Raw genomic sequence first — 72089 nt, forward strand, 5'->3', positions numbered from 1 at the left:
TTACCACACCAGCTGTAAGACCCGTGTAGCTGCTCGCTGCCATGCACGCTGACCACCCGTCCCGATGGGGTTTAATTAAATTTATGCAAATCAGATCGACCGATCGACCCACGTACCAAGGTGCACCGACCAATTCGAGTAGCATAAAAATAATTACCCCGATTGGAATCAATGCTCGGGCGGTAGCAACGGGCCACACACTATCGTCATCTCATCGAAAACAACGAACCTCTCAACCGGCTTTTAACCCCGTTCCCACTGTTGCCATTTGACCTTACCTGGTATCGCATCCTCGCTTACGCTTTTTTAGCAAGACCTCAGCTTAGCGAACCGTGCAGCACCGTGTACACCGAGTGTGACCGTTAATAATTTGTTGCTAATTATTCATACCCCCGGGTCGGGCGAAATCGGATTAAAAATCATTGACACTAATTCGATCACTGGGAAACAAATTGCCAAACACCGGGCTCATACTGATTGTGCCGAGCTGATGGATATGATGCAGGTACCAGCAGGGAGCTGCTTTTAATGAGCTTCCCCCACCAGGCTCACATACGAGCAAAAAATGGCACCAATTGGGTTTTTTGGATTAAAAAAACCAATTGGTTGGCATTGGATAAAAAGCAAAACAAACAGATAAAGTACTTTACTAAGCTCACTGGTTCCGGTTTTATCATGCACTCAATGAGTGCACTTGCGTTTTGTTTTGTGTCCTCATCAAATGCGACGCATTGCCGTTCAGTTCAATTTATGCATGAGGTCGTTTTCAGTAGTTTCTTTTATTTTTTGTATTTTTGGGACTGTTTTTTAACGGAAATTAATGACCACCTATTATTGCCTGCTTCTGGTAATCCTCATTATAGAGTGATAAAAAATATCCTTTATAATTCTACCTAATAAAAAGGGCAATAGGGTCGGTCTTAGGTACAATGTGGTAATTTAAGTTTAATAATAATTCCAGGATGAAGCAATAATACAAGCTCTTAGATGAAGCATTGCTTTCGAATTATATGTGACAAGTGTGGGCCCTGATCTTCACACGACAGGACTGGGTTTTAAATTCCATCCGGATCGTTCTCCTGCAACGAGGACTGATTTTCTACAGGTCTAATCAACCAGTCACACTAAATAAGAAGAGAATTAAAATTAGTATTTGATGGACTGTCTGGGGAACATTGCACGCAGGCAGAGAAATGTGTGTGCTGTCCTAACAGTTTTTTGTTTTGTTACAGTTCCAAAATGACAAAAAGAAAATATTTAAAACATCCAAAACCGGAATCAATCAACAATAAATCACATTAGCCAAAACAAGAGTACATGAACAACCACAACTACTCCAATCTGGACACTCAACACCCAACAACCAAAATAGGACTGGACAACAACCACGAATTATCCACCCATCCACAACCGAGGATGCTGTGGATGCCTTATCCACCCGGGATAAGGCAAAGAATAAGGAGGAAATGCCTTAAAAATCTACCAAAATTAATATATAAATGACGCTTTTTCCAAAGTTTGGCTTGTTTAATTTAAGTAAGTTCCCACACAAAATAAAGAAGTGAATCACAATCACACCAAATACAAATAAATTGAATCTAATAAAAATAATCAAAGAAGACTGTCAATAACTCATAAAAACAATAATTTTTTTTCATAAAAACAATAAAAATCCCCTCAAAAAAAAGTACTAAAAAAAATATTAAGACCGATTGAAGGAGCAACGCTGGATGATCATCCTTTTCCATGACTAATTTTGCATCAGCAGCACCCAAAAAATAAGTTGTTAATTTGATTTATTAGTCACTGCGCCCTTCATGGGAATAGCAATCCAAGCCGAGAAGCGACGATAATTCGTAGCCAAAGCAACAAACCAAATGAACCAAACAAAACAAACAACCTGAGCTAAAAGCGAAACAAAAGCTCTCCGAAAAACTCGCTGTCGCACTGCAACCCGAATGCATCAATCAATTGGTCACTGATGACTGACGATGGGCAACCCAATCATCACAACCAAAATTCAAGCACCGATCCATGAATGGAACAGGTTTCTGGTTTTTGGTATTTTTTTCTCTGACACCTATGACCATTTGGTAATGCGAGAGCAGAGAGAAAAAAACGGGTAAGGAAGAAAAATGTGCCAGAAAATTCATATAAATTACCGTTAAAGCTAGGTTTAAATTGAAAAATTGAAGTTGATTTATGAAATCGCTATTTATTGTGCGTCGATGGTTGTCCGTCGTTTGTCTCATGTGTTTGCGTATTTCTTTGCTTTTCATTCTCTTTCTTTTCTTCTTCTCTTTGTTGCTCTTTACATCATTCGATAAAATTGCGTTTTTTTCGTTCTTATTATTATTCTGTGATTTTTATTAATTCAATTTCACCTTTTGCTGTTCACCTTACGCGCATCTCCATATCACAGTGTTGACTGTTCGCTGTATTTTCTCCTTTCTTTCGCACTCTTTCCTGTTCAATTTCTTTCCACACCTCGTTAAGCTTCCCTTTTGATGGTTAATGTTTCCTTTTGTCGCATCACTCATCCTTGCCCTTGTACATACGGCTCTGTGCGTGTGTATTTCATTCGTTGACTTTTTTCTCGATCGTTCCACCACACCGTGCCACCTCGAAAAGTGCATAAAATATGTGCTCTTTTGCTTCGTTTTTGCTCACCACCCGTTAACATTTAACCTCATTTCTACACTCTTCTTACACAAACCATCCCATTTGAAGGTAGCGGCAGAGCGGCCGGGGACCGATTTTATGGACAATCAACCATTTCCTTTGGCTTTTGCTGCTTCTTTCGCCGCGTATTTATGCCATTTGATGTTGCATTCGATCGTGGTGCGTGCACGTACACGATGGCCCATTCATGTTGCGTTTTCGCAGCAAATTTTGGGTACCACGAAAGTAAACAAAATGAGGGAAAGAAAGCTAAATTCACCCTCGACTCAATGCCATGGTTAAAGCGACATAAATAAAGGAGCAACACGAACAAACGAACGAAGGAAGCTCTGATTTCCAACAGCAACATAAGCGAAGCATAACGGTCTCAGTGCGCTGCAAATGAAGAAAAATGACACACTGGTGGAGCATGATTTTCGTTTTTTCGGGTTTTGTTTTCGTGCCGAATTGTACATGTTTTCGGAGGGGGCGGCATAAGTGCCCAATCGGGGTTCATGGGGTTATTTCTCGATGTTGTATTGTACCATAAACAGACGAAGTTTTTCGCAATGATGTAGAGAGTTTTTTTTACGTAGAAGATAAAGTTAAAGTAGTTTCACTATTTTTAATCAACTTTTACTATACACAATTTTCCACACTTGGATAGTTTTGTTATTGTTAATTTTTAGTTGTGGTTTTTTCATATCCCTCTTTTTTCATTGTGGTTTTTCTTCTAACATTTTACATTGTGGTTTTACTTGTTTTTCGTTCTTATTTTTCTCTCTTCTTTTTTTTTTCTTTCTTTTCAGAGATCCACTTTGTTAAAGTATGCAAATAAACTTTACATCCGATTTTTATTGCACTCAGTTTTGTTAATTATTGTAAAGTTACCTTCGTGGTTGTCGATTTTTTTTTATGTTTATCTGTTTAGTTCATATTCACAGATATTCAATTTATCTGCTTTTTTGTCGTCTCTATTTTGCAATAGCTTTTCATCTGCTTTTTTGCTTTTTTTTGAATATTCGATGCTTGCATTTTAAACTTTATTGTTATTATTATATTATTATCAATATTATTTTATGTTACAATTGTTATAATTTTATCATACAATTTAAAGCTTCTTTATTGATTTCATGTTTTTTTAAACCAATTTCGACCCCCGAAGAATGTATATTTTGGATACAAGAAGCGATGATGTAGAGTAAATCATCAGAAACCACTCGGCAGCCAAGTATGTAAACATGGACAGCAAACATTATGCGTATACACACACACGTATGCACATGCACGCATGACATGAAGCCGGTGGCTTAGGAGTGTGGTCAGTGGAACCCGGGTCTCTTCCTCAATCTTTGCTCCCACTGCTGTCCATATGGGGTGTTTCGTTCATGTCCCCTGCCAAGGGTGTTGAGTGGTAACAGTAAGAGCGAATACTCCACCACCAACCCACGGCAGCCCCCCGCCCGGTAAGCTTTTATGCTGCTGTTCCTGCTGTTGCTGCTCGACACAGTTCATGCTAAACTATGATTTTATATGGTTTGTTTTTTCGCTTTTCTTCTATTTGCTTTGCACTCAATGAGTGAGGGAGAGAAGCAAACAAAAAACGCAAAAAAAAGCAATGGAAACGTTATGTTTTATGTTTCTTTGTTTGTGCAGTAGCGTCGTTCCACCTTCCGTGAGGCTGCCCGTTGCGAGCTCTGCCAGCTGCTGGTGGCTGCAGTGGAAGCGATCGCCGAAAGGAAAGCGAAAACGATGTTCGAACGAGATGGGTAGAGAGTGCGGTGAATGCATACATAGAGAAAAGAGAGAAAAGAGAAGAGCAGTTGTCTGTGTGTGTGTGTGTGTCGCGAGAGAAAGAGAGTTTCTGGATACGAACTCATGCTTGCACATGATGCGCTGTTGCTAAGGGCTTCTTTCCATCGACCTGCTGATGTTGCCGGCCCCATTTCTCTTCCAGTGCTTCATCTCCAACACACCTTTTCACCCTGCGATAGTTCACATGCAATGAAAGAGAGAGAGAGAGAGAGAAGCAAACAGAGAGAACAAAACTGAACTCTCATTGCAAAGAAAATTGACACAATTTAATTTATTTTGTAAGTGAAATTAGTTCTGCTTGTAGAATCATCGCATAGATTAAAACACTGCTTTACTTAATAAACTATTAACAAGTTTTCTCTCGTTTTTATTGTTGCAAAATGAAGCCTGTTTCTGTATTCAAAAACAATCCACAAGAAAGAATGTTTCGTTATAAAACTTACTTTTTAAATATTGATTTACTCTTTCTTTTCTATTATTTTCTTTGTAATTTTATCATCTAACACTTAATCATGTAGCAGCACAGCAAATGAGATCAAAAGAAAATGTTTATGTGTTTTGATTAAACAATAATTGAATGTTTTCATCAAGGCTCAAATCATAAAATTTTAACAGTAAATTCATTGCATAAAGAACATCGGCCAACCCTTGCAAAATCGACCAAAGTTCTGATGGTAAAAAGTGAAACACTCTTGTTGCTATGCGGATGCATCGTCTCGCGCACTGGAGCACACAGTAGCAGTGGAGCAAACGAAACGGAGAAAAAAAAAGTTGAAATAAAGACACCGAACCGAACAAAAAAAAAAGGTACACGGAGAAGCGCAACTGCATAACCGAGAACATATGATGGGAGCATCGCGATGTAGTGACCGTACCACTACAGCTAAAGCGAAGCCATCGCGAGAAAAGCCGGCTTAAAAAAGGCAAAACCATGGGGGTGTGTGCGTGTTGCTTTCTTTCCGAAACAGAGGTAAATAAAATCAGCTGAGCGATCCCATCTTCCCCATCCCTAGCATCCCGCCGGAGAAAAAAGGGGGAGAAGCGGGAGAAGGTTGTACATAAAAACCCCCCGAAAACACGCACACATTCCTGCGGCTTGCACATTATGTTGCACTTCGTGGCAAAGATTCGAGCTCGTGCGGTCGACGGCTATCTGGGATGTTCAATTATACAGCGAAACGAAGAAAGGGAAGGAAATAAATGAACATGAAGAATAGAACGAGAAATAGCTAATTTTAATGTACACCTTTATGGGGATGTGTGTGCGATGGTCATAACTGCGGTAGTAGTAGTGTGGTATTGGGATATGTATGCTTTGCATAGGGAGCATACCAATAGAGCTTCTCCGGTGGTTCTGGTGCCCGTTTCGTGTTGCTCTCTTTTTTGCTCTTTCCTTTTCCTCGCTCGGTCGTTCTCTCTTCTCTTCTTCACTTTATATCGTTTTTGTCATTCTGCTCCCTTTAGATGTGGTAATTATAGGGAACGCTTAATTGAATGATTGTTCGTCCATTTGATTTCGTTACAGTAAAATTTGCCTGTTGGTAATGTATTTGTGTTTTTTTTTTGTTTTGTTGTTGAATCGTTTGTCTTTTTTCGCTTTTTATTTGTTGTTGTTTTGATGCAAAATTAACTTCTTGAATTTAATTGTTATCGTTTCCTTTTTTTGTGAGTTTTGCCTATCCATACTTACTCGGATCTTGCGTCACCTACAACGCACTTCACATCAACATCGATTGCTGGTTATGTCTTATTAATATATGATTGCTACATAGTAATTTTCAGTACTAAGAGCCAGTTTAGAAAATTATTCTTAGAGATTCTCTATATCTTTTATGTAGATTTCTTTATATCACCATAGGTTTATCATACTGACTGTATGATTTACATTTCGAAAAAATATAAATTTTATCAGTTTTAAATTATTCATTTATTAGTGATTCTCTAATCTTTTGTAGCCTTTTATTGCGCTACATTTTTCTTTAAATTTTCTCATCGTTGTTTTAAGCAAAATAATTTTTAAAATCTTCTGCTTTTTTGAGGCTTGGCGAACTTCTTGAGCATTGCCGGTCATCGGCAGATTTGCAGATAATTTTTAATTTAATTGTCTGTCCTCAAAACGGGTCTGAATGGGATATGAACCGTGTCCAAGGCCCTTTTGTCGCCTCTACCACCAAGCAGCCTCACCACCAAAAAATATAATTTATTCTCGAATTATCAAATCCTTTTTAAAAATAAAAGTATTTTCTTGATTTCGTACCATTTCATTAACAGAAACACTTTTAATAACTTCTAATACCTTTCTCGTAGAACCATTATTCCACCAACGGTTGTGGTACGATTCATTCAAGCTTAAGTAACCAGAAATTACTTAACAATTTTACACCGAACCAGTGGCTCACCAACACAAACTTGCTGGCTGCTGGAAAATCGCAACATATGATTTCCTTACACAATCATCGCTCATCGCTCCCCCACCGATGCTCACGCTCTATGTATATCTATATAGAACCTGGTGGCCTCTTCTTACAACGTTTCCTTATCAGCATCTAGAAAACTGTTCTAACGAAAGTTTGTCGAACCTTCGTTTGACCGGAACGACCGGAGACCGGTTGCTGCTTCTAACCCGTGCCGATGGTTTATTCTTAACACTGTTTTTCCTCCAAAAAGGTTTCAGGTCCTCTTATCATTCCCGCACCGTCTCTTCCATTCTACATTACCACTCATCAAGGTGAGTTGAAAGAAATCTGTGATGTTCTTGATGTGGCAAAAACTAAGCGAGAAAAAAAAACAACAAAATTGTTAATCGGTTTTCATGCCAGCATAAAAAACAGCTGTTGAGAAAGAAATCGACCGCGGATGAAACTCACACACAGACGCAAATGCACACATATTCCTTTGCAATAAAATGAACGGTTTTTTGGAAAATCGATAAACAGCAGGCAACGATGAGGGGGATCGGTGAGTAGAAAGAAACAGAGAGCGAGAGAGCGAGAGAGATGTAATTATATAGGAGAAGTATACGGGGAAGCAAGCGAGAGCGAAAAAACACCAATACCGGTACATAAAATCCCACCACACTTTACCGGCTTCCCTGCATTGGGGAGGGGGGGGGGGGGTTTGCCAGAGAACTGTCAATAATGCCGGCTTTGCTGCGTTTCGTACATAAGCTTTACCGGCATGCGCGAGCTCTCACTCACACCAGTGTAGAGGAAAACCGGAATTGCACATAAATACAATTTCTTTGTTTATATGAGTGTGTGTGTGTGTGTGTGTGTTTGTGTGGCTGCTTATGGAGCTCTCCCTTTGCTTTTGTGTGTACAGCAACCTCGACCGGCTGTTTGCTCACTTGGAGATCACCGGGGAAGAGAAAAACTCAGCAGAAAGGGAACGGAACCTAACACCCTCGTAACAACCCTCCGGTTTCTCGCCGTTCAACTAGCTCCCGGCTTAGCATGTGTCAGTGAACGGTAATGGAAAATAGGGACGGTTTTTCCTCATTTTTTTTTTTCGTTTGTTTCCCTGCCACCAGAACACGATTGCAAAATCGGTAAACCGGGAGAGCTACTGGATGGAAATAAATCTCACTTTTTTACACCTGGAAAAATATACCCATCCCCATCGGTGGGAAGGAAAGAGACGGAGCAACAGAGAGGTTATATCGAAGCATTTTGTGCTGCTGCCGTTTTGTCTTTGTATCGTGCATGGGTATTATTGGACATCGAATTGAATGAAGTCATTTAAGAATGCATCGTTGTACATTCATACATTGTAAGCGGCATCATTTGCATGTCTACTTTCAAAATTATTATCCTCAATGTAACCAAAATGTTGCATCAGCTTTCGTTGCTCTTCCATCTGACAGATGGTTTGATGGTGAGAAAATGTTCTCGCATTACTCACAGCTCACCACGGTGTGGTGTGTGGGAGAATGCAGGGGAAAAACGCAACCCTGTCCCTGTCCTCACGGGGTACATTATTTGCATGTTGGAAGAGATTATGAGCTTTACGGTGATGGAAATATTTTACCACCTCCTACGTTCTTCCTCAACTCCATCCACATGCAACACACTTTCCATGCCTCTGTGTATTTGTGTTGATAATATATTCGGTTGGATATGAGAAATAGTGTAACCGAAACCTTTGGTGGAGGCGCATGGTTGATGGAGACGCCCGGTACCTTATACCTTCGCACACGCCGTGATGGAAAGGTGATATTTATTTCGGTAGATAATGTGCCCTCACTTTCACCAGGGGAAGGGAGGGGGCATTGGGAGGTGGTGTTTCCGTTCATCTATGTAATGGGCAATTAAAGAAACATCATACTGTACAAAGGACCCCAAACATTTGGCTGGGTATTTAAATTCGAATTTAGTTTCTCTACCAAATCGATCGTGCCGGGCTCGTTGTTATGAGTTCATCGTTTTGGTATGATTAATCTTTGCTGCTAGAAGAATGGATGCTTTTTTTTCGATGTCTTTAGGGAAAGGAATAAAAAAAAAGCTCAACTGAAGTTGGACGAAAACTTTATTTTTGTTCTTTCGCTTTCGCTTTCCCGGCAAACAAAGAAAACTTTTGTACCTTCCACACCAAAAAACAAACCCCGGAAAACCTTCTTAAAACTTTACGAAACGAAATCATTTCCGGAAAAGGAGCTTCGTTTCTCTTCTCCTTCGGTAATAAATTGATTAAAAAGCCTGCTGGAAATGTGTGTTTTTTCTGATTTTTTCCCCTATCGTTGTTTGCTGTCGTATTATCTTAATCTGCTTTCGATCAGCTGACGCTCAGTCTACAGCTAGGCGCTGGGAATGAGTGAGAAAAAAAAACAATGTTGAAAATAAGGCAAAACAGGCACGCTTTAGAATTCACAGATTCCACAAAGTTCACCCCAATCACCCTTATGGTTCACTCCAGGGGCTTTTTTTAATAAATTTCTTTTGTGTTTTACATTGTTTATGCCTGTGCTGAATGATTTGTTCTTTTTTTAAGAAGAATTTTCTCTATTCCTTGCGCCTTCTCTATTGGGTATCCTGGAAGCAATAAGCGATACTTATCCGTCTAAAGATCAATACATCTGTCTTTCTACTGAAGAAAAGTTTCGTGAAAAGAAAGAAGCAACAAAAAAAAAAAAAACGGAATCATCCCATGTTTGCAAAAACATTGTTGGCAATGTCCAGAAAAATATTTCCCAGTTTTCTGTCTACCAGCAGTGAAAATCTCCCGCACAATTCTGGGAAGACCTATTACACCCCCATTCGCCCAAGGCCAGTGCGAAAGAAGGATATCGTTAAATTGTATACACTGTTTTAATTAAATTTTTATTGGTAAATTTCACTACCGTGGATTTTGCATTCCACCATTCACCTTCCTTACCGTGGGGTGCTATAAATAAAATTCAGGATGTGCGTTTCGCGGCGAATCAATCTGCGAAGTCCTTTTTCTGTTTTTCTTTGCTTGCTGCGCCCCGGATGGAATTTAATTACATTCCGTAATCAACTGAAAGATATAGATTGATTGAAACGGATGGATTGCTGATAAATGACCAGCGCTAGCAGTACTGCTGGTGTGTGGATGTAGAATTGTGGCGACAGTAAAAAAAAAGGCCTGCACGTTGCTTGGGGGACTCATACACAAGGCAAACAGGGAGGAATATCATGGATAATAAATCAATGATGCATTCCACAGATCAGCTCTATTTCTGGCTGTACAGTTTTTAGTGCATTTATTTAAATGATAAAAATCGCTACGATAAGTCTAGGTTGGATTTAAGTTTATAAGACTGAATTGTAATCAAACAAGTCAAATCACGGTTTCCACGGTCAAATCTCAAATCCACGGTTTCTCATCATAGCCTTATTATCCTTTTAAAACTTAGTATCTCAATTCCAAATATTCTCAAAGTACAAGAGGGTTTATAGCCAACAAAAACTAACAGCCTCGATAATATTGGCACATATCTCGAATAAAAATCAATCAGCAATTGTGTTTTTTAACCAAATTCCACGTAAATTTAATGACTGTCTTTTCTCCGATGAATAACACTTTTGATATCATCTTGATTCTGAATTATTTCAATCAGTTATTAGGGACACTATGCGTTAAAGAAACTTGCTTAAAAGATGCTCCGATTTGAAATACAAAGAAATACTACCGAGGATCATTTAAAAATTTGAAAAATTATTCCCAATAAAAAGTCCATATTGTTTAAATGATCCATGGAGTAACTTGCAGACTCCAGCTTGACAGTTTAGTGTAGTTGTAATACATCAACATCCAATATGAATCATATTTCAGATACAATTGAGCACACAAATTGGTTTATGAAGCTATCCTAGAATATTTGCATTGATTTATTCTCGAAAACTTTATCTTATCCTTCAATGAAATGGATTAGGTCCTATAAATGTTTCTTTTGCTGAACAGACAAAACAGAAAACAGCAAATATTTTGGATTTTTTTCAGTGAAATTCCTTTTTTCAGGAATATTCGTTTAAGTATAGACTAGAACACCGCATTCCTATCGCCTTTGTGTTACGGCTACTCAGCAATAGATGGCGCTTTCGAGAGAACGCATTTTGAATGTATCTTTTCTGTTAGTTATTAACTTTAATCCATTGTTCTTCTTGATTATCTATACATTCCTGATTGACTTCCTAAAAGCAAAGATGAATCGCATTTTCTTACAAATAAAGTATAAGTTGAACATTTGTTTAGTTAAAGCGTCACCAGAAGAATCATTCCATGCTCCAAACATCAACCATCACACTACGAAACATCATCAACATTTTCATCACGATGCTCATCCTTAGATTGCTTCCAAAATGCATTCCCAATCGAACGTATTCAAATTTCATGCACATCGAACATGTGAAATGAGCTAAAAACTACGCACAGCGACGATACTAAAAAAAGCAACAGAAAAACAAGTGCAATGTACAGTTTCCGCTTTCAGTTTTGCATTTGAAAAAAACGGCAACCCCACTCGAAAATGGCACAACCATCACCGAGAACAAAACTTCCTGGTGGGGTTTTGGTAGCGCAATCTCGTTTCTCATTTCATATCATCTTCCCTTGCTTGCTGCATGGTTCGAAAGCAGTGAACCGATGCCTTATGCTAAATTAAAACGATGTCACGTTTCCCTCCCGCCTCGTTTTTGTGCCCTTTGTGTGTGTGTTTGTGTGTGTGTGTCTGTGTGTGGGCACAAAGTGTCAGTATGAATATTTGAGCTTCACTCTTTTTGCTGAATCTGATGCAATAATTCATTCCCGGCCCGATCCGCAACTGCAACGAACCATACACAGACAGGCCACACACACATGAGTGTGCAGCTGCATTTCATTGCTGTGCAGTGTTTGTTGGTGATGAAAACGCTGTAAATAATTTAATCCAGTTTGCAGTCCCTTTCCCACCGTACCATTTCTAAGCCCTTACACCGTTACCGCCCGCGATACCATCCTCGCTCTATGCATAGAACAATGCATTTTTATTTATTCTGCAAATGCACATGCGTCAATCTGGATTTGAAGCGAAGCAGTTGAACTCTGATGTGTGGGATGGAGCAGTACGAGGGGGTGGGGGTAAAGAAAGGAAGAAGTAAGTAGGAGTTTATTTCATCAATTTCCACCTACTCACTTCCAGCCACTGCTTGATTCTAAAGGGTGAAAGTCAACAGCTAAAACAAAAGTTTTTGGACAATTTTCTTCCATTTTATTGGGTGGCCCCTTACACTGCTAGGGTGGCCCAATGTTTTCAGCACACTGGCCGCATGATTTATGCACCGAATGGTTCTGGTTTTCCCATCTCACCCTCCCGACTCAGGTCAAGTGGATGTGTGGTGGTCAGTTTACCGTGTAGTGGTGTATAATGATTCGCTAAACAATTGAATTCAATTTAACCTGACGACGACGATGATGATGTGGTAGGTTGGCTAGAGGGAGCTGCCAGAAGGTTGTGCTCCCGTGTGTCATAAACACAGCGCTTGGAAGTGGAAAGCATTCAGTAAACTACCTTTCAGTGAATAAAATTTGCCTGCCCGGTGCCAAGATTGGCCGGTGGCCAATCGGTAGTGTCGATCGTAAAAATTAATGTCCAAATACCGTCGAAACGTTGACGTTCCTTTTTCCTTTGCTCGTAACGTAATGCTTTTTAACTCTTCACAGACACGCACATCATAGTTCCTTTTGTTAATATCTCGAACGAGGTGCAGAAACATACCTTTGGCAGGTTGGTAAACCTGGAAAAGTGTTGATTGAGGTGGCTTTTATCGAGAATCAATGTCCGGAAGGTCAATCGGTAGCGTTTCAAAGGCAAGAATGAGAAATTAATTAGTCACATTGCTTTTTGATAAGGAACTTATTAACTATTTGAGCAAAAAGTAAAAAGTTCAAAGCTTTATTTTGATTTGATTTTTGAGTTTTAGAAAAGCAACTGTTCCTCAACAACTAGAAATAGTATTAGAAATAATATTTGATGAGGCCGGAATGTCCAACAAATTGCACGAGGTAGCTCTTTGTCCTCACAAGGTAGTTCTTCACAGTCTTTGAGCTCCTTCAGTGATCGCGCAGCTACCGACAGGCCTCTCCTTTTACATTTTAGTGAGCGGTTTGCCTCTCCTCTTTAAAAAGAGCTACAATCTTTACTACAATTTGCTACAATTTACTACAAAAGTTCCTTCAATCGGAGGCAGAATCAACCAAGATTTAAGGCATCCACGCACATCGTGCCTGTTATTCTTTTTCGCAATAATCAAACATTTGTTTCAATAAGTTATTCTCTCTCTCTTCCTGCTCCTCCTAATATATTCTCCTCCTAAAACCATCCCTTTTGTAAATATTTATCCTTCTTCTTCTTCTTCTTCTTCTTCTTCTTCTTGGCCGGTTCAGGAGTGAACACGTCGCGTAGACATGGCCAGGTTGCCAATCCGTATCCAGGAAACTCGGTCTAGGGCTACAGTCCTCCATCCACGGCTGCTTCCGATCTCCGACAAGTTTGGCTCCACTTGATCCAGCCAACGAATTCGCTGTGCTCGCTGATGGGGCATGAGTCCGGCATCTTCATCACGTACCCTAACCAGCGTTTCCTTCTGGCTTTGACTACCGTCAGGATATCAGCGCCGCCAAACAACTCAGCTAGCTCATGGTTCATTCTCCTTCGCCTCCTTACTAGCCGCCGTTCAAAAAAGGGGCTTTGATGTCCCCCGTCAGCATAGTCCAGGACTCGTACTCATAGAGGACTACCGGACGTATCAAGGTGCGGTAAATCGTACATTTCGTGTGTTGTTTAAGTTTTCTGGATCACAGGAGTTTGTGGAGTCCGTAGTAGGCACGATTCCCCTGAACAATACGCCTTCGGATTTCACTGCATACGTTTCTGTCCGAAGTTACGATCGTACCATGGTAGTAGAACTCCTCTACCACCTCGAGATAGTCGCCGTCAACTGATACTCTGCTTCCGAGTCGGGCTCTATCACGGTTAGAGCCTCCGTGAAGCAAGTATTTTGTCTTCAGTCGTGTGTAAGCCTCGGAGTCGGGCACGGGTTTAAAAGCCATTCAATGGCCGGCGTGACCTTAGAAGGTGGTTAATCCAAGAAGAAGAAAAAGGATGTAGGATATTTTCCTATTAAAGAAAACATTGCCCCACCATATGGTTGATAAATTGGATACGAAAATCGTAACACCACATACGAAAAAAAAATATAAATATTAGAGACAATAAGTCAAAACCGTAGACTTAATACTTTGTGAAATTAGAAAACCTATGAATAAGTATGCAGGTATTTCTCTAATTAATTGTAAACACGAATGGAATATTTTCAAATAATTTTTAACTCGTAATAAAACTCGCTATTTGATATGTAAAATAATTACTTGAAATTGCATACTTTTTGGCGTCGATAAAATTTTTATGAATATTGCTTTTTTTGAAAAAAAAAACAACATTAGTTTAAATCATTACAAAATGGGGAATTAGTATATTAAATTTACAGCAAAAAGAAAGGTTGCTTTGAATAAGTTAGAAAAAAATATTCCCTTTATTAGCTAACATTACACCTAACGACACGCTCCATACTTTCAAGCAGAAAAGGAACATTCTACTCAAACTCCGCTTACTATTTACAATTGTAATTCCAGCATTCCACAAATTTTCCGCCAGCCTTTACGTAGACGGACAACATTTACTAATTGCACAAAAGTTAATTTGCACAGCTTCCGTCGTTACAACCATCTCCCTGCCGGCTAACGATATGCGAATCAATCAAACTGAGCTACCCGCGACCGGATGCGCACTTGTCTAGCTGTACCGGCACGGAACGACCGGTGCCGAGCTAGCCGGGCACTATTGAACGCGATCGTGCGCGTACGTGGATACGCTGGCACTGGTGCACCACTGCTGCCAGATGTCTATTCACGGTTTTGTTTACCTATTACCTCATTGCACAGTGTGGAAGCAAAAGTAAAGTAAAAAAGCGCTCGGCAACACGTACACGCCCGTATCGTATGCAAGCAATACCTTCGCTGATAGTGTTTCGATAGCTTTCGGGTTTTGAGCAAGGAAAGAAAATATTTCAATATTCAAACATCGTTAAATACCACAACCGGTTGGCTACCGCAGAAGGTAAATGTTGCACAATCAGCAAGTAGAGAGGAAAACCCTTGTTTTCCTTCCGTGTAATGAAAAGAATGATGGGATGGTTCTTTCTTTTCTATCGTGCGGGTCTAGAAACCCGTTCCTGGAAAAACGGGAATGATGCCACACATGAAAACAACAGTGGCGAAAGTTTATCAAAGCCCGGGAATGCACTCCGGAGAAGGGAGCGGATCGCGATAAGAGAGAGAGAGAGAAAAAAGTAAACCACCGATGGTTCTAAAACAGGGAACAGATGCTTGTGGTAATCAGAAAAGAAAGCAACCCAAAAAAAAACAAACTTTTACATTGCATCTGTGCATGTCTTGTACGTTGGGGCATTCTGGCGATGGAATGAACGCGTTACACGGAGCAATAAATTCCTGATCGTTAACTTTCCATACTGGTTTTCCTAATCGAATGGATGGAAAAACAAAGCGGAATACTTAGTTTGGGGAATGTAAAACCTGTGCATCTACACGGTTGCAGTGGAGGAAAAGCAGGAAAAACATGCACCAACAAAGGATGGTTTCAGCAAGAATGGTAAATGTGGTTAGATAAAAGCAGGAGAAAAGTATGAAGTTAAAGATAAAAGGTTTTTCAATAGGTTGTATACTTGTGTGATAATTAAAGGTATAATTAAGCAATCAAAAACTAGTTTTTATTTTATTTTATTTATTTATTTCCCTACACATTTTGTAGTTTTAGGCTTATAAAATAACTAACTTCATCGCTAAACTTTAAGGGAAAAGAGATCAAAAAAGAGAGGTCTGGTGAACTGAAGCAGGAGGACTGAAGACGAGCACTGAAAATGGCTGGGGAGAGGGAAAAGTGAAATACGTCTGAGAAAGAATTAAAGGCACGAAAAACGCTCAGCAAACGATCATTCGCACCAGTCGCTGAAAGAGCGCAAATCCACCCGAAATTGCGGAAATCCGAAGCCAACTGACGCAATTATGCAATTAAACATACAAAACTAAACAAAACAGGATAAAAAAGTAACAAATGGCTAGTCTAGACGTACCAGTGGAAGGATTGACCTATGAACATATGGGACCCAACCGTCTAGTCAATCTCTTTGGCCTTAGAATGATTAAGCCACCACCCTCCACCCTGCCAGAGCAGTTATGAAACGAGAAAGAACCTCGGCTATGACCCATCAATTGGCTCGTTGAAAGCTCCCGGTTGACCCGGTGGTATAGGTGACAGCGGCGCCGGTCTTCAAACGGCAGAACCCGGGGTTATCAACCAATCCGTATCGTCCGTAGTGAGGACTGATCGTTAAGCAAAGAAGAAGAAGAATCACTTTGCAAAGGGTTGAGGAATCGGGTCGAAGTGATCAACAAAAAGATGCGCGACGATCATAGACGCATCCGCATGCTGAACGCCTCGATAGGACCAAAACTGAACAAGCTATCGCTGATTTTCCACGGGAATGCTGTTGGTTTTCTGCACTAACTTGGCAAGGGGTGGTGGGATCGGGTTGAGCTGTTCCACAAAAAGGTGCACGGCCTAAAGACGCATCTAACGATATACTTTTTATACTTGGAAGTTGAAAAAGTGAAGATAAAATTATGTTCTTTCCTCATGGGATATATTTTTCCAGCAATTTTAAGAGTGTTTTCTAATTTTATGTTTTTTCATTCTCATTTTAGTTTCTTTATTTACATATATTTTTAAAAGACCTCCACAACGTGATTTTTAATATCGAAGGGTACTAAGAAGGATTTTCAACAGAATCTCGTAAAATTCCGCCAACAGCATTCCCATGAAAAATCGGCGATGACTCGTTCAGATTTGGTTCGATCGGAACGTGCAGCACATCGTTGGATGCATCTTTAGGCCGTGCATCTTTTTGTAGAACACCCCAACCCCATCCTTCCACCAATTATCCAGTTATCACAGAAAAACAACAGCAAAATTCCGTGAAAAATCAGGGATAATTCGCTCTTTCTTGATCCAGCTATCGCGGAAAAACCTGTTTCAACGTGCAATTTGTGCAGGTGGTTTATCAACCAACGAAAAAGTGATTATTCAAATCTTAGTATTATAAGCTTTACTTTTAATACTAACAATAAACAAAGAAACAAATTTTTCATTGTCAAATTAGATTTTTTACCCAAAAACGAAGAAAGAAAGTTTTCATCCCAATTTGCATTTCATTTGGCAGCTAAATTATTTCCTCTTTCCGATGGGAAAAATATTCCGATCTCGTTAGTATCGGAAAGCGCAAGCAAATTCTGCACCAAAATTTGATTTCGAGTAACAGGAGAACAAACCAGTCAGGAGGTAGCATTTTACCCAAAAAAAAACATCGAATTTTGATCGGCTGGTAGAAAAACCGCCGCATACTTGTATTGCGCATTGCATACTCTTCGGCGTTTCAAAAGCTTTAGATTTAATAGCTTGTTAAGATGAGCTTGCTAGAGCTTCCGTTTCAGTAATGTAAATTGCATACTGTTAGGAGCAGAAAAAGTTTATTATAGCAACTTTTTAGAGAGCTTTAAACTCTAAAGTATTAATTTGAAACTTTCGAGCACGTTACCTCCTCGATATCAGTTACCTCCTCGAATACATTCTCTCCTGTTGCTACCAGTCGCTCCCAGTAGGAAATTAACTGAAAACGGAGCCAATTCCGATGCAGCAAAATTTGATCCCGACTAACATTAGAACATATCAGGCTAGGAGGTAGCAAATCGAATTTAAAAAATGTAACATTCCGTCACAAAAATTTGTTGTTACGTTTCAATTACGCGTGTCTTTAAATTTTATTCTAAGGGTACTCGATTTTTGTTCTTTCTTTAATTATCTTTTACAAACATCTTCACAACATCCTTTCCAACTTTAAAGTCGGGTGTCTTGCGATAACGATTACAATTTTTCGAACCATTTCTTCAACCGTTCTACACTAAGCGGAAGCTGATTGTAAATATAACTTTGCAAAGCTATACACATACTTGTTTTTGGAATGAAAAATTAAAACAAGTACAGAGAACTAAAAGTGGTGTTTTAGAAAAGGCTGGAGAGTAAAAAAACTAGCGAAAAATATTCTTCCTGGCAAATGTAATGATCGTGCAAAAGTACAGGCTCCCAAGCAATTTTTACAGTCAAGATAAGATGTTTATCTTATTTAGATAAATGATCAACAATCAATAAACTTGTGCGTGTAGAGAAGGTCATCAAAAATATCGATTAAATTATGAGTGATAGAGGGCCTTAATTTTTACTCAGCTTAAAGCCTCAAAAGTGCTAGATCCGCCGCTGAAACGTACAATTTATTGCATTGTGTTTTATATTTGACCGAGGAAAAGAACTTTTTAATTTGAATATTACTCTTCCTCTAGCTGATTTTCATGCTTTAAATAAAGCATTAATGAGCACTTGATTATTGTTCAACTTTTATAATGAGGATATCATTGTATGATGAAATAATTCAGAAATAACACACTTGGTAAATATTATTCTAATTCATTGTCACACATTAGTCTTATATACGATTTTTTTTGATAATTTTTAAAGTTATATAATTCTGGTACATTGTAATTACAACAATTGAACCAATCTGTTGTCTTCTATGCATACCATGACTTGTTTTTTTTTCGAAAATATCTGCAATGCTACAACCATCGCGGGAATTATTTAGGTAAAGGTTAAAATAGAGGATGTTTCATACTAGAAAAACTCTTTCACCAAAAACTATTCACTGGAAATTGTTCAATGGAGTGAACAAATTCAGCCACATACATCTTCTTCCACTGGCAGCATTTGTGGACAGGAAAACGACCCACCCCCGATGATAAAGTGGATGCATTTATTTCGCTCACAACTTACATCTACACTACAGAACGTTTATCGTCGTCATCATTTCCTGGGGAAGGCTCGAATCGATTCAAACGGTACAAGACTCTCTGGCAGGTAAGAGCAATCAAAACCGACGAAGAAAACACCGAAAAATGAATACCTACCAGCAACTACTACTGGGGCTGAGGCTGCAATGAAAAAACGGGAATTGCGGAGCGCCAGGTTTTGAAGATGAATTCTAGATTGGGTGGTAAATTTGCACAATATTACTACATGTTTTGCACTGCCAGTTTTTACGTCATTATCCACGGTGTGGATCGTTAGGAGCTGTGGCTCCTAGGTAGCTCTATCAACTAGCCTTGTGTGCTGCTCGCTTGTCAGTATACACACCCGCTTCCCGTTTTTCCTTCCCACATCACGTTCATCCTCATCCGGCATAGTGTGTTTGACTGAACAGTCCCAGGGCAATGGGGACGATTCTCGTTTCCCGTACCGCGTCCGGATTACTGATCTCAAAGATGGAAAGCGAAACGAGTGATGCTTCTACGGTGAAAATACCCGTACATAACGAGCAGTGAGCATGTAACCCAACACGGGCAGGGTGATGTGATGGCCCACTTGAGAAGCCTGACGAGGGCTGCTGGCTGTAGTGGCTGTACTGCTTAGGTAGGACTGTCTGGTGTGCACCAGGAAGATTCCAATTGTTGCTAGCTGCTTTCCCTAGCTGAGATGAGCCCGTCACCGATGGGATGAAGGATCGCCCAGGACTAATTTGCGATGCATTGTTTGGGACGCTCTTCGTAGAAAATAGGATGTACGTTTCGTTGCTGGAAGAATTGCAGTCGCAAGCAATGGCTACTTCCAAGAATACATTAATAATAATTAATGTCATACCATTATTGGTTAAGTAATCAACGAGTTTTAAAAAGTTAATTATAGCAATAGAAAAAATTAAGCAACCACGGAATTTGCTTGCCGTTTAGTGGCGCCACCTATTGGACAGTAGCTGCAACGGCAAGATTGAATGCAGAATGATTGAGCACACTGTTATATTACGATTTAATTTTAAAATTGTTTATTTATTTTGAGTGACATGTTTCTCAAATTAATAAGGCTTGATTAATTATTATTTTTTAATTCTATTTTACCCCCTTTCAGCAAAATGGGCCAACATTTCTAGAGAAGTGAAAAAAGATAGCCTGCATTAACAAAATATTTGTCATATTCTTTTTTTCCTAAATAGCTTAACCCAATTAGTTTAGAAACTTTTTTTGCATTTACATAATTCTTAATGTTTTCTCTCATTTTGCATTCTTCGTTATGTATGTATATTGATTTATCTGATATGTTTATGTGTCAAACGAATAAATTGCATTCGTTGAACAAACAGTTGTACCAAATTTCCATATTTTTAGTATTTAGGAGGATAGGAGAATTTTCCAATTGCAGTACAGTGAAAGTCTCCTAGGTGAAAGTTGTTACTGTACAGTACCTTCCCACAGCTGGTCGTTGTCCGGCACCCTGCTCGCTTAAAGAACTGAATGGAAAAGAAGGAACTGTAGCAACGAAAAGCGCATAAGAAGTATGATCCTTACCATCAACGTAGCCGGAAACGGTGCCTCGCCAAGTAAAAAACGAAAAAAAAATCCCTACGAAACACACCGAATGGATTTTCTTTTCAAGCAGAAAACTGTTTCTCTCTCTTCTTCCCTTTCTCTCACACACTCTAGACAATTTTCTTTTTTTCCTCCTTTGACCAGACAACCGTTTAAGGAAGAAAGGCGATTTTGTGTTGTTACTCCTTGCGTGTTAGTGTACCTTGCTTGCAATGACGTCGGTGCAAATCCCTTACCTGTGTTTCCGTTCGTAGCCTTAAGGTAAGGACACACTCTATTGCAAAGACGAGTGTTAAGGATTTTCTTTACAAAAAAAAAAAAAAACCAACGTGTAGCAAGAACTTTCCACTCTACAAAAGGGACCACCGTTGGGGGGTGGTGGTAAGCTCTGTTGCTCGCAGTCGATGAAAGGGAACACTAATCTCCGTATGGATACGTTCCCTAGTAAAAGAAACGGTGTGGTAGAGTTGAAGAGAAATAAAATCTTTAAAAAAAAAAGACCGAAAGCAAACTCCGAACAGGAAATGGAATGCCGTACCGGATGGTCTTAAGTAGACTTTCTACCGTTTCGCTTGTAAGGCAGCTGCCCTCGGCGAAGGGCACCACCGCTGCATGTGGACGTGTGCACCTGACTTCCTTGCTCAAATATTCATAGGTGAACTTTTAATCTTCTGCCTTCTGTGTCGACTGTGTCCACCGTTGAAAGAACACACAGGAAAAGTTGGAACAAACAGTTCCAACACACCGCGTGACTCTTCTCTTTCTCGTCTGAATGAAACGCTTTTCTTTGGAATAAGAACAAGATACGAAAGCACACAGCAAAAACTGTTCGATTTCTGTTCGTTGAAGCTTTGCTTGTGTGCAGCCGAAGATGGAGAAGTTTTCCCTGCTTTTACTCTCCAATCTCTTTCCTTTCTTGTTACCTGTAATCGGTCGGAAATGTTGTGCAGTTAGAATCGCTGTTCTCGGATATCTTGTAGACAGATACTTGTTGATAGATGATGATGATGCAGCCACCTGCATCAAGATGCTGCGGTTCGATGTGAGGGATGGAGTATGGAGAGATTATAGATAGCTTGTTTTACATGAACAAAAGTATGGATGTAGAATAAGGAACCTGCTTTACTGCTTGAAAGGTTCAAATAGGTTCCTTAGATATATGACGAGTCCACTTCAAGGTTACTTACTATGAGTATGCTTCGTATTTTCAGCATCCATACCTCCTTGCCACAGCCAGTCTTTAAAATTGTGTGTTTTAAGGGGATTAGCTATAAATTTAGTTAGTATTTTTCACTATTCATGTGCATTCCGGTTCACATTAATAGAAATTTCTTTGGCATTAGGAATTCCTTTGGCAAAAAATTTTCATGGTAAACCATGGTGGGTTAAGCAATATTATTAAAATTTAAGCACGGTGCCAGTAACCTTTCCGAATGCATGCACTCTTGTTACTATCAGAAGCTCCAAGCAGAATAGACCCCTAAAACGCATCCAACGATATGCTGCAAGAACCGATCGAACGAAAACTAGGCGAGTTATCGTCGATTTTCCACGGGTTTAAATTGGGTTTTCCTCAATAACTTTACGAGCGGTGGACGGATCGGGTTGTGGTGTTCCACAAATAGGTGGGCGGCTCAAAGACCCATCCAACGGTATAACGCATGCCCAGATCGGAATACAAATGAGCGAGTTATCGCCGATTTTCCATTGGAATGTTTTGGTTTTTCCTCAATAACTGGGTGAGGGGATGAAGGAATCGGGTTGAAGTGTTCTACAAAAAAGTGGACGGATCAAAGACCCATCCAACGGTATGCCGCATGCCAAGATCGGACCAGGAATGACCGAGTTATTGCCAATTTTCCACAGGAATGTCTTGGTTTTTCCTCAATAACTGGGTAAGGGGATGATGAAATCGGGTTGAAGTGTTCCACAAAAAGTTGGACGGGTCAAAGACCCATCCAACGGTATGCCGCATGCCAAGATCGGACCAGGAATGGCCGAGTTATTGCTGATTTTCCACGGGAATGTTTTGGTTTTTCCTCAATAACTGGGTAAGGGGAGGGAGGAATCAGGTTGAGGTGTTCTACAAAAAGTTGGACGGATCAAAGACCCATCCAACGGTATGCCGCATGCCAAGATCGGACCAGGAATGGGCGAGTTATTGCTGATTTTCCACGGGAATGTTTTGGTTTTTCCTCAATAACTGGGCGAGGGGATGGAGGGATCGAGTTGAGGTGTTCTACAAAAAGGTGGACGGATCAAAGACCCATCCAACGGTATGCCGCATGCCAAGATCGGACCAGGAATGACCGAGTTATTGCCAATTTTCCACAGGAATGTCTTGGTTTTTCCTCAATGACTGGGTAAGGGGATGATGGAATCAGGTTGAGGTGTTGCACAAAAAGTTGGACGGGTCAAAGACCCATCCCACGGTATGCCGCATGCCAAGATCGGACCAGGAATGGCCGAGTTATTGCTGATTTTCCACGGGAATGTTTTGGTTTTTCCTCAATAACTGGGTGAGGGGATGGAGGGATCGAGTTGAGGTGTTCTACAAAAAGTTGGACGGATCAAAGACCCATCCAACGGTATGCCGCATGCCAAGATCGGACCAGGAATGACCGAGTTATTGCCAATTTTCCACAGGAATGTCTTGGTTTTTCCTCAATAGCTGGGTAAGGGGATGATGGAATCAGGTTGAGGTGCTGCACAAAAAGTTGGACGGGTCAAAGACCCATCCAACGGTATGCCGCATGCCAAGATCGGACCAGGAATGGCCGAGTTATTGCCGATTTTCCACGGGAATGTTTTGGTTTTTCCTCAATAACTGGGTGAGGGGATGGAGGGATCGAGTTGTGGTGTTCTACAAAAAGGTGGACGGATCAAAGACCCATCCAACGGTATAACGCATGCCCAGATCGGAATACAAATGAGCGAGTTATCGCCGATTTTCCATTGGAATGTTTTGGTTTTTCCTCAATAACTGGGTGAGGGGATGAAGGAATCGGGTTGAAGTGTTCTACAAAAAGGTGGACGGATCAAAGACCCATCCAACGGTATGCCGCATGCCAAGATCGGACCAGGAATGACCGAGTTATTGCCAATTTTCCACGGGAATGTTTTGGTTTTTCCTCAATAACTGGGTGAGGGGATGGAGGGATCGAGTTGTGGTGTTCTACAAAAAGGTGGACGGATCAAAGACCCATCCAACGGTATGCCGCATGCCCAGATCGGACTACAAATGAGCGAGTTATTGTCGATTTTCCACGGGAATGTTTTGGTTTTTCTTCAATAACTGGGTGAGGAGATGGAGGGATCGGGTTGTGGTGTTCTACAAAAAGGTGGACGGACTATAGACGCATCCAACGGTATGCGATACATTTTGATCGAAACAGGAATGGCCGAGTTATCGTCAGTTTTCCATTGGATTAACTGAGGGGGATGTAGAGGGATCGGGGGGGCAGTGGCGCGGTCCAAGGACGATTTCGCCGATTTAGAACCAATTTTCCAACCAGGAGCGACTGGTAGTAACAGGAAAGCATGAATTCGAAGAGGTAGCTCGGATCGGTTGAAAATTTCCAAATCCAATCTTAAAATCCAAAATCAGTTTTAAAATCCCGAGGCAAAAATTTAAGTTGAATTTCAGACTTAAAATTTCCAACCCAAATTTAAAACTGACTTTGGATTTTAAAACCGATTTTGGAAATTTTTGGCCGACCCGAGCTACCTCTTTGAATTCATGCTCTCCTGTTACTCCTGGTCGGATTTTGTGGCAAAAATCCGGAAATTTGTGGCAAAAATTCCGGAAATTTTTATGCGTCAAAATTCGACCAGGAGTAACAGGAGAGCATGAATCCGAGGAGGTAGCAAATGGAAATTTAAAAAGTGGCCAGAAAATAATTTTCTTTCCGAGATTACAAATATTTTTCCGGCACATTTTAAGAGCGGTTTTCAATTTAAAGTTTTTATCCTCATTTTTGTTTCTTTCTTGAAATATCTTTCAAAAAGGCTCCAAAACGTGATTTTTATTATAGAAGGGGACTAAGGGGGATTCTCCAGTAACCCCCGGGAAATTCCACTAGCAGCATTCCCGTGGAAAATCGGCGATATCTCGGCCATTTCTTGTTCGATCAGGGTGAATGACCTACCGTTGGATGTGTCTTTCAGCCGTCCACCTTTTTGTAGAACATCACAACCCGATCCCTCCATCCCCTCACCCAGTTATTGAGGAAAAACCAAAACATTCCCGTGGAAAATCGGCGATAACTCGGTCATTCCTGGTTCGATCGGGATGAATGACCTACCGTTGGATGCGTCTATGGTCCGCACACCTTTTTGTAGAACATCACAACCCGATCCCTTCATCCCCTCACCCAGTTATTGTGGAAAACCCCAGAATTCCCGTGGAAAATCGGCGATAACTCGCCCAGTTTTGGTCCGATCGGGATGAATGACCTACCGTTGAATGGGTCTATGGTCCGTCCACCTTTTGTAGAACATCACAACCCGATCCCTCCATCCCCTCACCCAGCTATTGAGGAAAAACCAAAACATTCCAATGGAAAATCGGCGAAAACTCGGTCATTCCTGGTTCGATCGGGATGAATGACCTATCGTTGGATGCGTCTATGATCCGTCCACCTTTTTGTAGAACACCTTAACCTGATTCCTGCATCCCCTCACGAAGTTATTGAAGAAAAACCAAAACATTCCCGTGGAAAATTGGCAATAACTCGGCCATTCCTGGTCCGATCTTGGCATGCGGCCTACCGTTGGATGGGTCTTTGATCCGTCCAACTTTTTGTGGAACACCACAACTCGATCCCTCCACTCCCTCACCCAGTTATTGAGGAAAAACCAAAACATTACCGTGGAAAATCGGCAATAACTCGGTCATTCCTGGTCCGATCTTGACATGCGGCATATCGTTGGATGGGTCTTTGATCCGTCCACCTTTTTGTAGAACATCACAACTTGATCCCTCCATCCCCTCACCCAGTTATTAAGGAAAAACCAAAACATTCCCATGGAAAATCGGCAATAACTCGGCCATTTCTGGTCAGATCTTGGCATGCGGCATATCGTTGGATGCGTCTATGATCCGCACACCTTTTTTTGGCACACCACAACCCGATCCCTTCAAACCTATCGCAGTTATTCCTAGAAAAACCGGGTGTTCTATAAAAAATCGACAATAACTCGCTCATTTGTAGTCCGATCTGGGCATGCAGCATACCGTGTAATGGGTTATTGACCCGTGCATCCATTTTGTGGAAAAAATTCAACCGATCCCTCCGCGTCAATACTTCTGCCGTTTTTGTTTCATTTAGATCCATGCACAACAAACATTAAAATAGTAAGTGTAGTGAAAGTTAGTTATAAATCCGATTACATGACTTCACATGGGTGGTAAAAATCCACTTACCACTTGACACTTACCGAACTTAGATTCAATGTGATTGAGGGCCCCAATTCCCACTCCGCTTAAGGCCACAGAAAGGCTCGATCCGCCACTGATGGTAAATGATCCATTTCTGTGAAGCTGCTGACACCAATTAAGCTGTTTAGAGTTCCTAGGCGGAATGGATATCGATGCCTGTCAAAATCAAAAGTGTTGATCGGAAGGAGGGTCACAGGATGCTTCATTTGCAGACTCCTTCCTGTACATAACCTTCAAAGACTCCGTCCTGTGAGCTTGCAATCGATAATCCAACCGTCGACCATGTTCATCGTGCGACCGGGGGAGTCCTACGCAAACAAGGTAAAACCAATAGCTTAATACAGCCAACTCCGCCACTTAAGGACAGGTACTAACAATAGTTAAAATTGTTTCTTTGGCTTAGAATCGTATAATTAAAAAAATCGGGTCAAAATGACGTTGGGCAACAACAAAGGACAGCAAGCGATTGCATACTTTACGGCGTTGCTATTCAAAAAAGCTAAATAAGAATTTATTTGTCTAACCTTTATTTGTTTATCCACAAGAAGCATCCAAAACATTTTAGCTGATAGAAAAATAATGTTAAAAACGATTTATTAAAGCCAAAGGCAATATTCCTTGAATAAAGCTTACTTTATGGACAATTTACCAACGGATGGTATCGGTTTATTTGAACAATTTTTCTCGATGATTGATAAAACATTTAAATCTCCATATTCATCGATCCATTGCAATGCAAAATGTATCAACAACCCTTCCTCCCACTAGTCAGTGGGTTAAAATTGTTGCATCGGACGTATTCAATCGTCCGTGAAAATCGAATCGCCGTACCCGGCCAGGCGTAACTACACCTCGACAACCTAATTACAGAACTCATTACAGAGCATAATTTAACCACAACGCCACGACAACTACCACCGCCAACAAGTTTCTAGCATTTTCCCCCCGTTTATAGCAACCACAGTGCAACAAATTAATTTTCCTTCCTTGCAGTACCGCAGAAGCAATCCTTGAGCCTGTGTACACCTTCCGGTGCGGGAGTGTCTTACGCCCATACACAATCCTCGAATCGTAATCGATCAAACTGACCGTAAGCTATCCCTGGGGAGCAATTACACCGCGCGCACACACACACAGAGTCCCCGCCGTTCCACGCGACGATGAAGATGATCCTTCACGTGGATGGGTGCGTCAATAGCAGCACGGTGAAATAGCGAACGAGCGAATGCGCCCGCTTGGCAGCATTTACATTTACACTACCTTCGCCTTCAAAGTGCAAATGGAGTGTCAATATGTTTTATCAGTTGTTTTCCGAGGAAATTGGTGCTGGTGAAATAGTTTCAAGTGGTGCTCACTTTACTTTGGACACGCTCATCAACCGGCTACGGCCGAACGAACTTTAAACAATGCCCGTAGGCGCTCCAGACATGGTTGTTTTGCCAAAGCCGGGAAGAGGTGCGTGCGCTGGGTGTTAAGTGCCTCCGGGAAACCAAAACACCCGGAGACAATGGACATGCAGTGCAAACCCTCCGGAGTCCAGAGTCTACAGGTCATCCGGTAGGTGACAACTAAATTGCTTCGAAGCTGATTCTGATTGAGTGGACGGCGTTCGATTGGCCCGATACCGAGCCTAGTCGTGCGATAAATATTACGTGTGTTGCTGAAGAAGGATGAGTGTTGCCGTTCCAGCATACATGCGCTTGAGTAAACATAATTTTTGTCTGAAATTTGTAGTTTCTTCGGTATAGGCTTATTTCAAGAGCAAATGTTTTACATCGATTAGAATTATGTAAAATATTTGTGTTTAAAGAACGATACCGAGAACAAATTCAAAGACATACGATATGAAATGATTTACTTTATTTAATTCATGTTTTAGCAACTTTGACTGTTATAACAGAATGTAGGTTCTTTTCATAATTTATGTAGAATAATTCGAAAAGTTATAAAAAGGAACATTATGCTAAAAACAACTATACAATTTACGTCTCATCACATCTGATTTTTTATCAATTGTACTTAGTCACCTCGACAAGTGATCAGCGCTATTTTGCTTAATTTATAATGTTTTTATTTCAGAGATAATTTTGTTTTCTTACTGTTGACCAAAAATGAAATTTTCCTATTCTTCCAAATGTTTTATTTTATCACCAAGCATAAGCTTATATCATACACTGTAATAGCAAGGCCCCTTATTATCTCACTATGAGCAAGAAAAGGTGGATTATCGGACAAAACATCTTATCTAAAATAATATTAATAAATAGAACTTTTTACGAAAACAAAATATTTTAACGTTAGAAATCTACTAAAACAGATTCTTGAGAAATCGAAAAAAATTCACCATATGCTGGGCAATTCAATTCTCGTGTGAAATACATTGTCATTGTACAGTTTAATTTACCTAAAACCAATTCCATCTCCAGTTGTAAAAAGAAGCTTTGAGCGAAATGATGTTTTAAAGAATAACAAGATAAAGGTGAATGAAATACATCAAAGTTAAAGGAATAGTAAACGAAAATGCACGTCTATAACTCTCACCAAACAAGGCAAAGAATAAGGTGGAATTGCCGCAATAAAAATGTTCATTGTTTCAGTCATCATTCACGGTGATGACAATACGACGGAGTGTTTATTTATTTATTTATTTATAATTAATAATGACGGTCCAGTGCCGTATTGTCAACACCGCTTGTGTTGAGTAAATTTTATAATCATCTTGATAAGGCATTTCCTCCTTGTTCTTTGCCTTATCCCGGGCATACTCGGTGTTGGTGATGATGATGGTGATGATGATGGTTATGATGATGATGATGATGTATTCGTGGCTGATGGTCCGGTTCTATTGCGGTGGCTATTGTAATGATGGTGGTTGGTTGCATCCGAATTCCGGCTATTGTGGTGTTGTGGCTGATCTATTGTTGATCATTTTGTTATGGTCTGGACTGTAACGAACAAATAAACATCGTTAAGACAGCACGAACATTTATTTGTCTGCGTACAGTGCTCTCCAGTGCATTCCAGCAATGACATTCTAAGCTCAATCTAGTCAACGTCCAATCAAAGGATGATCGACAAGCTCTATCCCGCAGCAGCGAAAGCGACTTCACTACTCCCGAGACTGAGCCCGCCAAACACCCCGAACCCGACGCCAACGCTGTCAAACTCAATGTGCCAAAACTGGACTGGAGTGGAGAACACTGCACCTTCAATAACGCCTGCCTCCCTTTTACGGCAGTGTTGGAATCGCCCTCGAGTGCTGCTGCCCAGTCATCGGATTACCCGTGGCACTACAAAAAATACACTTAAAACATAGACAACACAACATTTAACAAAAAAGGAATGGGGAAATACGAATATGGATTGGAAGGATACTTGGGATGTGGAATCATAGGACAAGACCGTTGTCTCTGGCGAATCGGTAAATGATCCTCATGTAGAGGAGGTCCCTGGTAGCCAACACTTCTCTAATTTCTGTACCCGATCGTCTGCCGACATTCTCGACTGCGCTCAACAAGGAGGGTCTTGCGGTTTCAAACTCCACGCAAGACCACAGAAGGTGATCCACATCGTGGAATCCGACACCGCAGCCACACACTTTTGTCTGAGCCAGAGTTATACGCTGTAGATGAGCATTCAACGCAAAATGATTCGACATCAGTCGAGACATCATTCGTATGAATGCCCATCGAACCAAGGCCGCAGGGACACTTGCGGAGAGATCGAGTAAAGGAAACGCCCGAGTTCATCCGCCTCCCACATGCTCTGTGGAAAACGAAGGAACTCCTGGGCCGAGATAGGTCGGTCGTAAAAAGCGCCTTCTTGGACGCCTGTTTTGGCCAGTGAGTCTGCCTTCTCATTGCCGGGAATTCCACAATGAGAAGGGACCCAAATTAGCGAGATCCTATACGCCTTATCGAACATTGAGCCAAGCAGTTCAATGATTTTTATGGTGAGGAAATCCTGACTCTTAACAGCCTTCGGAGATCTCAGAGCTTCAATACCACTAAGGCTATCAGTGAAGATGAAGTACTGGTCCGAAGGTCTCGCTGCTATCATCGATAGTGCGTACAAGATTGCGGCTAGCTCTGCGGTGTAAACACTGCATGGCTGCCTCAATTTGAAAAAAGCTTCGGTGAACTCGCTAAAAACACCGAAGCCAGTCCCCTCCTCAGTGGATGATCCTTCAGTGTAGTACTGGCTTATTTGGTCTAAATGACCATACTTATTCATGAAAATACCCGGAACTACCCTCGGGCGAAGATCATTAGGTATGGTCTTAATTTCCTCGTGCAATGAGGAATCTGTTATTAAAATGGAACTGTAGTTCTCAGGAAGGGCAGCACGATTTAATGCCTGCTGAGCGCTAGGATGCACTTGTAGGGCAACAAAATCTTCATAAATCAAAACGTAGTTTGAGCGGCATCACTCCGGTCATCACTTCTAGGGACATGTTGTGTGTGGATTTCATGCTCCCTAGTGCGAGTCTAAGACAGCGGTACGACGGAGTGTTATCATACTCAAAAATAAATCCGTTTTGCAAAGGAAAAACCAAACCATCATTAATCATCATTAACAGATTATTAAGTTTCTTTCTATTTATTTTATACCTATTACGTTCGGATATGAATTAAAAATATTCCATTTTCCCCCCCTTACGATGAAACCGCAGAATTAACTTACTTTTTCAACTAACTAAATAATTTTTATTGTAGTTTTGATCTAAGTTATAGGCGCCCAGTAGTAAAAAGTTTCCTTTGTGTAGTTATTTTGCTTGACGTTCTCTTAATAGTGTATGGGTTTTCTTGCTTTGCTTTACTTGCTTGTTTGCTTGTTCAGTTGATGTTTCATAATTTTGTGTGTTTTAATTTTCCTTTAAATTGTTTTTATTTGTGTTTCCTGATTTTTCACCCCCTTCCTTGCTTTTACATTTGATTAGTTCAACTACTACTTGTGAGTTTTTTGTCGTGTTTTTTTTTTTGTAAACCGTGTCAATCTCCTTCTAGCCGTGTGCCCTTTCCCTCTGCCATTCATTTACTCTAGCGTATCAATTACTAACATGCTCTTACTAAATTCTGTTTTTTATTTCACACCTTCTACGAAGAATCCAACGCGAATGCAACAAGATACTATTAGTCGTTTTCTAGTTTGCTTGCTTCCTTTATTTCTTTATTTCTTTCGCTCTCTCACTATCCTCTCACTTTGTTCCTGGTTCCAAACAGTTTCTGTTTAAAGGGGAAACGTTTAACATCGTTTAATTTGTTTATGAAGTTTAAGAGCTTCCTTTGCCTCATTTCCACTTTTCCGCTAGCTTTCCATTTCATTCTCTTCTTACCTAGTTGTTTTCGTATTGCGGATGTGTTTGTGTGTGTTAGAAATAGTAGAATTCATGCCGTTTCATGCTTTTTTTTTGCTAATTCGGTACCATTTTTCCATTGCCACATTCATGATTTTATTTTGTCCTAATTGTTCTACTCCATCCACACACAACTCATTTCATTCTCACACACTCTAACTCCTTCGAAAGCAAATGTAAAAAAGAAAACAATTAGTAAAACTAAGAAAAAAACCGTACTCTAATCTGTATACGTTGATATATTGTCACCATACACGAAATGATATTGTTCGTTTGGGAAAATAGGTTAAATTTACAACCGGAAACAAATATCACCACCTAACCTTTCGCTCTAAATGAATGTATTTCTTTTTAAGTAACAACATAAAAGAAGATCACCTACGAACATAGAGCAAAAAACAAAACCTTATCCGAATCGTCCGAACATGAAGCTAAACCGTGACTAGAGTTTCATCAAACTGGGATAGGTTCTGTGTCCTTCACAGTAACACATCATTGGTTTTTCTTTCCGTTTTTCCCTTTTGCTTCTCACCATCCCCAACCATATACACACATTCATACACACACGCACACATAACTTGCTTATCGATAAATGGGGTGCGCGTGGTGGTAGTGGTCAGTAAGTTATCAGTAAGGTTCTATAATGGAATTTAACTTTTCGATTCAATTGAAAGAGTCAAAACACAAACGGATGCCTTCCGCGTTAACTAGCGCTACTAACTAAAGAATTGGTTCATTGCCACCACCAGTGGGCTTTCCTGTGTGTCTCGCCCTCACCCCATAAATACGCAGAAGAATTGACGGAATTGCATCAGATTATCGCCAGTAACAATAAATATCTTTGCTTCTATAATCAACATCCGACCCCTCGGTTTTGTTCTGTTTCTGTTCTAATGTAAGCGTTTAGCGATCACGATAGATGTTGCGGTTTTTTTAGTAATGGATGATGAATCGGTTGTGATGACGATAGACACGTGCATCTGCAGCATTAGGAAAAAGCTGCTTCAGAAGAAAGCGCTGTGCAGAAGGAAAAAAAAAAAAAGATTGTTGCTTATTATACAGCAGCTTCTTCAGCCAAATTTTTTCATAATCTTCTCCCGTCTCAACAACGGCAACTAACTGAAGCAGTCCTGATTATTCTTTTTTATACATCTGTCGACGAATTGCAATAAATAGCAGCAAATGTACAAACAGAAATGAATTAGATTAGTACCGGGCTTGGGTTTCGTATTTGTATTTTGTCGTTTGTTTATCATTTACTATTTAATAAATCGTGCTCGCCCACACACATTTCGCAGCGCAATTTTTCCTTCTTTTTCTCCGTTTTTACTGTTCGCTTCTGGTTTCATTCGTACAAGCGAATGTGAATTTTTAAAAAATGAATACTAGCAACCCACCGCTAGTGGCCGCTGCCTGGGAGTAAAAAGGAACAATGAGGAAACAGTGCGATGCGCACTCTGGGTTTTTTTTTTTTTGTTCGATTACCTCCCTCGAAACACACGTACCGAATCACGAAAGAGAACGAAAACGCTGCTATAGCTGGTGGTTTTCCCGCACTGGGGTTTGGATCGATAGATCAGTTAGCGAACCACCGTACACGGGTTCAGTCAAGATGTTTGTACATGTCATCCAGCTGGGGTGCAAAGTAGCTTCGGATCTGTGGCCGCCGGGATTTGTAGGTCGGCGTTAGGAGACCGTTCTGGACTGAGAATGGATCCGGATGTAGATAGATATCTTTGACCTACGGTGGGAAAATAAGAATTAGTTTGTTTGTTTTGTCGCAAAGCAAGAAACGCGATGTGTTGTCCGTGTTCTTACCTGTTCGAAAGATTTCAGTCCAAACTCTTTACCCCACAGAATCATGTCGTTCAGGATGAGCTGCTTGACGTCTGGGTTGTTGCAAAGTACGCTCAGCGTGCCGGGAATGTTGTTCTCCTGGGCCCAGCTCTTGATGACCTCCACGTCCGGGACCACGATCGCTACTATGCAGCTCTGGAAACGACGAGGGAATAAAATACAATTTCATTGGTTATGATTACTACAAAAAAGCTAAGGTTGACTTTTGAAGGAGTTTATAGTTTGAAATCGTTCAATTTTCTCTACCTATCTTAATATTCTTTTATTCTATGTCATGTCTACATCATGAAGTATTACACATTTCTACTCAAGAACTTCGTAGTAGCGGATATGTCTGCTCAAGATAGTATACCAATATCCCCAAATTATTCGAAATTTAATGGTACAGGACCAAACAAAGGTGAGATGCAGCTGTCGAGATGTCCAATGTGATAAGAAGTCTACAGTACTAGATGCTCAAGAAATCATAAAGACATCTTTAGTAAGCCAAGAGCCTTGTTGTGTAGACAGCCATCCCCTTGATACTTGATGAGGAGTTATTCTTCATACTAGTACTAAAACGAATTTTGAGGTACAGCATTGCATATCTAGTAAACTGTTAGCAGCTAAAATCGCAGATTTTTTTAAAAGAACACAACATTAAACTTGCATTCGTACCATTCTAGGCTTTTACGTATGTTAAGGACTCTTGCGGTTATTCCAACCACTAAAAACTGCTTGTTCAAGTTGAAATGAATTGTCATAATTCGTAGAGTGTTTTTCACTTCATATCCCTATCACTATATGGTAATTTTACGATTGACTGATTCTATTTTGTGGATTGTCGTCTAAAATTCCTTTAAAAAATGTTAACGTCCTTGGTTAAAAAGATATTAAAATAAACATCTCGAACAAAAATATTCTTCGAAGCTCGACCTTTCGTATTGTTCGCAACCACACATACCTTTAAGCTTTCGCCATGCACAAACACCTGCTCCACGTACTGGCTGCGAATGTAGGCATTTTCAATCTTTTCCGGCACGATGTATTCTCCCTGGCTAAGCTTGAAGATGTGCTTCTTGCGATCGATCACCTTGAGCGTACCGTTCGGTAACCATTGCCCAATGTCGCCCGTGTGATGCCAACCATCCTTATCGATCGTTTCCGCCGTACGCTGTGGATCTTTAAGGTACCTACAATGAACAGAAATATAAATTAATTATCAACACTTCCCTTTCATAATTGCTCGAAAGGTGACTTACCCAATGAAAACATTCGCTCCTTTAACGCAAATTTCTCCCTGCTGTTGCGACGCGTAATACTCCATCTCCGGTACGTCCACCAGCTTGATCCCGTTGCAAGCGACCGGTGGTCCAACGTGTCCCGAAACGAAGTCTCCCTGCACTGTAAGTGTAATCGGTGCGGTACATTCCGTCTGCCCATAACCCTCACAGATGAGACACCCGAGAGCGGCACGCGAAAACGACAGTACTGCTTCGGATAGCGGAGCCGAACCAACCACCATTAGCCGTAGCCGTCCACCGAAACCTTCCTGTATTTTCCGGAACACCAGCTTGTCCCAGATGCTGTTCCGCCTCACGATACCACGCTTGATTTCGGACTCCTTCGAGCTGAGCGCCATATTTAGCAGCAGCTTCTTGACGGAGGATCGCTGTACCTCGGCAAACACCTTGTCGTACACACGGTTCAGGAGGCGTGGGACGGCTGGCATCAGGGTCGGTTTGAGTGCTTTCAGGTCGTTCGTCAGTTCCTTGATGTCGCCCGAAAAGAAGCCAACAGCACCGCCCATGTAGTAGACACCGTTCTCACAGCAACGTTCCAGCATGTGTGCTAGCGGTAGGAACGACACCATAATGTCTCCGACGCGTGGTCGATGTGGTCCAAGCTGCAGCAGTACCCCTGCTACGCCGGCTAGTACGTTGGCATGTGTTAGCATCACGCCTTTGGGATTTCCAGTCGTGCCGGAGGTGTAGCAAACCGTACAAAGATCGCTCGGTTTGGGCTCTAGCTCGGGATGATCATTAATTGCACCCATTTTCTCTACCTCATCGAATGTGTGTACATCGATGCCGACATTCTTCGCTCGCTGCAGTGTTGCCGGTCGTACCTCCTTGATGGCAACGATTTTGCGCAGTGTTCTGGGGAATAGGAAAATAGGAAACGCATAGGTTATTATTACGAACAGATAATAGGATCCCGCCAATACTTACCTCGGAGCTTTGTCCAGCAGCAGGTTCACCTTCTTGTCGTCCTCCACAACTACCACCTGCATCTCCGTCTGGTCGACGATAAAAGCACACGCATCTGGACCAAGCGTGTCGTACAATGGTACTACTACGAGCGAGTAACAGTAGCATCCCTGCTCAAACAGGATCCACTCGGGACGGTTCTGTGAGTAGATACCGATGAACGTGCTCGGCCCTGGTCGTAATCCTAGCGAGATCAGTCCGGAACCGAAGTTCTTTGCGCGCAGTAGCGTTTCATTGAAGTTCATCCACTGCAAAGAAATTGGACAGATTAGCTTCTCGAACGATCTTGAACATCTTCACTCTTTGTCTCTCTCTCTCTACCTGATATGGTGACTGTAGGTTCTCTCGCCATCCGAGACAAGGTCCATTGTTTGACGAGTAGGCACCCTTCCGAAATGATTGATACAGCGTTCGGATGTCTTCCTCGAGGCAGCCGACATATTTGCCATCCTTTGCCTCCTTGTAGAACTTTGAAACGTGTATCTGTTCCGGACCCTGGTAAAGAGCAAGAAAAGAGACAAATAAAATACGCATCAGAAATCCACTTGTTACAGCTATTAAAGGTTGTAGATCATTTTCTGACAAAGTTTGACAAAGTTCCAAAAAGTTAGACACATCGTTAAGCTCAGCAGATCATTAATTTCCCCAGAAAGAAAAAGGAAGGAAGAGTTCTATTTAAAAGTTTCAAATATGTACTACACAACTACATGTATTGCGGAAGTTTCCCCTTATTTTTGGCCATAAAATCCATTCTTTCAACAGGCAATTTAGTATGATTTGTTGGTTCCTCCTTCTAAAATGGAAGGCGTGACGCGAGTTCGAGATTACCTCATCACCCATTCGTAAGTGGATCGACGATCGGTGTCGGTGTTTTCGTACCGGTCGCCATAATTCATCGTGCAGCGATATTTTTTTTTTAACGCAGTGCATCCACATTTGATCCTCGAGATGATCTACTCAGTGGTATGATCAGGGGCTTCTCTCTTTCTTGCAAGGAACGCATGCTAAAACACATGGTGCGCATTTTAGATGGCCGTGAGCCTATTTTACGGGCGAATGTTATTTATTAAAAACAACAACAAAGATGGCGCGCACTTGAAACCGATGCCATAAATTTTCCACTTTACTGTCGGGTGCAACTTGCCTTCACATGTACGATGACAAACGGTGTAGGAGGGCGATTTTCTACATCTGTTTACCCAGACACAATCCTTTTTCTTGGAGGTACGATACTGGCCTGGACTCTAGACATTGACAGAAAGTAATTCAGCGTCTGCGTCTGATTTTCATAACGATCAAGATCTCAGGGATTTTATGGCTTAAGTCAAACAAGACCCTTGAAAAAGTGGTCTAGTTTGAAACAATTTTACGATTGTTGTTCCAAACATCAAATTTGTCCTCTTTATTGCCTGTCAAAAGACCGATTGTTTGATTACAATCCGCTGTGATCACCATTACAAGCGAATGATTGTATCATTTACCTATAATTCGCTACAACGTCATTCGTTACGCAACCGAGTCTCTCCATCTCGCCACGACACAGCGAGATGTTATTTTTGCAAATGTAATCGTAAGCCAAACATCGTCGGTTTGTTTTACAAATCCCTTTTTTCCGGTCTGTTCCCTTTATTAGTTATAATCCATCAGATGCCAGGTGGTTTCTGAGGGGATGTCATCGGAAATAAACCATACACACATGCCGGCCCTAACCCACATTCTTGTCCGGATTAGTAGTAATCGTGATGACCATTTTTACGAGGTCGATTCTTCCATCATCACGCGACCTAAAAATAACTAAAACAGTCCATTTTTCATAACCTTTTCCAATCACCCCTACATATCGTCACACCGAGTCCGTCATGGTTATTAGCTGCTTCTACGGAGCAGAGAAATGCCGAATAGAAGGGAAAAAGAGGGAAAAAACGCAATGTAAGTGTGGGAATTCTCAGACTTTATGTGATGGGGTGCGCACAGAAGTGAAATTTGGGGAGATGTAACCGGTGACATGCTTCCGGGAGTCCGACATTTCACGGTCACACACGGCGCTACTAGCACCACACTTGTTCTGGCTGGGGTGGCTCGGTTGGTCGAGTGTGACAAATCGGGTGCCAAAAAGGCGATGAGAAAAGAATCTCTCGCGCCTGCTTTCGTGTGTCGTGTTGTGCCATGCCGCCAAAAGCACGGTGTAGTGGTAGTTGCTTCAAAGTTCAAGTTCAAACATATATCATGCACACTTCGATGCCTATTTTACATCCATCTGTATCACGATCGCATCGCCCGCCACCCGATGATCGATGCACATTTCCTTGCGATCAACGAACCCCACCGTTAACGGGGGAGTGATGATGATGCATCAAACTTACAAATCTACTGAGGTTGTCTGGTGATTTATTTAGCGCAGACCGCGTGCATTGGTTCACAGTTTTTATGCTGTCTACCTTGAGTAGTCAATCAAAACTTAGTTCACGCCAGAATATACTAATCTGCGTGTGTCTCTTTTTGTGATGAGGTCGAGTAAGGTAAACAATAATGTTTACCCTGACGGAATGCATCTGATGAACTGGGGAGATGTTCCCGAATAAGAATATGGCAGACGTTGATGACGGTTGGCATCAGAAGGGCATGAAAGAAATATCAGTGACGGATTGAACACAGTCCAACAAAAACAATTGCACTCGATATAGACGTCAACGGTTAGGAAAACGCAAATATTATTGTTTTCAAGAGTAGAAAAACAACATTGCAGGTTTAGTAAATAGGGGCGATGAAGCAAAGGATTGGAAGTCATGAATTATTACGAAGTATTGCTCATAGCAAACGACATATTTGTAGCCCTACCGAGAAGTTTTATGATTTTGATCCTCTGAAAAATTCAATATGATTGAAAAGCATAACGTCTAATTAGAGTTGATCCTCGCTTTGGTCCTGCAGATTTGTACCGGCCTTCATATGGTAGAACTGGGAAACAAATCCTTCAAATAGCTGAGTCGTCAGTCCTGCGGGGGAACAGCAATGGAACTCTGGTCCTGCCGTGTGAAGATCGATGGTGATGTCGCAATACTACCGCGTAGCCATCAAAGTCATGTAATCTTAAACTTCAACTTCAAGAGGTTTTACTACAATAATGGCAAGAGTACTCTCAAGACAAAGCACTTTTATGGTAACAACCGATAAATTAGAACTAAAACTCTCCCTACAGAATAATCCACCCACAGATAGCATCTAAACAAATATCCTTCCACAACAAAACTCACTAATCAATTGTTTATCTCCTGATACGCACATAATTAAAAGACAAAACCCACGTCAGCTTTGCGTAAACTACTCACGTGTGATCACACCCCAAAACAAACATAAATCGATGATACAATTTAGTACGACACCATTAAGTCCAAGCCCTCAACAAGGTGTCTACGTGATCCGTTGTGCGTCCGTTATCGATACCATCTCCTTTCGATGGTCGCGCATTTGTCGTGTAATTATGTAAAATTAGTGTTAACACACCAATCGTTCGGCCATCGTTGTGTGTATGGGGTTGGTAACCAACACGAAACGCAACGATAAATTACCTTCGCAACAAAATTAGTGTACGGTGCCATAATTTACTGTCAAGGTCTTCCCGGCGAGCAACAGTTTCCCGATCCTTCTAGCAGGTCTCTACTCAGTTACTACACACTACCGTGAGCTAGCACAGCACAAAGATGTGATTGACAGAGAAGAATTCACCGGCCAATCTTTGCTTTGTCGAATGAGAAGGAGGACGACGGAGAGCAGAAAAAAAACATCCTCATGCCGTTGTTACGCTAGCCGAGCGAGCTGGCTGTCACCGGCATGAGGATTAATGAGCCTCCTCTTGGAAAGTACTCCCTAGCGTTGCCCGGGGGTTTTTTTGAGACTCTCATGTGACTTACATTTCAGACAAAAAAGCAAAATAGACTCAGAGAACTCGTGACTCGTGATCGAGAAATTCAAGGTTCTTATCGAAGCATGATTAAGGTCAGTGTGATCACTGACCCTCGCTATCTGTTCTGTTCTACGTCTTCTAGTGTTGAAAGGATCGATTAGTGAGCGGTAAGTGTCACGGTCACATGGTAAAATTGCATTTATTTGTTCTTGTCCCTCCACTCAGCAGATGATTATTTACGTACAAACATTCTCATCTCAGCTGGCACACGTACACATTTGGTCACGCGCTTATCTTGCAAGTCTTTCGCTCACCCGTTCTCCTACTCCTCGAGAACGATCCTCAGTACAAAAAGCTAACTCATTTTCCCACCTGTTTTGCCCATGCCCAGCTGGTCTCAATCCCGCGGGTCCGTTGTGAGTCGTGAGCCGCACGATTAATTAAAATACCACACTAAAGTGTACAACACAGTGTGGTTTGTTTTACTTGTGGGTTTGTTTTGATGTTTGGTCAGCCGAAACCGAAGCGTAAGTGGCTTACCCTCGTGCAGTAATGTGCAGCTGTGAGGAAGTTACGAAAATTGTTGTTTTGAGATACATGCGAATGTGTTTTTCGTTTCTTTTTTTCTACTGCATTTTGTTCTTCAACCACATTGGTAGCTAAAGGATGCGCCATGGTAGATATGATGTGTGTGAAAATAATTGCACATTGACTGCGCTAGTTAATCAAGCGATATGATGTTATGGGTGCTTGATGTTTTCCGATGGGAAAAATGAATGTTATTTTTATCACCCATCTTCGAGGGTGAAATGAATTATACACAGCATGGTGTGTTGAGATTTTAAATGGATGGGTTTTAAATTTTGAGACAGCTTAGTTTGTATTAATTGTTTGCATACATAGATTAAATGTAAAATAGCATGAGTATTAGACCGTCCATCATAAAATAATATAAAAATAAAAACGATTGAAAAAAAAAACAAAAAAATTGTAAGAAATTGAAAAAAAATTCTTATTAAAGAGCTTATTGTAGGGATATTTTTTGTAGATTTTTAATTAATATAAGAGAAGATAAAAGTTGCTCAAACTCAGTTCATCGGATATAATTTATTCCACTAATACTACGAAGCTAAATGCAATTTATTCAAGAAATTCAGTTGATGTTATGCTAAATGCCATAGTACAGGCCAACTCGAGCATTTATTGTTTGACATTTATTGATTACATAGTCCACCAGAATACGGCTTAGCTAGACGAAATTGAAGCAGGACATATATCACACGCTATGTTTGCCAGACGCTACATTATAAATTTTAAAGCGGTAAATAAAGAGGGATAGTCAAATGTAAGGTCAGAGCAACGGTAGAAGGAAGAGTGGCACTGTTCTACATACGGCAGGATCTATATTCAAAGCTTACTAGCTTTAAAGGTCCAGTGAGCCATTAGATGGCCGGCGTGATCGAAAAAGCTCGGTTGGGAGGTAAGCTGTAATAGTCTTGAAACAGTAAGCTTAAAATAGAGAGACGAATGTAGCTTTTAAAACTCAAAGCCTCTACAAATAAAAGGAAAAAGCTAAACGTTAACTAGCAAACCGGAGAAATCTAATTAAGGCTAATTCGAGGTTTTTTTCCACAGGTTAGAATGTGTGTAATGATTGCACCATCTTCCTGTATTCAGTGCTAAATAGCGCACAAAGTAAAACATTCTTGCAAGTTGGATCACAATAATATCCCGCTAGCTTAAATCAATCGTAATGTCTTCAAAAGCTCGTCTCTGGTGTCGTTGTGTCGTTGTGGTGTTGGATACAATAAGGATTAGAATCTGATACAGTGCCTAGGTCCGTGTTTCGTTTTTCCGTGCCAGCAATAGTCTGTGTACGAACTATTCAATATAAATTGGAGCTGTCATATTTATTTATTATTTATTATATTCAATTGTTCGCAAACAATGGCTTAACAAAAAATTATTCTTAAATAGTCCTATTGGGAATAGGAGGTAGAGGGTGCTAGGAAGGATTGTGAAGAAAGGAAATAAGATTCAGTAAGACGAACACGAAAGCGAGACAGAGAGACACTATAGTCAACCAGTTAATAGGTGTTGTTGAAGGTCGATAGAGCCCTGATAAAGGAGTCGTTCGAGCCGTAGAAAGTATAGCAGGATGGGATACTTAGAGGAGGTCTATTGCAAAGGTGACGAGTAGGGGCGTAAAGATTGGGAAGATTGAACCCAACCCCAGAGAGACTTCACGCAGAGAGAGTTCCGGATTTTGGACGATCAGGCCCAGCGATTTGTTAGCTTTGCTGATAACATAATCGACGTGGGTGTTGAAAGAGAGTGTCTCGTCAAGCCACACACCTAGATACTCGCATCACAGAGGGTGTAACTGAATGAGATCACAGGGGATCTGACAAACGAAATCACGCAACACTTGTTGGGACATACGCCCAGGTCGTTCTTACCAGGCACCACACAGAGAAGGAATCTAGGAAGGTTTGCAGGGTACAAAAGTCAACGGACGAAGATACAGGAAGGGAGGATAGAGCTACAGTCGTTAACAAATAAGGTAAATAGAAGAGGACTAAGGACACTACCTTGGGGATCTCCTGAGCAGCCTACGAAGGTGACGGACGAGCAGGACACTTTGACTCTATACACTATGTTACAAAGGAAGGACGAAAACCAGGACAGTAACCGACCTCTGTTCCCGAGTCTTTCGAGTTGATGTGTAACACGCAAACTAAAATTGTTTCACCAAAAAAACCCTCAAAGACAACATGTTTCAACGGCTAAAGCCGTTGAAAGTCATTAGTAGAATTCTTGAACATCCATTGTTGCGATCGTTAGGCACTAACGGCTTCACATCGTTAGCCTACATCAAGAAACAGGAATCGGAATATAAGTACGACATTGTTAATATGAAACAGGAACAGGAGTGGACCCAAAATTTGATTAAAAAGGCCTGTTCGTGTATCACACTACATTTGCGAATAGACTTGTAAGATTTTAACTAGATAAATCTTCCCGAGAGATACAAAAACCAGTGAAGAAACATAGATTCAGATGATCTCCTCCTGGAATTATCGATGAAACTTAAATTAATCGGATTATCGCCAAGGATTTTAACAATATATTCCAAATCAAGCGTTGATAAAGTTGAGTCAAAAAAGTCTCGACTGGCCGGTAATTCTCGAAGTTGTAGAGCCAAAGAAGAAAAACAGGCTAGCCAATAATGATTTATTTATATTTCAGTATGACGGCTCTCCATCGTTTTGTCGCAAGAATCAATTAGACGTTTAAAAACTATCCCCGATCGCTTTATAATCAAAGCATTATGTTTCCTACTCTAAAAACAAATTAAGCATACGTTTCATTGGCGTTGGCCCCTATTCTCAAACATCAAATAAACTACTTGTTGACTAAACATGACACACAAACAGCTCTGTATTTACTATCCTACGTGTCATGTAACATAACACCAACCCATCAACACATCCATTCAATATTCCACAAATAACAAATACCATATTCATTTCAGTAACATTATTTGAAAAGCAAACGAGCACGACCCGTTAATTACCCTTTTCGAAAGAAATGACCCACTAAACTATGCTACCTCAATCACCGTAATGTGATACCCACCGAAACGCCCCGGATGACCGTTGGGGGGGACATGTTTATTTTTCCTAACGACACACCGGCACCGAAAACGAAGCATCGCTCCCCATTCCCGATACTCGATTGTGTTGTTGCACAGTTATGTCAGCCATAATTATACAGAAAGACCTTTTCGATCATCCCCCAAAAAATTACAACCCACACAGAGGAAAATTTAAATATCAACCTTGTAACAAGAGTCAGACCGAATGCTTAATTATCCGCATCGTGTGGCCGAACTGTTCCGGGCACAAAATGTGCATCACATGATCAGTGATCCCCTTACCCTGCGTTTTGTACAGTACCGAGCAGCACTACCCGTGCCGGGTTGATGGGTGAGTGAGTTTTCCTTCATAAATTTTCCACGCACTAATGGAGGCGCTTGAGACGCCCAACCCTTTCCCAAGGTTGGTTGGAAAGAATTGGCCAAACATTTCGCCAATTCTTAGTTTCCGTGTGGAGATTTTGTTCGCAGAGTGCAATTTTCGAAAAGGAAACCATCTTGCTGATAGCATTTCCGTTTTTTTTTTTAATGGACGAATGTGCGTCACGGTGCTTAATGAAACATTGAAGCGAATTGAAATCGAGCGTATGGAAACTTAGTTTCACGTGGGCGCAGTGATCTTTCATTATACGATCGATTAGTGTTCTTTGGGATCTTTTGGGTAAACGAACAATTTTTATCATAATTTTATACCTGATTTTTGTACGATTGCCCAGATCAAATAGAGTGAGAATTTCATCAAATTAAATAAATATATTGGAAGCTCTTAAAATCCATTATCTACCAAAGCGATCTCTAATCGAGATTACCTTAAGGATGTCACTCTGAAAGCTGGGATTTATCGGTAACCGGACCGGTTCCTGTGAACCACAGCATGACATTTTGTAGCCGTGTTTTCGTTGCGCTGATCGTTCCACTCAGTAACAGTTAACAGTCTCCGCTGCAAAGCAGTTTTCAGTTGCACTTTAGCACATCCAACCCTATCCCGGGTTCGGCTCGCTGTACCACTCCTATATCCTTGAGCTAATATGTTCAACCCCACCGAACGTACATCATCTCATCAAGCACGAAAAATTGGGCTAGCTCACCGTGACGGATCGGTTGGATCATAATAATTTTTCAACCTTCGTCACCACCACCACCTCTACCGTTTCACCACTCGGACACTCAGCGACGTACGTGAATTTGATCGGATCAGCTCATACGACTTGAACGCGTTGTTGTAGGGTGTAACTCTTTTCCGCAGACTAAAACTACCACTGCGTTCACCACACTAAGCTCGGATGGGAATAATATTTTTGCTGCTATTTTAAACCAAACCACTACCACACCACACAATTTAACGAAAATGTCACAAAAACTAGCTTCTTTTGAAAAAAAAAACTTCAATAGTTACGACGCATTTAGAAAAAAATATAGGGAGACAACAATTTTATCCCTGAGGGTTTTTGTGTATCATAGAGTGTACGCAAATTGCTTGTTAAACGCAAATTAATTAAGTCAAACCCTTTGATGTTGAATATGTTTCACTTTTTCGATTATCAAAACCTTTCACCTTAACAGATCGTAAGATCGCCTCTAAAACGATCATCAAAATTCACACATTTAAAAGAACACTTCACCCACGATCACCCTTTTTCTCTATTGTTGTTTTGGTGGTCTTTAGCAGAGAGGTTAGATATATTTATTTTTATCTGCACTGTTTCACACACCAAATGCAACCCAATGTTAAGGACACCGGCGCGAGAAGATCGCGCGCTCTCTACAACACTAGAGACACACACGAGACGTCTACCGACGGCAACGGTTTCTAGTTCACTGACCAAAGCGGGCACATAAACGGGCAAGATCGCACTCTTAAAGGTGGCGTCGTACGCGTCTTTGCTCCTGCGCGCTGATCACCAACACACAGACACACGCAGGGACTAAATTTTTCTTGTGCTTGTCTTTACTCAAAGTCGATCATCATCTTTACACAAAAGAGGATTTTCCTGCCTAACCTGGTTTTGCGGTGAATAAGGATGGGCACATGAACGACAGTTAAATAAAACCTTTGGAATGTGCTCTTTAAGTGCACGTCATAACATTATGATGTATGGGTACACAGAGCGGCTAGGTGAAGCAAATCGTACCAGGCTGATGGTGTGTACGAGCGAATGAAGTTTGAGCCAACGCAACATGGGGACAAATGATGATGCAATGTAGCTTTGTGTTTGGCTCGTGGGTAGCCATACACACACAAAACAGACATTTATGATCATTATTGTGAAATAAGTTAAACCAAATTTCACTGCTATCTCAGGTGCTATCACAAAAATGGCAGCAATTATCACAAGCGCGTCGTATTTCATACTAAAGCTGCAATTAGGATATCATGTGCAGACATTTACGTATTGATGATGTCATTTTTTGGTGTCGGGAAATCATCTGCAAATATCAATAGCTGTCATCAACAGCAAATCGTTTGTTGCTACATAGGTTAGGAACAAAGTGTATTCAACGCTGTTTAAAGTTAAGCCCTTTAATTTCTAGAACCAGTGGCGGATCAAGATCTTTAGATATCCTAGGCGGCATATATGCAGGGGGATGACTTCATTGCTGAAGAGGAGGGGGAGAGGTCTTTTGAAGAGGCCCCTAACACGAGGCTCTTATCTCCGTTAGTGGGGCTTTTATCTCCATCAGCTGCTTGGGTTCTAGGCGACCGTCTGTTCTACCCACCGGTAGATCCGCTACTGTCTAGAAGATTGGAATTTTGCCTTTAGTTTTGGTTATTTGTTCACACTTGGCACAATTCCTCGGTTCAAGAAGATTTGTCAAGTATTTCAAAATGTATTTTTCCAGGCAATTTGAAGCAATATTATGTACAAACAAATCTGCAACCCCCATTATCAAGGATACAAGCTTTTAACTGAAAAGTTCTGTTCATAAGTTGCAGAAAATATAATTTAACCATGTTATTAGCCATACAGGAATTTCGTTCCACGTAAAGAAATTGTACAATCACTTTGGGGAATGTTTCAAATGGATAGTGGAACATTTGAAGCTTGAGCCTGAACATCTGGGAAGGAAATTGGGTTTGGTTTAAAGGAGCTACACCCTTTCGAACGGATCGGTATGGATCGGCGTACTGATGGAAACAAACTGTTCGACCATATGTGTTAAACTCATCGGAGTTAGGTGTTTCCACCTGTTGTTGGACAAACAGTATGACCGTCATTCATTGGTCGAGGGCATCTCCGAATCGTTGGAAGACCTTCGTCGCCAACATAGTGTCAGAGATTCAACGATTGGCAAGTAATTTCGTGTGGAAACATGTTCCTGGAGTAGACAACCCTGCGGATGCAGTGTCCCGTGGGCATTGGCCAAAGGAACTGTTAAATGATCACGTGTGGTGGTATGGCCCGCAACAGCTAGAGATTCCAGAGAAAAATTAGCCGGAGTTTAAGGACTAATGCTATGTTGAGGGACAGCTACTTGGGCCTAACCAAGGACGTGAGCCGAAGTCGATTCAGTAGTGTTAGTTTAGCTAGTAAGGATTATGTTGTTACCATTTAGCCCTCTTCCGTTTCAACCGCTGTGCGAGTCGAATGTGTACCTCTCTGCTATTAGGTTATCACAAAGAATATGTTTAATTTTACCTAAAGCTCAGCAGAAATTCTACAGCACATTATAATGTTCCGCAGTTTGGTTGCAAATCATCCGCAACTGATTGCAAAGTTTTACAACGTGTTAGGAAAATTCCAATCCATTTGAGAAATTCCAGTGAAGCATTCAAAAGATTCACCAAATGGCTCAAAACCCTGCATAGCTGTTAATTTTTAAAATGATACTATTTCTATCGAAAATGGACACTAAAAAACAACTTAAATAATCTTTCCTAAAGATCTTGGGACGTTCTATTTCAAATAAAGTTTACAATATTCAATATTAAATTTAAATATTAAAAAATCAAACTCACTGAACTACATCCATAACCTATACAAAATCGTGTTCCTTCTTCGTTTCTCTCATTATAATGTATTTACCTTGAATCGTTAGACAAATACATTTATCTACCGACGTCAGTACACGTGTATTTCAAGTAATCAGTCAGACCATCAAACACGGTATCCTCGCTGAACTACTCACACTGAAAAACCCGCTCCTCATGGTCACTGTCATACCCGTGTATGTCAGTCTTACCCCACCCGGTACACGGGGTATGTGCAATATTGATTTCCCACAGCACATCTGGTCCGGCTCACCTAGCACCCCATATTGAACTACTCGAATATGGGTTCAAAAATAAATTACCATCATTTCGCAGCTTTGAAACAATTATTTGCTCGTTTCCTGCTTGCTTCGACACATCGAAAAAAAAAAAGTCTTAAAGCTACAGCTGCAACATTTAATCGCAAACATGGCGCAATCCTATTTTTTGCCAATATTGGCAAATAAACGTTTTCCTGCAAACACGATCACGAAATTCGCAACAATCCAATGCATTGGCGCCTGTTGAGTATTTACCCGCGAAACGAGACTTCAGCGTTATATGAGTATTTATAGATTAATTAATAAGATCAACATTTTCCCCCATTCCAACGCGCCTGTCAAGCACGGGTGCGAAAAAAATGTTTCAATAACCCCAAACCGATCGTCAGTCCAGATGCTACTCGCACTACCCATCAACGCATTAAAAAGTAACTGCTTGTAAATATTTGATTATGGCTTCCGTTGTGGCTTGTTAGTTGTAAGCTAATTCGTAATACTGTTTCCCTTCGATGACGTGCGAAGGAAAAAAACAGAACTAATCCGGCGCGGGGTTCGAGAGTTTGATATCTGTGGCGCACCAGGCGCCTCCATCTGCATGATGTTTAATCGGTCGAGGTCGTTGAAAGAAGCAAACAAACGATCGTGCCCGCCGATCGTATCGTATCGGCTTGCTCTTATCCGTACCGTTTCATTGGAAGCAGTTAAAGCTAAAGTAGCTCATTAATTTAACAACCCCCATCGCCAGACGCTTCTTTAGCGGCAGTGTCAGTACTAGTCCCAGGGGCAGGAGGATGGTTTCTCGAGCATAACTAAACATTTTCATCCTACAGTAGCGCAGCAGTGCGCTTGACTGCTTCTCTACAAGCTGACTAGCCGGACAGAGCGCGCGCGTGTGTGTGTGGCTGCGTGTGCTCATTTGTCTGCACCTTTTTCTTGGTGCTATTCTTAGCTGATAGCAGATTTTTACAAACAACAACGCAAATAACACCCCGCACACGCACACATTCCCTCACACATATCGACACATATGTCGGCCTGTCGGCTGAAGACTAAAACGGACAAGAATAGTGTCGGAGAATCTATTTATGATTCGCGCATTAGGCTGATGATGGCACACAAACACACACCGCCTTCGCCACGAGTGACGCCGCCGACAAGAATCGACACCCATCCCGAGCATCGTGACGTCATCGGTCGGTGGATCATGTGCTTTTGCTGTGACGATACTTACCGGTTCGATTGGACATTGGTTATCTAGAGGCACTAGCGGTTTCTCCGGTACAGGTCTGGTTGAGTAGTAGTATGTGGCGGCGGCTGCTGCTGCTGTCAGCGCAACGACACCAGCCGTACCACCCACATACTGCAAATTTTCCTCGATTTCATCAACTGTAAGGAGAAGGGGGCAGAACAGAAAGAAGGAATCAGTAATTGAGAAATGCCAACCGCTTTACCGCGGAACGAAAAGAAAAATCAAATAAATCACATCGCCACACACACAAGAAAGTCGATCAAAGTATAATATGCGCCTAAAAGTATGCAATGCGCGTACATATATATTGCGGTAGCGCACACGTTAACCCTCTGAAGCGTTTGTACAGTAATAAGAATGAAATTAAGAGCATTCGTTGTAATTTTACTTAATTTAATTTTAATACGAAAAATGAAAAGCTGATCAATAATCACATCTACAAACCCTTCAGCACATTCAATTACCATTAGCTGTTTTATTGGTGCAACTGATACAATTTTTTTTTTTTAACAAACACAAAGTTTATCTTTTGAAAGATGAAGTTGAACTTTTCGCCTTCTCTGATCAAAACAAATCTAAAAAGTATTTTTTTATTTAATGAAGCAATGAAGAGTTTCTAGAATTATATTCGCCAGTTTATCAACTGAGTGTTCATAAATCAAGCATCAAATTATAACACCGATTTTTACATCTCCTTCATACATTTTAGTTTTGATTTTTAGATTTTACCCAATGACTCGATTATATCAGATTATTTTCGATTGATAATACAGCGATCAGCTGTCGTGCTTAATGCAATAATTAAATAATAATTAATAAATAAAAAAAACATATCCCCGTCCTATCTGACAGTTCGTCCAGACGGTACTGCTGGATTATAAAAAAAAATTAATTTAAAATTAAATAACATCCAATCCATCTTATTTTAAACGAATATTAGGGAAGTGTTCGCCACTGTAAAATGAAGCAACAAGCCGTCAATAAACAAATACACAACAATTATTACAAACATATTCGGAACATAAATGAGTAGTTCATTTGAATATTTTTTTTTATAGCCAGACTTGAAGCTGTCGTTGATGAAACATTCTAAAATGTTTAATGTAAAATCTGTACGTTGTCTTAACATGTATGATAGAATTCATGTTTTGATAACAATTATTTTTTCTACAAAAGCACTAGGTTACATCGATATAAGTGTTTCAACTTCCTCTCATAACACTTACGCTTTACGTAAGTAAACAATCTACCTCTTTCTGTACCTTTTTTACGAACTACACCAAATCAACACTCATATCACAATCAAATTGTGATAACGGAAGGCTTCACTTTCGGGTCTTGTACAATTACATAAACTGTTCATACCGCCCATGCTTCACATCATATATCACAGGAAAGCCTTCGTGCGCTTATCAAAGGTACCTCACAATGTTATTATTAAACCATGCAAAGGTGAACCAATTGGGTAACTTTTTTTTTTCTTCTTTTCCTTCCTTATCGTGCCTTCACAAACAAAAAAACTGCGGTAAGATTATCGATGGACATAAAAATACTGGTTTGAAACGGCATGATGTTTCAGTTTTTAATCATTTACCAAAAGAGTGACTCGCATGATTTGAAACAACAAATTCACACACAGTTCAATACTGCTAACACACCTTTGAAGGCATTCGATTGACTTTCCATCATCACAACTGAGGGGAAAAAACAACAGAAATTCCAGATTGTGCACGGAGTCACCATTAGCTGCTTGCTAATCGGTACGGCTCGTGCGACCTGGTCAACTTCCAATAAGACACAACAGCTTCCCTGTGTCTAATATGTCTACAGCTCACCATAACCGGCATCGAACGAGGCCGGTTTTGAGAAGCAACCCAACACGTGATCCGCTCGGAGCGCACTTTAGAAGCGAAAAGAAAAAATGAGTGGTGCGGTGAGTCAGTTTACATTTTTTGCAACGAAAATTAAATATTTACATAAAACTCTACACGCGAAGGCAGACGCCCAACGGTTTGAGAGCATTTTCTAGGTTAAAACATACATACGTACAACAATATTTTAAAACACAACAGGCACAACATGCAACACAAGATCTTTACCGCAGGTTTTGATGAACTTCAACATTGTGTGGATCAACGATTTTCTCTTCCTGGTTGGAAATAAATCGTTCCCTCCTTCTTTTTCTCTTTATCACTGTATGTTTCGCTGCTTGTTGCAAACACTGTTTACTTTCACTTCACACTAGCGTTTTCGAAAGAGACGTTAAACACTTTCTGAGCAAGATTGCTCTCGTGAGCTGGGAGTTGAGAGTAATTTTTCCAAGCGTGATCTCGCCAAGCGATGCCGGGCAGGTTAGATGAGATCAGCTTTACCGGAGTTGAGGTTTGGCGGAAAAGTGTAGCAAGAGGGAAAATCACATAAAAATGCACACTTAAATATCACATACAGGCACGTACACATACACACGCGCGCGGTCTCTTAAAGAGTTCACAGCACACGAACCAAGGGTTTGGTGAACGGGTGGTGGCCACAAAACACCACCAGCAACTGAGTACTGACTGTTGCGTACTGCCGAAGTGAGTCTGGCGTTTGTGTCTAGCGAGTCATGCGTCTGCTACTGTGAACTCTTCGGCAAATGGTTCGAGACGATACGGAGGGCTAGTGCTAGTGGGTAGAAGGCTGTTGGTGCAGTCATGTTTTCCCCACTATCAACCCCGTTCCCTCACTTCGACGATGCTTGTGTATGTGTGAAAGATAAGCGGTGTAATTTTTCATGATTACGCTGGCAAAAATATGTATTTCCCTCATCGAGAACCAAACGCTTCTAATTACGATGACCCACCTCAACATAGCCTTCCTCGCCGAGTGCTGGAAAAAAAGCAGCTGACCTGCCCTCAACTAACACCCACCCCGTGGATGGATTAGTGACAGTTTGCGGTCACGCGTGGTCACCCTCACACACCTTTGCCGGTGTGCGCAACTTATGTCGCACGTCACAGGTTTCGATCTCGCTTTTTTTTCTGTTCCGTAAACATACACACACGGCTAGCAGTGATCGCGATTTTCCCATCGGCGACTGCGCAGACTCATTTTGCATCTTGGAGGGCGAAAGATCAGGAAGCCGCACGAGAGAGATTCACCCTCAGCGACAGTTATAATAATGCACGAGGTGAACGATCGGTCCGGCTCCTGGTCAGGGATGTTTACAAGCGTGTCGTACTATCGATAACATGTTGGCGCACCTTCTCACCCATAATTTATAGGGACAAGGGTGAAAAAAGTAGCGCAGATATTCTTATCACTAGAGAAAATAATGGCAACATAAAAGAGAGGAGAGTTGGGGGAATGTTGATCTTTCGCGCGTTTGACGTACGAATTTTCGATTGGGTTGTAGGTTGAGAGAAGCTCACGGATCATGTGAGTATTTATTTTATTCGACCTACAAACAATCATTTTAATATCGACATGGTTGTCTTTTCCCTACTCTTTATGGCATCACTTAAGAGTTGGGATTCAATCGAGAGAGAAAAAAATGAAATTAACAAAATTAATACGCCTAAAGATATGTGATATACTCTCCAAATTATTCCTTTTTATCTCATTTAAATCTCTACTCCCGTAAGCGTTATAATAATAATAATAAAGAAAAACAAAGAAACGATTAACACATACTATTAACAAAGAATATTGTAAGTAACCAAAAACAAGGTTTCATTAGTTTAATTATGCATCAAGATCTGGCTTGAAAAATTTTAAAATTAAACTAAAAATTCTGTATTGCATACTTTTAGGCGTTCTTATTTTCAGGACCTAAATTTGGCTTAACAAATTGTACATTTTCAAAACAAAAAGACACACAAATTTGAACAAAACCAGTTCAGTTCCAGTGCCAGTGATCGAGCTCTGAAACATTTGGCCGTATCTTTTTCCCACAAGATGATGATTCAATCCATATATTATCCAAACAATTTGATCCGTCACAAGTGATTCTTCGCTTGGCATTTCATGATTCACGAGTCCATGACTAGTCTTTCTCGTACAGTTTAATTTCTATCTCCATACCATATACAAATAACTCCTAATACAACGAGCAACGTGTTGGATCTTTTGCAATAAAAAAACCAACAAAATATATTCCGCTTTTATGTCAACCGTTTCATTCATCACCAAAAACGCTTTAGAATGTCAATCACAGAATCATACGTATTCAGCGAGCGTTCCTATCGTCAAACGAATCGGACGAATAATTAAACCTATATCGGGTCCATTATTTCTACATTACGCTTCCCACTACCACCGACCGATACCCTAAGAGATATCGTGAACGCATTTTAATGAACACCCCTTACTCCCAAATCGGTTCATCGCATTATAAATCCTTGACCTTGCTGATAATACCACCAATAACTCTGCGCAATCCGGCACACGAATGTACCTTCCCACTATCGAACAAAAAAAAAAAAAAGAAATTGGTGGACTTATCTGATTATAAATCTGTTCCCATAATCCACTTCATTGTGTTCACCGTTTTTAGAATGATGTGGCTAATTTTAAAGCCACAAACAAAAAACGCGGGGACCTCTGATTACATAAAATTGGAAACATATTTACGCAACCCTTCGTAATCGACCGGAATAAACCGGAAAAATGAAGGCTTGGTAACGTCATCTAAATGCGTCAGGGAAAGAAATTTCTTTCCAACATGCCAGCTCCTGTTGGTGCAGGCATTGATTTGTTTCGATCCATACCCGAGCCTACGCAGCTTAATCTTTACGTTTTTATGGCTGAATTAATCTCACTTCCCTTGCTAACGGGACGCCTAACCGAGGGAACCCTTTTAGCGCCGATATCGCGTTGCTAAGCGTTTTGATTTTTTTTAATGATTGTAGCTCATGCCATTATCCCATCCGTGCGTAGTGATATGACGTCTAATACATGAGCTTTGCGGTGGTGACTTGAAGCATTTTGCTATTGTGTTTGAAGCCAGTTTATCTACTTTTCTTTTAATTCTCAGGATATGGTAGCTTAGTGTGCCTGCACGTGTCCGTTTCATGTGGATAATTAGGAAAACATGCTTTAAAGCGTGTAAAATTTGATTGAAAAATAAATTCGCATTTTATAGACTTAAAAAGCGAGGTTTTTCAAGTTTTTCAATTTGTTATCCTCTGATTCTCCTTGGTTTAATCCTTCAATCATAAACTGTTCTAATTCTCTTGTTTTCTGTTTTTGTTTTACTTTGTTATATTTTCATCAATCGTTTTCCTTTAACTTAAAGAACTTCCTTTTTTTAGGAAGTTTTTGTAAATTGTAAAGTTCTTTTCTTAGTTTTCTTCAGATTTTCTTCAGAATTCAATTGAATCCCGTTTCTTTTTTTAAGATTTCAGAATTTTAATTAAAAGTGTAGCTAGATCTTCTTTTTATCATATTTGGCAAAAGTATTTTGTTATACATTGTAATAATTATACTTATAGAACATTGTTATCTCTTTATACGAATTCTTTTACTATAATTTTTTATCAAAAACCGTCTATAGCTGTCGAAAATTGTCAATCAGATTCTAAACACATTAACACAAAGAACTTTAATAGACGTAGAGTAGGAACTTCTCCAAACAACAATCCATTTCTAGTGTGCATAGTTCATACTATGTTCAAGATAGTAACATAAACATTAACATTAAAATGTTGCACTTGGAGCATAATCTAAAAGTACTTACAAAATCCGGTTGTGTTGGACATGATGGTAGTCTTTGCTGATTTCAACCACGTCAGGAAACTATTCGGTACTAAAAACATTCACTTTCACTGTCCTCCTCGCCCCAAAAAGAAAATCTTACGCCAGGGGAAACGGAGCACGCACTTTAAAACGATCCACAGCGTACCTCTCGAACTTCAGCCCCTGCAGCTCTTTAAACCGTATCGATTCTTTCTAACCCCTCACAGACCGGTGTCCAAATGGATTGTAGCTGTTGCTCTTACGGCGGGTATCACTTGAACTGCAAGATGGTCACCCACTTCTTCGGTTTCGCGCCACAACAGCACACTGTTTTGGGGTTGGTAGGGCTTTTGCACACCACACCACTAGCACAATGCCCCGCAGTTTGTTTCCTTCTAGGGGGACTTCAGGCTTCGAAGGTGCACTTTTGCACAACAAGCTCACACAGACGGACAAACAGAGCCACTCGTCAAAGTTGTTCTACAAATGCAACTTTCCTCGCTGGCACTGTAGTGGGTAGCAGCATGTTTCTTTACGTGTATTGAACCGCCGGGAACTTCATGTAATTTCTCTCTTCGTGCAAAACACTCTCACACACTAGCGCTCACTCTCACTACTTACATCGCTTTACATTATTATGATTTTTGCAACACTTGTCCACTGGTGCTACTGTCTGAATTTCTCAGGCCCCGATAAACCATGAACCATGGGCCACACTGGAGGGATCACTGCAAAACAAACACAAGATAAGCGACATTAACCCACTTGGCTTATCAAATTTGCTCTCGACTGTTTGCCGCTGTGGACGTTAATAAACAAACCAAGCCCTTTTGCTCACGTTACAGTACAATCTGTCCACTGTGAAGCGCAGACACATCCTACGGCGCGCAACACAAAGGATCGACTGATCGCGTGATCGCGTGTTTAATTGTCGCAGTGATGGCGGAGCGCCATCCGTCACTTTTATCACGCCTTTGTGTCGTTGTGCGTCTCACTGCCTAGACCGCTTCCAGCTATGGGCCAAACGAAGCAACCCTAGAAAGGAGCCGATCGCACGTCTCGGATGTTTTGTTCTATTCCGAGTCTAGAATAAAGAATCTTAATCATGCCAGCCACGTACAGGAGATTCCTCGATGTGACGAAATTCCGCAACGTCATTCCGAATCGGGAGAATCGTGTCGCGTTGACAGTTGCTATAAAACTAACTTGAAATGTCACCGTTGCAGAACGAACCTCCAGAGAACCATCCAACAACGATCCTAAACCAATATCAACCTTTGCCTAATGCAACAACCGGTTCTTATCGAAATAGTTGCACTCATCGCATGGTGCATTTGCATAATCAAAAATTTTTGCGAAAAAATTCCAATATTGCGAATACTAAAATGGCAAGGTCATGATGGAAGTTGATATGAGAGCCTTCCCAATGGAAACAAACGCTTGTGCCTCGTGAGAAACGATACAACCGGTTTATTCATTATCAATTTATCGATCCTATGACCTTCCTTGCTTGACACGTTGTTTGCTCTTAATGATATGTAATTTCCAGCGATGGATATGGCTATAGGAGGTCTTCTATCGCTCTCCAGTGCTACATATTGCTGACGCACAACTTCCAAGGGTAGGTATGCTAACGATTCTTCGCATACTATCCATCCAATCTACCCACAAAAAAAAACCTGGATGCTCCAAAGGATGTTGAAATATAACACTGTATAAACATTTCGTCCACATGAATGATCATAAATAAAACATTTCACCAACAACCCCGAGCGTTTAACCCATTCTACCCACTATCGTGTGACACAATATCCCATGGTGACCGGCTGTTGCTGGGGTAACTACCATCGACACTAGCTTCAGAAGGATGCTCCTGGATTTGATCCGATTGAAGCGATCCGGATTGGTTGGCTTGTTATGGGTGATTATTTATAAAATGGAAGGAATCTCTTTGTCGAATTGTTGGTTAAAGGAATGCTTTACACTTCCCGCACATTCTGCGATTTATTTTCCTATTTCTCAAAAACGCAGAGCGGAGAATTGACTTCACACGCATGCTTCTGTCGGCAGAGCGGTTTTGTGACTGAGGATAACATACCGACATTTTGCTTCTCTACATCGTTTACAGCTTTTCCCGGTCTCACCGTTTTTGTTTTTTTTTTACAAACTCGTACATGTTCTGAACCTCGCAGACGATTTTCCTCGGATGACTTATTTATAAGTTTCCCCAACGCCACCTTTCCTAGGCCGCCGCTCAGACGCGAAAAAGAAACACGCGTGATTAGAGTCCTCCTCGGGATTTCCTGCGTGCGACGTGGAGGAACGCATTTTCCTTCCACAATTCAATTATGTAATGAGACACAGCGGGAGAGAAACATTGTTGTGGCGCACTTCGTTGGTCGCTTTTCCGGGTTTTGGTTGTAAATTGGATTATAAACCAGGTGGTCCGACTGGTGCTAACTGGTGCACATTTAAAGGGACCAAACATTCACACACACACACACACACACACACGAACGCACAGGTGTACTAGCATACGAATCCACACACACACACATGAAGAAAATGACAGGATGACCTCTCCCGGTGGTCTGACTGCTCACATTCATCGTACGATGATTGTAATCGATTTTTTAAACGTACGCAACCCACTTTCAAAGGGTGAAAGTATTGTGCAGCACTAACAAGGGCTAGCTGCCGCACGTAATAAACATCTTCTATACATCCACTTTTCCTGTCCGGAAATCAGTGGGTGCCGAGTCAGCACCTTATTATTTCGATTTTCGATGAAACAGCCTGAAAGTATGCAATCGCACGATCGATACGATACACACGAGAGCAGTCTTTGCATACACTTCGATGGGTGCACCTTGTCGAATACAAAACAACACACACACACACGGATCACACAGAATAGTTCGCTTTTTAGCTTTCAATCTAATACAAAACAATCATACTTTAGGGCAAAACTATCTTACAAACAGATAAAACTAAGTTTTTCGTCGATTTAAACGCACCAACTACCTTCCGCACGGACGAAACGACTTTTACTCCACAGCATGAGATGAGAGTGAGAAAGGTGATACGTGTTCTCTTCAGCAATGTCGAACAATCTCGATCTCATTCTCACCATTCGGATCACGCTCTCACGTGTGCTATTTCTCGCTCTCTCGCTCTCTCAGGTTTTTGCTAAAACATAATGCGTGTAGAGTTGTGTGAGAGCGAGAAGGAGAGAAAGATGTGGAAAAAGGCAAACCTGCCAACTGTCAAAATGCCGCATCTGCAAAACGAGCATGTGTGTGTGTGTGCTTCATGTTTGCAGTGTATAGGAGTGGGAGGGAAATTTGTCACCACAGTTTGAATCACCCCGAAGATTCACCGACAGTTAGCAATTATGATTACAGTGCTGTTAATGTTGCTCCGAAGTTGTACTGGACCAAGTACAGCAGTTGGGAACTGTGTCGATGGAAGCAACCAAGCGATAACGTACACACCGGCCAAAGAAGCCAACAATGCGCAACGGCCTACTACAACTCTACACAGGAATGAATCGTTCCCGTCTGGACATCATGATGCGTTCCGACCATGATGCGTGCATCATGACCGAGGAATGGATTAATTACAGCAGACAGACAAACAGACGGTTCATACAATTAGCGGTGGTTCGATAATGATTTCTTCACGGTTCAAGTGTGAAGTATGTGGCTGATTACAAGCTGCCGTGCTGCAAAGAACCGATCAGCCCTTGGCGGTCTCGGCATTCCTGCCAAGCAGCTGAACTGCTTTTTTTTCCTGTTCACTTCTCGAACTTAAGAACAGTGACAGCTGGGCTGCAGATGTGTTTCACAACGGATTGATTGCACTGAACACGGGATTAACAAAACACAACACAACACAAACCTTCCCTCAGGGCACGGTTAGTCACGTGGACACACACCTGACACTGGGATTAGCTAAAACTCGCACAGGATAACAGATTTATCATTCACTCTAGAAAAAACCTTTGGAACTATCTCGGATGATTTCTGCCCCAATGGCAAGCAAACGCGTGACGATGTTTTCTGACATTTCACTTTGGTCGGCAAAGCGCATGACTTCTTCGCACCGTGATGATATCGTACGAGCACGGGGCGCACAGGATACGCCGCACTCCCGGAGAGTCGGACGATAAAATAAACATACCAGGCAAGAGAAACATTAGATCACACACACATATAAACAATCCCGTATGTTACACCAAATGCTGCGGAAGATAATCGGCCCACCATCGTCTGACGTCAAATGCACTGTGGCCGCAAACATAACAAAAACTGCCAATCTGAGGTTTTGGAGAAATGCGTTGTGATGATTATTAGCACAAATTTTCTTACTGCTTCTAAAACCTCTTTCTTTTGCATAACGCTCGCCAAAAGAACGGACGTACAGCACCGTCCCACGAGCCGTCACAACTGGGAAAGAAACAGCTCACCAAAGCTCGCTACTACGATTGTTACCTGAGCTACGCACCGTGTACCGTTCGATCGAGACGGGGTGGTTTTTTTTTCTGCTGTTTGAGGCATTTTTCCTTCCCTTTTTGCTTACTTCCGTAACTATTTTCTTACCTGGATCGCCCGGTCGGAACACGGAAATGAGCATTTTTTTCGCTCCTTGTTTCTCTCTTTCTCTCGGTCACTCTCTATGTGTGCGAGAGTGTTTGTATCTAACAACACACGCACACACCGAAATCAGAAACGTCACGCGATTGATCGTGACAAGGATACGTGCGGTGTGATGCGCATGTGTATTGGTGATAGCGCACGTAAGGACGAAATATGGTACGATTGATGACGTCACGCGTACGCGTGTTTTGATTTTGAATCGTTTTCAAAAAATAAAATCGTTAACGACCGTTACGAGCACATGGGTGGATTTGAGCAAAATTTGCGAACGAAACGCGAAAGACAACGAAATCCCATACTTATCCCACATACTCAATGGAAGATTTCATTTCACAACGAACTGAAACCACGCCGTGTTAGAGCAACGACCCCAATGTAACCTTCCGCCACAAGCAGCAAGAGAAGAAAGAAATTTAATGTAATGAAGGAATCGGCGCGAACTTTTCTACGGTTTGGGTGGGGGTGAGTTTGTTGGATGGGACGTTAGCAAAGCTCGATGCTATTTGCAGTGTTCCGTACGGAGCATGACAAAAAGAGAAGGAAGTACAAAACGTGCTAAGAATGGGGTCGTGCTTTACTGTGGGTAAGTGTTCTTTATGGGCGAAAGCTTTAATTTTACCTCGAAGAGCAGAAGCGCGCGTAGTTGACCATGCGTGATTAAGAATTCGAAAAATGTAACTTGTTTGTGTTAAAAATAATGCTGAAAGTTGCACTGTTGATTAAACAAATGTAAAGTAAAAGGTTTATGTGCAATAAAAAAATATTTCAACTAATTGCCAAAATCATGTCCAACCAAAAAACACACCTGGGACGGTTTCAAGGCGATAGAGATGCCGGTCTTCACACATCAGGTGGGTCGTTTATCGATTCCCTTCCTGACCGGGTCCCTGTTTTGTATTGAATTGAACTTCAATTTTATTTTACAGTTATTTTGAGGTACACTGTTAGATTCTGTAATCGAAAATCAACTAAACGTTATTGAAATAAATTATAAAAACAAACAAATATTACTTTGAAATCCCTGCGACAATATGAACTCTTATACAGAAACGGTTATATTAAAGCATAATGTTATATGTAGAACACCCTAAAATATGTTATATGTAGACCACCCTTTTTTTGAATATGTAGGAATGATTTTTATGGCATTACTGTGCGCATAGTGTGCCATAATTTATGTGCTATAATATGTTTCCAATTTTACAGTACGTATCAAAAGCTGACTGATGTAGACATAAATATTTTTTATTGTTTTAAGAGTTTAAAAGTAGAACTAGAATTTAATTAAAAATTTTCTTCTTTTGCACAGCACGATCATGAAAGTCTTTGTTTACTGTTTTTGCCTTCGCGTAGCGTAAAAGCCAAAAAAAAAATACAAGAAAAAAAGTACAAGAAAAAGTATAAGGATAAGATTGGTGAGAAACTAATTTTTTCTTTGAATTACTTTAATTAATATTCTTTAATTTTTTTTATTGTGTTACTATTCTTTACCCCTAAAATGTCATATTTAATGTTTGACTGTCACATTTACTTCTCTTGTAATTTAATCAGAAAAAATAAGACTTTATTTTTCATTTCCTTTACAGAAATTAATTAAATCTTCATCCTATTTTCACTCCATTTGTGCTTTTGCTGTAGTTTATACTTCCAGGTCTTGCTCGTGAAAAGAAAAAATTACTAAACTGCCAACTGCGACTAATTGAACGGAAAATATGCAAACGGTACCCGATGACATCAATCCCTTCAACAGATCAGATTAGTTGATGAGTGCTGGCAACTTCCACCCAGAAAATTCCCAGTGTAGCAGAAAATTAACGCTAGACATCAGCATTAATTGACGTCACATTCCATCCCACGCTGCATTCCACTACCAGTGCAGGTCAGCAGATTTCCAACAAAAATCTGCCAATTGTCACCCGGCCATCAACTTGCATCGCGTTGACTGACCAAATTGTAACGAAATTTACACTCAATCACGTTTATCATTCACTAACGCAATTCAATCGCCCTTTCCCTATCCCCGAAGAAGAAGGGCAGAGTGTGCAGAATGATTATGCAAATTTTACCTAAATCACGAACATCGGTAAAATGCAATTCAATAGAAAAAAATGTGGACGAAAGGGCAGGAAAGAATCACCGGGTTGATTGCAAACATTTCATCGCTGTTGCAATAAAAACATGCCTAGATGGGCTGACACTATGGTGTCGAACAAAGAAGCCAAAAAAAAAAAAACGTAGCAAATAACTCTTATCCAACCGGAACAGGAAGTAGGGAAAAATGAGTTAAAAAAAAAAGAAAGTGTACCAACGAGTAACTACAACACCGGAAGCAAACAGTATCGCACAAAATGATGCTCCGGAATGGTGCAGCAAAATGTGTGTGAAAAGATGAACAAATAAAGCAGAAATATCACTCGAACACAATTGACTATTGATTGAGTTTGCAGTTCGCGTTTGTCACTGCTTTGGGCACGGTGCAGCAGAAAGTGTTTGCCTGGATTGTTACTGAGGGCCATTTTAGATGCTGTAAACTGTAAACACTATGGAAATTTGTTCGATGGTGAGATATGGTGCTTAAAACATCACCAGAATAAATGATTGTCACAACAGTAGAAAAATGGATTAGAAGAACTTGTTTGATAAAACCAGTCCAGTAAAACCAGTAATATTGATTTGAAATTTGAATGGCGTGACGTTAAGCTTGGGTGTTTAAGAAATAAAAAACTTGATTTTTATCCAAAAATGATCGCACCTTTAATAGGGCTGTATTCTTTCTGACTGTTCCGTTTTTTGTATGTATTTTATCGACTTTGAATTTTCCTCGAAATTCCCAAACTTTTGTTTTCATTTGACTTAGTATTCCTTGCGATTGCGATTTATTTTAATAATTCCGTTAAAGTTCTTACTTTGATCACATTTTCAGAAATAAATACTTGGCATTACAAAAAATAAACAAACAAGTGCAAATGAATAACTAACCCAATTTTAAATGAGGTAAAATTTATGTGAAAGTTTCAATAAAAAATCTGCACGTTAGAAGAAATTTCACTTTAAAAACTTTTAACCAGACAAGACTTAGGGTTAATATTTATATATTTAAAATGGAAAATAAATTCATTCGCCTATAAAAGTTTGCACAATGTAATCCTAGAGAAATTGCAATTTAGTTAATCATAAATTGTCCAGTCCAGGTAAAAGCAGTGCCAGTTTTCTTATGGTAGGCCCAAGGCTTAAATCCCATCCGGATCGTTCTCCTGTAGTAAGGGCTGGCTTTCCAACTACGTGGTATCATCAGAGCAAATCTAGTAGGCCATTAGATGGCTGGCGTGACCTCCTAGATCGTTAAGCCATGAAGAAGGAAGAGTGTTTAAGAAGATTATTGTCAAATTTGATTAAAACTAAACAATAACACACATTCAATTCTAAAAACTGATGTTAAATGCTCCGAAAAACAAAATGATTTAAATTCTATGACCGTAAGCAAACCAATATTGAAACAAAATTGATTAATTTATTCCTTAACAAATGCATCGAACAAATTGGTAGCTATTGCGACTTGAGCCATCTAAACGACCTGGAGATGTTTGAAACACCTTTATACTTCGTACAACTAGCTCTACGATATTTGCATTTTAATGGACATTTCATGGCCATCTTCCACCTAACGGATTGATCAATGCAATCCAAACAGTGGTCCACCGAAAAAGGGGGATTACAAACTTTATCTCTACACACACACACGCCCTCCCACACGCGTGTACATTTACTGATGCGATGGTACGATTACTATGTACATTTCAATGGCAAACTCTTTCGGCAAAACGCAATTCAATAAGATTCACTCGATGTCGAGCTCGATGCGTATATTCACCGCTACATCCGGGTTCGATTGTGTCAACTGCAGAATATTTCAACCGGATAGTGCCAAGACGTAGATCCCGGATGCAGCTCAGGTACCGCAACGGATGTTCTCGTCAGCGTTTCGGTACCATCGTTCCCGTGACACATACAAAAGATGCGACTAGAAAGTGGAAGGCAATAACGGGCAGGGGGATAACAATTTCCCCCCTTTTTTCACTCGGCTGACTGTAAAGTGAAAGCAATGCGAGGCAATTTCCCGTCGTTTCTTTGGATGCTTGTTAGTGAAAAGTTCAGTGTATCATTTGTGCAGATCTTTGCATATGCTTTACGAAGTGATTTTATTTTCTTCCAGCGCTTACTTTTTGGAGCCTATCGTCTTACGCGAATATTCTGTTCTTACTAAGGGTAGAAATATTTGGGCGGCTTGCTGAATCGGTCGGTCGGTCTAGTCATTAGTAGCGAAATACTTTCTTTTGCGACAAAGATAACTCTCGCTCGCTCGGTTTAGTCTGCTGGCGTTGCATGTTGTACATATTTTATGAAATATTTTACCAGCGGCGTAATGTTACATGGGCGCGGCGAGAGCGGGTGGTTCGCGAGGTTTCCGGTTGAAGAAGTTGATGAAAGTGATTCTTATGAATATTTATCGTTTTGTTTCGCTACTGTTGGGAGCATGAATTTCTTTCTTGTTTGGCATTCGGTTTTCCTGTTTCTTTTTTTGTGAAAATGAAATGGAAAATGATCGATTCTTCGCAAGATTTCTTTCCATTGGTTGGAAGGAAATGATGAGGAAGAATTCTTGTTGAATGTGTTGATGTATCATTTACAGTGAAATATTAATAATTCGTACAAAATAAAATTAAAATTTTCTGGAGTGAAGCGAATGACAATGTACAATTCTATCTGCCATCGAACACCTTTTTCACTTAACTGCATCTCGTTTGCATCACCCTACTAAGGTGCAGTAAGGGAAACTGCAACCACAATCGTACCTTTATCGAACGCTGTTGACGTCCTGTCGGTCAACATCCTTTCAACGGGGCAGTGCCTGCTGACAGTAGGCACAATTGAATAAATTAATTTCCATTTGCATAATTAGAAAATTTGATTACGTACTTTAACAGGGAGCAAGGTTACTGTGTGGACTAGTGAATGGGATTGCCTGTATGCGACTGCAGGCAGAGTATGATTTAAATTTTCGCGACACAAAATGCCCATGGTCAGAGCTCTGGACTGAGGCCATCTACAGTCTTTGGTTCTGCAGAGTTTAGTCGAGAAGGTTAGAAGGTTATTCTGCTGCATGCACATCGCTAATCGATGATATTGACAGTGAACAGTAATGGTCGTTACAGTAGCATGGTTCTTGTGGTCATAAAATTAGATTTTATGAGATTTATATATTTGATTTTATTTGTCAAATATTTGAACCAAAAATATATAATAAGGTAAATGTTTAAATTTTAAAACAGCCTTGGTTTTTAAAGACCCTTTTCAGAACTATTTTAAAGCCAATTTTGATCATTTAAGATTAAATTTTAAATTTTTGTGATACATTCCACCAACAATTTCCTAGAATTTATTTTATTTTATTTTATGTATCAGTGAACTACCATCATTATCCAAGTAAAAGTTATTTAAAATGTTTATTGAATAAAAAACTACAGATTTTGTAATGGAATTACCATACTATTTTGTAATTTAGTACGCTCATTGCACCTTAAACATGAAGTATACCATCATAACACTCATGGTTAACACATAATGTGTTAATCTTCCTTCAGCGGTGTTCAGCAGTGACGACGTTATCGAAAAGTGACAATGATGCACGGAATGCAATTTCTTCCCTACTGCTGAAACGTTTGTTACCGGAGTACCTTCGTCCTATCATACGCACACACGGACACCCTTCTCAACAAGAGACCTGTTTGAACAGTGCGTATAATTTATCATGCAAATATTCATGAATTTCGCAAAAGTGAATAACCACTAATTTAAATTGGAAAGTGTAACGCTAGCCGGCCTTGCTTTCGGGTGATGTTTCGGTAAACGGGAGAGTAGAGGAGGTAGAAACAAACACTCAAGACTGCACAGGGTACCATGCGCCTCCATGGCCGTTCGAAATGACTGTCAGGTGATAAATGTTGCATCGAGACAGCTCTTGCTAGCAGGTTAGTGAGTTGAGTACAGTCGAATGAGGTGGTTTGACGTATCACGTATAGTTTGGGGTGCATTCGGCACGCACTATATACCTCCTGTAACCTGCCCTCTCCTCAAACCTTGTTTGATGTTTCTATTTACAGTTTAGAAGTTTTGAAAGCTGTTAATTGATTCGATTTTAGATAAGATTGCTCATGAAGTTGACCAACAAAGAGAGGCAACGGCCAGCGGGTTTGAGAATGGGGAATGACATTGTAAATACACAGCAGCTCCATCGATGCTGATGGAACCAGCCAGGGCTTTGCAAAGAGTTGTTTAAAAAGCTGTTAGTTGTCAAAATTGGAGCTGTGTTCTCTGCATCTCATAAATTTGTAGCGTAAAGTTTAGTAAACTATTCATATTTAACATACTTGTAAAGTAAAAATTTATAGTGCATTGAAAGTACTCTACAAATTGCGTGCTACATGTTTCATTCATCAAATCCACATGTGGCTTGTCCTGTGGTTATTCGCTGTATCTGATCAGGCCGAGGTCCCCGAGAAAACCACAAACATCAATACAAGCGTACCATTACTGCGATTCCATCCGAAATTGTCCTCCCTTATGTATCGCAATGTACCGTGCAATGTTACACTCGCACATTACACAATCATCTGTCCTGTCCTGACGATCTGGGAGACCTCACGTCCACGTCAAACTGCAAACTGTTGGTTTTTGCTCTTTGCTGGTTTGTACAGTCGTACGCTCGTACGCTCGATGTACGCTCGTACGGTAGGTGGCTTGTTAATATGCAAACCGTGACACCAGTCCCATCCCTATTTTGGTTGGACCCTTTTTGGTGGATTTTAACACCCTTGCATGAAGAGAGATGCACTTCCGGGTTGAAGAATGACCAGATCGTGCCGGGTTGCGTTCGTGAGCTTATGAGGTGCAGATGACACGGATGGTTTGTAGTTTACTTACACATTAATACTTTATTTGTACGACATTTTCTGTTTTTTTTTTGTAAATCGCAGTGTGTGAAGAAATGCATGATCGGTGTTGGTTGCAGCTTTTATGGAACAAAAACAGAATTTTGATGAAAAATAAAAACCCAGAGTGAATCTACGGGTTCAACGCCTAATGTTATGCAAACAGAATACATCATTTTTATTATATGTTAGTATACTAAATTTACTTTCCAAAAAACTCTTCCTCTTTCGGAGCATCTTTCATAAAAATTATTCTCAATTTTAATTCCATTATACCAACTGCCTCAACGGATTTTCGAAATAAATAGCTATAAAATCAACAATTAACGAAAATCAGCGATTTGCTTCGTTCGTACCGGAAACCGTCAACCACACACACAAGCATACAAACGCACTCACTCCCCTAGAAGGGAGAGTCAAAGCAAAGCCAGTTGGTGATACGATTTTTATGTCTCCATTCAGACGCCATCTAGCAAGAAAAGCCCATAGATAAAATCTGAATGAAATGCGATCCTTAATCGAATTATGGTTTTTCGTTTGCTTTCGTACTCAAAACTCGTAGTCGACTCCGTCATCGCACGGCGTTGTGTGGTTTTAAGGCGAATTAGTACGCAATGGATTAGCGTGGTGATAGAAGGGGGGAGGGAACTTTTTTTTTTATCTCCTGTTTTGACATTAAAATGGTTTGCGGTTTTTCTTTCAATTTTCCTTTTACATTGCTAGCCGGAAGTTACTGACGAGACACGATACGATGGTGGATTTATTCTCAATTTGGCGTTTTTAATGCCTTTTTCGAGACGACGTTTTGTGACGCGGGAGAAAATAATTTATTAATTTATTCATAAGTTTGCAATGGCGAATCATTAATGTGTGGCTTACGCGAACAGCATAGCAGCATCCCGGCGGGAGTTAATTTAAAATGTTTATTTTTGAATAAGAGATTGGCATGAAACAATTCAATGGGGATAGGATTTTTACTTTCAAAATTTGGTTAACAAATGCACAAAATATTAATATAAATATTGTTATATTGTTAAAAGTTAACACAGTTACGTATTTCTTGAAAAATTTTGTAAAATGGAATTGATCTAAGAAGAACGCTTTCTACAAATCGTCTAATGACTCAATGTTAATACATTTTACTATAAGATGTCTGAGCGAAAAGTGTTATTTAAAATGTATAACTTCAGACGTTGAGGCATTTGATTATGAAAATAAACACGAGTAAATCATCGTCATCAAATCAAAAATCATCATCCAACTGCATTTTTTTTAAACTTGTTCAAATGTTATAACTTTTCAAAATAATATTTGTAAAACATCAAACCATTTTACTTACAGACTTACCCATTTTATTTTGCATTTCATTTATTTCTCGAACATTTTTAATCGTTCCCTTTGTAAAGAAATATTTCTTACAAGAGTATGAGACATATGTTCTTTTATTTCACGCTGTCAGTTCAACATTTTTGGACAGTTTCTTTAGAATAATTTATTTTACAAGGTCTGACTTTTTCACCTTCAACTCAAAATCAAATTGCTGCACCTGGAGCAATTCATCCCGGATGGCATCTTCCCCCATTAAATCCACCTCTACCTCAACTTCGAACGAAACGAACAGCAAAAATTGTCGAAAATGTTCAATTGATTGTACCAAATGTTTCCCCAATCGTATCGCCCGCTCACGCACCTCATGTCTTTCCTCCTTCCAACTTCCAATCAACCTACTGCGTCCATGCTCCTCCGAACGCTCCTCGAGCAAACTTTCGAACGTCTTCCCATCGGCACCTTCGCTTATCATTAATACCAGTCGGTGCTGCTGGCTAACGGGCAACTGCAACGGTAATCCAATCGGGATAACTTTCCCGTACTGCACAATCCAATTGAACAGCTGCAAGCGCTGCTCGAAGAACCGACTCCGGTGAAGATTTGCCGTCAAACCGAATGCACCGAGCGCTGCAAGTGTGCGGGAAAGTTTCGTCAACCCGTCGGCCGTGTCGCGGGACGGAAGGACGAGAGTGTCGTTCAATACCACCACATCACCGGTGGGAAGTTTGCGGGCCACTTCAATTAGAATTTTGTTAAATATAATCGTTGTGTTGGTGAAGTGTTTCGGAGCCCGCTGCAACTGGAACGTACCGAACGGTGTGGCGAAGGTAAAGTAATGACGGGAGCTTGGTGCAAGTGGCACCTGAAGATGGCCTCCATCGAAGTCGAGTGTGGTGAAGAAACGAAAGGCTGATAAGGCAGGCAGAAGTGAGTCGGGCCGAATATGGTTGGGAGGCTCCCGGGAAACGGCACTATTTAGGTAGGATAAGTCCAGGATGAGTTCCCGAACTTCGGACAGCTGCAGTGTGGGGGAGGCGGATGTCTTTTGAATGACATTACAGGTTAAGTGCGAGATTAGGGAAGTTTGCAGTGAACGGCTTTTGACGTGGAAATCTGACGGTGGGCGCCTTGTGGCACAAGCTCCTGGGACACTCGTCTTAAGATGCACCACAATCTGATGCGTTTTGGAGGTGCCCAAATTGGACAGATTACATGACAACGATGAACGCTGCCGTCGGAACAGGGTTGACAGTTCGTTTCCAACTGTTTGAAGCACTTGTTGGTTTCCGTGCAGCGATCCCACTAGCTTGTCTCCGCTTAGTGCGATCTGTTCCATGGTATCGGCTAATCGCTCGAAGTCATCCAGTGTCAGTTTTGATTCGTTGTACTGGTCCAGAAGTCCACCGAGTTCCTTCTGCCATTCGATTGCACACTTCAGCCTTTGTACGGAAGTTCCAGCAGGAAGTGCTTTGCACAGTACGGGATCATCAAGACCAGCCACAATATAACGAACGATAATCTCCTCAGGCAGTTTAATACGTTTTCCCAACCTCAACATCTCTTCTATGTACTCCTCAGTAGATTCATGCTGAAGCTTTTTGCGTCTTTCTAAAACACGATTTTTAGGGAGTTGGCATGTTGTTGTAGGGGATTCTTTATCAGGAAAAGCCTTCTGGAATGCTTGCCGGAATTCTTGCCAACTGGAAACCTTTGAGCGTTTGAGCCAAACTTTTGCTGATCCTTCAAGCTTTCCTCGCACGAAGGAGTACAGTTGATCATCACTCAGATTACTGTTTTGGGCAAATGTTTCAACTCTTTCCAACCACTCCTTAGCTAACGGATCCGTATTGTCTGGATCGAAACTATCAACTTGCACTTGACTTTTCATTGTCATTTCTATTTTAATATTTGTGCAAAACGCTTCACTTGAATTATGTTTTGTTCGAATACTTTAGAACTATTTTATCACTTATCGTACCAAAAAACAAAACACACACACACTCAAACAAATTCTGTTCCGTCACCGGCTAGCGCGATTCACCGAAATTTATCGACCGTTCCTGATTACGGTTGAAATGCGACTCACTGTACAATCGACATCGACGAGACGCGACACCCCTCGATGTGATTCCGGGTGGAGTTTCCCGGCTTTTCACTTTACAAAACAACACTCTCCGTCCGGGCTCCCCCTTGAAAAGCGCACCTCCAAAACACACGCAGTCTGCGCCGGTTTGGACAAGATTCGTTCTTTCCTGCCGCTGTTGTATTGGTAGGCTCAGCAGCGCCAGAAGCATTGTGTGTGCAGCAGGGAGTGCGTTTTTACTAAGGGGAAGAATTGATGATGAAGTGTGAATAGGGCAATGCTTACGCACACCAGTGAAGCTGTAGAAGCTGCCTAAATCCTTGCAATAGTGGAAAGAGTTTTTGAGCAAAAGCAAGGTGTGGACAGGATGATGTGCGACAGCAGATAGGTGCAAGTGAGATAAAGCAACCTGTTGGCATAGTAAGTAACATTATGGATAACCAGCCAAAGACAACATTAAGAGAATCATGCAAAATGGGGAAAACATAAACTTATTTGTTGTAAATAAGTTTATTGAATAATTTATAAATAAAAAAATAAAAATAAAAAAATAATTAAAATAATAATTAAAAAAGTAAATATTTTATTGTAAATAAATACTTAGTCATTATATTAACTTCTTCACATAATATTTCTTTCAATATAATATTGTCTATACCTAACATGAGACTTATTCTTTAATTATTATTAAAAGAAATTGTTTTTCATTTACGATTCATTTTCTATATTATTGTAGACATTTAATATTGATTTTTCTAAATTCTAAATGAACCGGCTATTGAAACTAAATAAGAAAATTGTTTAAAAACGAGACGCGACTTCTTTTGCTTTTTCTAAGTAGCTTATTTTATTGCTAAGCTTTTAGGAATAAACCAAAAAATTAGTTCACTGTTCACGCGCGCTTATATTACTTTTTCCAATATTTATCCGCTCGTGATTGGGTTTCGAATGAATCGATCGTTGCCTAACTGATCCCGGGGCAGGATCGTCCTGTCCTTTTCTGACCCTTCTTATCTCTCCTTTTCTTCTTGGCGCCGTCTAACTGACAGAGCGTTGGGAACCTTATAAAGTTTCCAAAAATAATTAAAATGTGTGAAGCAAATATTTAAATTCTTAAATTTAATTTAACATTTAAATCCTGTAAAGAGGACGAATGAAAACAGTCATTGCTGAGAGTGCTTACAATTTTTATTTGAGGTGCAAGACGAAAACACAAATAAATGTGAAATCAGTCTCACATATAGCTCCAACAAAGTCCCATTACATTACTAAATCTCCTTCAGAACATTTCGATAAGCGCTCAATGTATTAGTTTGTGTTCCAATCTCCTTTAAAACACGCCCTTACCTCGCTTATCGGTAAGCTGCTGTACCAAACAGCTGGTTGTAATGCGATTGCCCAACCTTAGTGGTCCAGACAGCAACATTTCAGTCTTTACCCTTCCCTTCTCTGCTTCCTGGCTCAATTTTCCACCATCTTGCCGGATGGAAGGATGTGGTGATAAATTTTTATTATCTTCAACACTGGGAGCTTTTATTGCCACCACCTAATTACTTCATCAGTCATCCCGTGCTCCCGTAGACTGCGTTCCCAACCTGCGGTTCTGTTTTTGCGTGACTTTAATTGGATTACTTAACAAAAAAAAAGGTTGTCACCCGGAAGTACTTCTACACCCGTAAATGCGGCGCCAGCGTTCTGGAATTGTTTTTAATGGCTTTAACTTTCCTGCACTTACCGCTCACTACTCATGGGCTGTTGTTTTGTCCCACCAAATCTCGATGGTGACGGAGTGCTGCGACAGGTTAAGGGTGCTGCTGTTCAAACGCTACTGAGCCTGTGCGGTGTGGTGGACATTTTGAACCATTACTGACAAACTTTGAACCCGAGTTTACATTCCGGTACAGTATGCTGATAAGGTATAAATTGGCACAGAGAAAAGCAGGAGTGAAACGGAGAGAGATTGAACGGATCGCAGAGTGGAAACAAAAGAAATCACTTACCCTTAAATCAAATTATCAAATTAAGCATCCACCGACGGATGTCAATAGATGGACAAGGGGGTGTTTGGGTGTCTTGCATCCATCCAAGCTAAAGTCCACAGGATATTAAGCCGGACGGCCGCCCATTTCCCGTATCTGTTGTTGGCTGTCTTGTCTGAGCTTGTCTGTTGTGCGGAGTGGAATGAGCCGAATGATGAGTGGGTTTTGGATGAAGTGTACTCATTTTGTATACTTGTCAAGAGTCCTTATGGATGAGCATGAGCCTTAAGAGGGGATCAATAAATGAGGAAAAAAAATTCAAAGAGAAAGTCGCAATGCTGAATTCTTTATAGGTTTAAGCAAAATAAAGACCAACTAAAGTCACATCATGAAAACAAAGTCTGTTAAAGCATGTATCAAGAAGAAAAGATTAAAGAACGAAACATAACAACACTCGACTACGAGTGGAGCACTTGCAAATAATGTTTGCAGTTGACAGGATGTTGGATCCTAACCGCTTTGACGTGTCGGTTACTTTTTTCTTGCTTTTCGTTAGTGTCCAACGTGTCATCGTGGCAATCGTGTCTGCGGTTTCCCGATAGATGTCGCTTTCTACCATAGTACAGACCGTTTTTGGTCCCATTTGCCGGAATTGCCGGTGGAATTTTTGTTTTATCTTCCGTATTATTAATGAAGCTCACAATGAAGATGTCAACTCGTTGAAGCTTTACCGTCTTGTGGGACATATTACGAAACCTCTCCCCATATAATGGCCATTAATTTAGTTGCTACTTATGAATAAAACATGCACCGTTTTAGTAACGCTCATAATAATCCGCACACACCCGAGAGCTCATC

General features: G+C 40.7%; 1 protein-coding gene across 3 annotated transcripts; it reads right to left on the bottom strand.

Annotated features, from left to right (window-relative positions):
* Nucleotides 1–32852: 32852 nt before the first annotated feature.
* Nucleotides 32853–54301, bottom strand: LOC126567944 (long-chain-fatty-acid--CoA ligase 6). Of its 3 annotated transcripts, none has more exons than XM_050224319.1 (8): nt 54195–54301; nt 48461–48615; nt 35738–35911; nt 35378–35664; nt 34409–35305; nt 34111–34339; nt 33129–33302; nt 32853–33051 (listed from the first exon to the last, which is right to left on the bottom strand). In XM_050224319.1, exons 1-8 carry the CDS (start codon nt 54271–54273, stop codon nt 32914–32916), a joined length of 2133 nt encoding a protein of 710 aa, XP_050080276.1. In that variant the 5' UTR covers nt 54274–54301; the 3' UTR covers nt 32853–32913. The 3 variants fall into 3 exon arrangements, with proteins under 3 accessions (XP_050080276.1, XP_050080277.1, XP_050080278.1); XM_050224320.1 differs by lacking the exon at nt 54195–54301 and adding an exon at nt 50578–50655; XM_050224321.1 differs by lacking the exons at nt 48461–48615; nt 54195–54301 and adding an exon at nt 43788–43900.
* Nucleotides 54302–72089: the final 17788 nt, after the last annotated feature.

Source organism: Anopheles maculipalpis, chromosome 2RL (genome assembly GCF_943734695.1).
Source record: "Anopheles maculipalpis chromosome 2RL, idAnoMacuDA_375_x, whole genome shotgun sequence".
NCBI lineage: Eukaryota > Metazoa > Arthropoda > Insecta > Diptera > Culicidae > Anopheles > Anopheles maculipalpis.

Excerpts from the sequence above, each read along its gene's own strand:
- LOC126567944 (XM_050224319.1), bottom strand. The coding sequence starts at position 54,273 with ATGTTTTTAGTACCGAATAGTTTCCTGACGTGGTTGAAATCAGCAAAG. Across the intron at positions 48,616-54,194 it reads GTCCAACACAACCGGATTTT|TTGATGAAATCGAGGAAAAT; the intron begins GTAAGTACTTTT and ends TTCTCCTTACAG. Across the intron at positions 33,052-33,128 it reads GACTGAAATCTTTCGAACAG|GTCAAAGATATCTATCTACA; the intron begins GTAAGAACACGG and ends TTCCCACCGTAG.